Here is a 72,089-nt window from a genome sequence, read left to right as displayed (position 1 = left end):
TCAAAAATAACGGCCTGAGAATTTTTTATTTCATTCTCTCGTATTGGGGCTATATAGTCGCCCGATCCGGCCCGTTCCAACTTATATACTGCGTGCAATAACTACACAACTTTTGGAAAAGTTTCAGCAAGATAGCTTTAAAACTGAGAGACTAGTTTAAAGAGAAACAGACAGACGGACAGACGGCCAGACAGACAGACAGACGGACAGACGTACAGACGTATTTGGATTCTGATCGTGATGCTGATCAAGAATATATATACTTTATGAGGTGTCTCCTTCACTGCGTTGCAAACTTCTGACTGAAATTATAATACCCTTTGCTCTGCAAGGGTATAAAAATGTATTATTCTACCATATTAATCACCAGATTTATAAAATTACTAGTAAACCCAGCGAACTCCGTTCCGCCACCAGATGGCGATAGTTTTAGGTAAAACTTCGTTTGGTGTTTAAAAGATAAAGAAAATTTTTTTTTGTTTTATATATGAAAAAGAAAAATTTTATTTCGGTACCATTAAAACTTTGGCCATTTCCGAGTGTTTTGCAATATTACACGTTCGTTCCTCAATAATTTGAAGATTTAACGGTAATTTTAATGCTGAATGAGCCGTTTGGCATCCTTCTAACAATATGGCTGCTATTCCCAAAGAAGCAACTGCAACAGCTATGTTGGATCTCGCCCGAACAGTTGCTAAAGCTAATGACATGAGGAATGTCTTGTCAGTACCACCAGGGGCATCTAGGAAATATAAACCACCATTTTCTTCATCGATTGCCTTCATTTAAGTATTATAAACTTTCTTCTGTTGGGAATTCAACAGGGGTACATTCGCTTGAACTAATAAATTTAATTCCTGGTGATCATATTCACGTTCCCGTTCTAATTCTCGATTAAATGCCTCATTCATTTCACGATTTGGCGCTGGCATTCTAACCTGATTAATATATTACCGCACATGAGGTAACACATATATTATCTTCGATCAAGAGTAAAACCCGATAATGTATCTCCTCATTCATCAAATTGTTCACAATCAGGATGGCGACTTTGTCTATTGTTGGAGCATTAAATGTCCTTTCGTGTGTTCCAGATGGTCGTTTATCTGCTTTTATGACAACTTTATAGTCATCATTTGGCATGCGCTCTAAAGCACTCTTAAACAACCTGAGCATCGCATGATGTTCATGAAGCAGACACTGCATGTCTTGAAGAATTGCTCGCTTCATCCCTTCATTGATCGCTAGACGTCGATCAAGTTGTTCTTCCATGTTGCCCATGAAATATATTTGTAAAAATTTTTTTTGTGTATCTTCGAAAGGTAGTAATGATCCAATTCGATGGTGAATCTGCCCTTGTATCTAAGATAAAGTAAGTTATTCTTTAACTATATTCTATGTAATACAAACAAAAAAAAAACCTTAAATGTCGGATTAAATCCTCGTTCTTCGATAATATCTGCCCCAAATGACGTCATTTGGAAACAACCATTGTATTTTCGGGTATTTGCAAGAAAGTGGCGTGATTCTTGTGTTTCACCACAAAGCAACGAATACAATGGCTCAGGTGGCGGAGTCAACAATGGCAATTTAACTTTACCATTAAAGCAGCATAATCCAGGCGTTTCTCCGAAAACTTCAGTGCACCGCAATACTCGCAAACAACGTCCATTTGCCCAATGCAAACGCTAGGATGCAAGCTGTAATCAGTGATGCAATCGTATTGAAACGCTGCTCGATTCAAATCAGCACTTGATAAATTTCTTCTGCGTCGCAAATGATCTATTTCTTGACCTCTGTTGTAAGCTCGACGATTCTGCATTGTCAACCGAGCCGTATTACGGATTGCCTCTCTTTGCTCTGCTGATTGAGAAGCACGAAGTCGACCCATACTAACGCGGTTCTGTTCACGTTCAATGTTTTGTTCTTCTTCAGACCTCCCATTTGCAGTATTTCGTAGTCTTCTTGCATTACGGCTTTGTCGGGAAAGATTCGATCGTCTTGGTCGCGGCATTATTAATTAAACTTCCCTTCACTTCAATTCACAAAAAGCACGAAAAACTTCACTTCACTTCAATTCACCAAAATCACAAATAACTTCAATTCACTTCAAAAAAATTGAGTTAAAATGCTATGGTAGTGTGTGCTTGTCAGTGTGATGAGGTAATAACTCAGTTTATATGCGATTTTTGGTATGTCGAACGGAATAAAAAGTACCCTAAGTCCTATTCCGGGCTCTAAGCTACCTTCCTACCAATTTTCAGCCAAATCTGTTCAGCCGTTCTTAAGTTATAAGTGGTGTAACTAACACAACTTGCTTTTATATATATATAGATTGTCACAAAATTGTTAAAGCATTTTTTTTTACTATTTTAGTGGAATAGAAACTACAACTTTTTTTTCTTTTTTTTTTATTCTTACGGGCTTACAAAAATTATTAGGTCAGCTTTACAACAGTTCAAAACAGTGAGCCTCAAAACCATACCGCTTAATTGTTTTGCTCGCATATCTAGTTCCGTTTATTTAAAAAACTATTAAATTTAATTTTCATTTTTTCTATTAAATGTAAATTGGTCTGTTTCTATAAGTTGGAACGGGGCGGTTCGGGCGACTATATCGGTTAGCTCCCATATGAAAGGTTGATTAAAAATTGTTTTTAATCATCTCAACTTGATTTCTTCGAGATGGTGTTTTTTAACTTAAATCGAACTTCAAATTAAAAAATTTTATTTATTTATTTTTATAAAGAATAAGAAAAAATTAAAACGTTGTTTGTTTAATTTTTAAAATATCGAGTTTTTTAAATACCCTTGATTTAAGAAAAAAAACACCGGTAGCACTCCGGGAGTGCCGGCAGAAGTGAAAACTTCAATATTAACGATGTGTATAATTATAAGTATAAATGTACTATCATTTATGAGGTAGAATACAATGTTTATTTATTGCGCTATCGTACACAAATATGACAATTTATATGTTGTTATTTATAATATTATATCGTTATTTATATATTACACTAAATTTTATCTCTCAGAAAAATCAACTTCCATCCATAATTTCGACGACTTTTACACCATCGTTATTATCAGAATCATCATCGCAAATTTTTACAACTAATACAATTGGTTTATGATAACTGAAGTAAGAAACAAACAGTTTTGATTCGAACCTATTTAAGTGTAAGTACAAGGTAGTCTCGTCATCTTTTTTTCCCCCTATTGGCCACTACAATGAGTGCGAGTGAGAGAGTGTTTTCCCGTAAGTGCGAAAGAAACAGAAGAAGATGATGTCGTTTTACCCTTATGCTGTGCACGGGGTTTAAAAAGGACTGTTATATGACCATAAGTATTAATTTTTCCGAAATTTTTGGTTTTTACACAAATCTGCCCTTCAGGACTTGCTCCCATATTGTTCACATTTCAAAATATTTTTCTGCAATATTACATGTTACGCCTTGTATGTGCTTGCTGCAATAATTGCAACAAGTATTTTTCACAAGCACACAAGGGTTAACGTTTTGAGAAAAAATCGTCCGCGGACAACCTCTCACTTCGAAATCCCGAGCGCACTAAACCATAGGGGGGAAAAACCCGAGCGATTTTGCAGCCGACGAGACTACCTTGTATAATTGTAACATGACTCAGGCACGGTAGAAAGAGTGGGAGATACTAGTTCCTCTCCCTTCCCCTCGATCTCACGCTTTTTCGATCAGCATAACGGGACCCTGACGCGAGTTTGAAAGTTTTTATCCTGCTCAGCGCCACTAAAGAAGTTTTCACTTCAAAAATTCATAAAAATTGGACAAGTATATCATATAGTTTATATGGGAAATATCTAAAAATCTATGTGTATAGAATTAACGGAAATAATATGAAATAAAATGATACCATCGTTGTTTAATTTTTTAAATATAGAGTTTTCTAATATCTCTTGAATTTCGAATTAAAATTCATAAAAAACGGACGACAATATCTTAAAGTTGTCATATGAACAATTGTCGAACACTTATGTATTTGGTTAGACTTATTTGATCTAAGCTATATGATATCTAAGCTTCGGCTTGCATTTTTATTATTGTTTATTACGATATGGGGCATGATACAATTATACAAGGTAGTCCACTCGGCAAAATCCATAGTCCCCTATTTTTAGCTTTGACAAGTAAGTGTGAGTGAAACGGCTATATACAAGCAGGCACGCACAAGGAAAATAAGGGACCAAACCGGAAAGACTTCGGCAAGCCGAGTGGACTACCTTGTATAATTGTATCATGATATGGGGTATCGTACTTTTCCTTATGATGTCTTCTTATGTGGTCTGTGATCCTTGAATACCAATTCAGTTGAAAGTCTTCTGTCTTGCGATGACGGCTCTTGTTGATCAGACTTGCTGACTTAGATCAGCAAGATTTCCGTCGAAGTAAGGCAGGTTAATAAGCTTGTTATAGTAGATGCATAGTTGAAGTAACAAGAAAGGAAGCTAGCTTCGGCTTGACTTGCAGTCATAAAATATTTCGAACAAATTACACAAAGGCTAAACAACATCGAAGCTATGAGGATTTTTCTATTATTTTTCCATATTTTCGACTATTGTTCATATGACAGCTATATGATTAGTCGTCCGATTTTGATGAAACTTAATTCGTAATTCAAGAGTCGTTAGAAAACTCTGTATTAAAAAAATTATTTCGACAGTCGAATCCCGATAATTCGTACCCCGCAAAACCGAAAATCGCGATAATTCGTAAAAAATTCTGTCCCCTTGAAAAAACTCGTTAATTCGTAAAAATGCCATACATTTTGGTTCCCTCGTTGATTCGTAGTATTAGGCGCAACGCAAAGAATATTGAACCTCTTATAAATCGTAATTTTGTTTCGTAACCTCTTATAAATCGTAATGCGATGCGAAATTTTTTGTAGTTAAAGCACCGTTAGATTTTGCAGACAGTTATGCCGCCTTTATGTCGCTATGCATTATGAATTTTGTGTTTCTCTCGCTGTTATAATTTTATGTTATTGTTTAATTTTCATTTAATTTGAAAAACGTACAAATGAATGTACATACTTATAATGTTTGTTTAATTTTAATAAAGTTAAATACATTTGTAAATATGATGGGAAATGTAAAAACCCCGTTTATTCGACTCTTTCATTTTTGAGCCCCGTTAAATAGAAATATCGATAAATCGAATTCCCGTCTAATTCGTAAAAAAAATCCCCTTGTCATTTCGAATTATCGGGACTTGACTGTATATATATTTTTCGATCTTTCCTAAGGCAGCTGTATGATATAGTTGTCTGATTTTTATGCATTTTTTCTCGATTAAGAGTAGTTAAAAAGTCGATGTTGTAAAAATCATGCTCGTGGGATCAAAAACAACGATGTTATAATTTTTTTTCCATCTATATACATATAAAAATGGAGACAAAAAATGTGCGGAATCGCATCACAAGAGAACGGCTGGGCCGATCTGGCTCAAATTTTTTTTCAGTTGTTTGTACCTGCCAGAAGAAGGTTATACCATAAGAAAATTTTGGCAAATCCTTCACAGATGTACACAATGTTGTATGTAAAATTCTAAAACACACTACAAAGATCATAGCTGCGTTGATATTGTGTATCGATGAAGTCGGTAAAAAAATATTTAAATAATGCCTGCTGTTAGACGATTAGATTTGGACGGCGTTCGCGCAATGTAATAAATATTCAGAATTTCCGTAATAGTCGGACGCAAGAGGAACGTGCAGAAATAAATGCATCGACACGTGGCCGAATGGCACAGCTTCGCGCTGCACAAACCCCACCTCAAGCCCGACAAAATAATAGAGGAAGACGAACCGCAAATGAAAACTTGAATCGCGCTGCATTCGCATACAATTATGAAACACCCTACAAAGATTATAGCTGCGTTGTTATTGGTTCATTGTCTGTCGTATGTCAGCATTGGAATGCACTGAAGTTTCGATTAGAAACCCCCGGCTTATGCTGTGCAGGTGGCAAAATTAAATTGCCCGTTTTGGCTCATCCACCAGAGTCATTGTATTCGCTACTAACATATATGGAAATTCAGCCCAATCAAACAGTTTCCTAAAGCTTGCACAAAAATATAACGGATGCTTTCAAATGACGTCATTTGAAGCCGAGATTGTTCATCAACCAGGATACAATCCAAGTTATAAGGTAATGGCGTCTCTCTTTTATCAAAATGAACAACTCCCATTTTTTCAAAATTGCATCCCAACATTCAGATTCAAGGGCAAATTCACCGCCGAGTGGGCGCTTTGTTACCACCGCAAAACAAAGATCATAAATTCCTTCAGATCTATTTCATTGGTGATTCATTCACCAACAAGTGTCTCAGAATAATATGCGCGATTTTCTGGCCAAACAGAATCTCCAACATAGACCTCTGGAATATGACGGGTGAAACAGCAATAAGACTCCAAATCAGGAAGAAAAAATGGAGATGGATAGGCCACGCACTGGTAAAGGACCAGGAAATAGTTAGGATGGCACTAGAGTGGAACCCACAGAGAAGCACACGAGTAGGCAGGCCTAAAACAACATGGAAAAGAACCGCCCTTCAAGAACTGTCCCAATACAACATCACATGGGACACAGTGAAACAGACAGCAAGAAACAGAGTAAGATGGAGGAATCTCGTCGAGGCCCTATGCTCCCAGGAAAAGTTATTAAGGAAAAAAAAAAAAATTCGTCAGTTGAACTAAATCACCGCTGTGCAATTTTTACTGCAACTAAACGTGAAATTATCGAACAATTGCAAAATCTTCTCCATGAGCATAATGAGTTGGTCAGATTGTTCAAAACCGCATTGGAACAATCACATCGCTCTCCAATGATTTCTAGTCAAAAAATTTCACAAAAAATTTGAATTACCAGTGTTCAATTATTACTCTGGGGTTATATGAAAACGTGAAATTGGGGCGAGACAAAGTTCGCCTGGTCCGCTAGTTTTATATATATATATATTTATATATATATATATATATTTATATATATATATATTTATATATTAATTACACTGTGCGACAAAATTTAACAAAATCTTTGTTTAAGTAACTCTTTTGATTGTTTTCGGTTAAGGTGCATAAATTATGCACAAAAATAACTATGCCACCTTTTAAGTGATACGATTTTTTTTTTCATGGTAAATTTTATGAAATTATTATTATGAAAATAATTAACACAAAATATTAATTTTTTTTTTTTTTTGCTTTCAATAAACTATTATTTTTTTTTAAATTGAATTTTTTTCCTGATTTTTTTGGCTTTTCCAGAGGTATCCTCGCGTAACAAATTCCATACGTAGTCGCGCTGGGTATAGAGCTGGGAGAAAAAATTTTAAAGCATTGTGATAAAAGCCTAACGGTATATTTGCATAATACATTTTAATTAATAGATATTGAACTTGCATGAACGCTTATAACGGTGAAAAAATATTTTCCCAATATGGGATTATAAGGCTGTGAAATATGCAAAAAGCGCGTTTTTGGGACATTTGAGTGTGCCTAAAAGTTGATTGGCTATTGATATTAACAAATCCACAAACTTATATTCTTATTTTGATTAGTAGAAATGAAAAATAAGAAAAAATCAACTTAAACATTTTTTTGTCGCACAGTGTTATATATATCTAATACAGTAGAATCCGGTTATAGCGACTTTCAAGGGACCGGAAGTTTTTCGTAGTTATACCCGGAAGACGCACTAAGCAAAAGGAGCAAAAAAAATTTTTTTTTTTTATTATTTTATGGTTGCTGTGTTTGTAATAGGTTTTTAAAATAAATAAAATTAATTTTTTAATTAAAACGAAAAATTTTATAAATTCAATTCAAAAACATAGGTTTTTCTAAATACTGAAAACTGTATGCTTATTATTATTAGACATTTTGCATTTGGCGAATTTACGAATTCAGTTTTACTCAGAAAAAAAGTAGAAAAATTAGAGTTATAACGGGACATCTCATGGAATAGGCTATGAGGTCTGCACACGCAGTGTGACGTCGGCATTGCACTTCGACTCTCTCTCTCTCGCAGCAACGTTGTTAAGGCGACAGCTAAAACTATCAAAGAGTAGTGACAGTGGAAGATCCTTTGTGTCGCTGCTCCGCACATAAACAAGGGTGCCGATCACTAATAAATATGTCGGATCAGATGAAACGGGGCCTACTTTGTTCTCTTGGTCAGAACAGGTGAAGCGGGGCCTTCTTTAATGTGAAGCAGGGACAATTAAAAAGGAAGTTAGAAATTGAGTGAAAGCATGGCAGAGCAGGACAGATTTAGACTGCTGCCAAGTGAGGTCTGTTCGTTAAGCGCTGACATACATGTTAGAAAGAGATGGCTAACAATGTAAAAGAATTGAGTAGAAAGTATAAATTTGGAAAGCAGACTCTTGGGAAGTCAGTTCGGAAAGCGCCAAGCAAACGAGCAGAACTTGCTGCTAATAATTCGGTTGAAAAGTCTAACGAAACCCCGACAATTGAAAATGGAAAAGTCCAACGAAACCCCGACATCAGAAGTGGGATCTGCTTTGCCTACTGGTCATGCCACTGATTCGTATTTGTCAGCGTTGGAGCTCCAAAACCGCAACCTAATGGAGATAATTAAAAACATGCAGACTCCAAGGGCGCCGCAATCGGATGAAAAAGCGTCAAACATAAGACTGCCAAAATTTAACCCTGACATTGCTGGAGCGGAGCCCTCATCTTGGTGTAGCACGGTGGACCTCATCTTTGCCGACAACGTTCTCCAAGGTAGCAATCTGGTGATAGCCCTAAGTAAGGCATTGGAAGGCACCGCATCACAATGGCTTTCACAAATATGCTTTGCCGGAATAACTTGGGTGCAATTTAAAGAGCTATTTGTGCAACGTTTCGTCGGAATCGAAACTGCTGCTGGCATGGTTTTGAATGTGTTAAATAGTCGACCAAAACCAGAAGAAGGCTCTGCCGAATACGGTAGCCGTATTGTAACGATGCTGATGTCCAAATGGAAAGCCAAGGAGATTGAAGAAATAGCTGTATCTGTAACATTGGCTCACATGGCACAAGTTGACGGCAAGTTGGCGCGCTGGATTTTCACCACCAACGTTAAAACACGCAACGAACTACAACAACAGCTTCAGGCACACTCCTTCAGGAAGCGCGGCGTAGAAGACGATGCAGCAGGCTCGGACCACAAGAAGTTTAAATTTCCAATCGTGGCGAAATGCAATTACTGTGGAAAGGCGGGACATAAATATGCAGAGTGCCGTGCCCGCGTGGAAAAGTTGCAGAGTAACGGGAAAACCTACAGCGGCAACAAGATGACAAGTGTGAAGGATCGATCTGCAGTCAAATGCTTCAAATGCGCCGAAATTGGACACTATGCAACCGCTTGTCCTAAAGGCCGTTCAAGTGGAAACGAGCGAGTTTATGAGAAGCGTGTGGACATCTGCTCCGTAGCTCCACCCTCTGGCATAATAAGGACATCCGGTGAGTCAGTTCCTTTTTGCTTCGATTCTGGTGCTGAGTGTTCACTGGTTAAGGAAAGCGTCGCCGATAAATTTAAAGGAAAAAGACTAAATAATGTTGTAAATTAAATGGCATAAGTAATGATGAAATTTATAGTTCTCAACAAGTTTTATGTAATATAAATATTGAACAATATTGCTTTGAAATTTTGTTACATGTAATCTTAGACAAGTATCTGAAATACGATGTGTTGGTTGGTCGCGAAATTCTTAGCCAAGGCTTCGGCGTAACTATTGACGCTGATAAATTTCAAATTTATAAAACAAAAAGGGTAGACGTTGTGAGTTTTGCAGATTATGAAGATATTATAAATTCTGACATTTATTTAGACGGGTCCGATAAATTGGCTTTAACAAATATCCTAAAATGCTACTCTGATTGGTTTATTAGCGGAATACCAAAAACTCGGGTCTCGACAGGGCAGTTGGAAATCAAATTAATAGATCCGCAAAAAACAGTGCAGAGACGTCCCTATAGGCTTGGCGAGGAAGAAAAGAAACTTGTGCGGTGTAAAATCGATGAACTGTTGAAAGCAAATATAATTCGTCCAAGTTGTTCTCCTTTCGCCAGCCCTATGATGTTGGTAAAAAAGAAAAATGGCACTGACCGTCTTTGCGTGGACTATAGGATATTAAATGATAATACAGTGGCTGATAGGTACCCTTTGCCCCTCATCGCAGATCAGATTGCCCGGCTTCGTGGTGTAAAGTGTTTCTCGTGCTTAGATATGGCTAGTGGCTTCTACCAAATTCCAGTACACGAAAATTCAATTGAGCGAACCGCGTTTGTGACACCAGAGGGTCAATACGAGTTTCTGACCATGCCTTTTGGCTTGAAAAATGCACCTTCTGTTTTTCAGAGAGCCATAATAAAAGCACTAGGAACTCTGGCACAAACATACGCTGTCGTTTATATTGATGATGTGTTGGTTATAGCCGAAACTAAAGAAGAAGCGTTAGACCGGTTGCGAATTGTACTAGAAACATTAAGTAAAGCAGGATTTTCATTTAATGTAACTAAGTGCTCCTTTCTTAAAACTCGCATAGAGTACCTTGGTTTTGAGATAAGTAATGGAGAAATTAGGCCAAACCCGCGTAAAGTAAAAGCATTGTTAGATTTACCCCCTCCACAATTTGTGTCCCAGTTACGACAGTTCATAGGACTGGCTTCATACTTCAGACAGTTTGTCCCAAAATTCTCGGAGACGCTTAAACCTTTGTATCAACTCACGTCGAAAAAAAACGTTGATTTTGTCTGGCGACAGCAACATGAGCAAATACGGGTTAAAATTATAACAGTGTTGACGCAGGCACCGGTGTTGATTATTTTCGATCCACAATTTATAATAGAATTGCATACTGATGCAAGTTCAATTGGCTATGGTGCTATATTATTGCATAAAATTAATAACAAACCCCATGTGGTAGAATATTATAGTAAATGCACATCTCCTGCCGAGTCAAAGTATCATTCTTACGAGTTGGAAACGCTAGCTGTAGTTAATAGTACCAGACATTTTCGCCACTACTTGCAGGGGCGTAAATTTGTTGTGTATACGGATTGCAATTCCTTAAAGGCAACTCGCTCAAAATTGGACTTAACGCCGAGGGTACATAGGTGGTGGGCATTTTTGCAATCATTTGACTTCGACATAGAGTATAGGAAAGGTGATCGAATGGCGCATGTCGATTGTCTATCTAGGAATCCAGTGTCTGATCAAAACATTGTTCAGAATAAAGTACCTGAAAAGCGAATTAATCTGACAGAGGTAACCGATAACTGGTTGATATCGGAACAGCAGCGTGATAGTGAGACCTCCGAGATTGCAACTAAACTAAGAAATAATGAATTGTCAGATAATTTAGATAAATCTTATGAGTTGCGCAAAGGAATTTTGCATAGAAAAATACAACGAAATGGTAAAACCAAATGTCTGCCAGTTATTCCCCGATCCCTAAGATGGGCCATAATAAACCATGTCCACGACTCAGTAATGCATCTGGGATGGAAAAAAACTCTGGACAAGGTTTATAGTTATTACTGGTTCCAAAACATGTCCAAATATGTCCGTCGATTTGTTGAAAATTGCATTACATGTAAATTATCAAAGCCATCTGTAGGTAAAATACAGGCAGAGCTACACTCAATTCCCAAAATAAGTATACCGTGGCACACAGTGCACATCGACATAACAGGAAAATTGAGCGGCAAAAACGACATTAAGGAATATGTCATTGTTTTAATTGATGCATTTACAAAATTTGCTTATTTTTACCACACCTTGAACATAGACACCGAAAGCTGTGTTAAGGCCGTAAAATCAATTGTTTCATTATTTGGCGTGCCTACTCGAATTATAGCGGATCAAGGTCGATGTTTTACCAGTATGGGTTTCCGTGAGTTCTGCACTTCTCAAAATATTGATTTGCATTTAATTGCTACTGGTGCGAGTAGGGCCAATGGCCAGGTCGAGAGGGTAATGAGCACTTTAAAAGTATGCTAACCGCGGTGAAAACCAGTCAGAGATCATGGCAGGATGCGTTGGCCGAGGTACAACTGGCAATGAACTGTACAGCAAATAGGGTAACAAAATTTAGCCCATTAGAATTGTTAATTGGAAAGGAAGCTAGACCTTTTGGGCTTTTACCTATTGATGCAGAAGGTGAACAAGAAATAGATAGGGTAAATTTAAGAAATCAAGCTACACAAAATATGGAAGCCAGTGCACGATATGATAAACACAGATACGATAATAATAAAGCGAAAATTAACAAACATAAGTTAGGCGACCACGTATTGCTTAAACATGAGGAACGCCATAAAACGAAGCTAGATCCACAATTTAAAGGGCCATTTGAGATCATTGAGATTCTAGATGGAGATAGATATCTGTTAAAATCTTTAACTAGTAAGCGAATTTATAAATATCCACACGAATCTCTTAGAGCTTTGCCAAATAATCAGCTTATAAGCGAAGATAGGGATGACGTGATAGAAGATGCTACAGAAGTATAAGAAGAGAAAAAGAAAAGACCGCACCATAACCGAAGAGACGGGTTATGGCGGGGGTCAGGACTGCACCATAACAGAAGAGACTTGTTATGGCGGGAGTCAGGACTGCACCATAACAAAAGAGACCTGTTATGGCGGGAGTCAGGACCGCACCATACAGAAGAGACATGTAATGGCGGGGGTCAAGAGAAAGATGGAAAATAAAAATGAGAAAGGTGTTAAAGAAATTACACTAAATGAAAATGTAAAATCGATGTAAAATGTTATATTATACGATTTATGGATAAGATGTTATAGATAAGATTAATGTTACTGGAGAGTAACTAAACGAAAGAAATTTATTTATGTTAAAACGAAGAAACTGTATGGAAATGAAAGACTCGATATTTGTTTAAGTAATTTATACCTTTAAAGCTTTTGTCCAGTGAATAAAATGAAAGATTGTTAAAAAAAAAAAGGAGAGGTGTTATGAAGAACTGAGTCATAAGGTATTGGCAAAAGGAGTGGAGAACTGACCACACGAGGACGTGTGATTTGTCAGGAAGGCCATGTCGGATCAGATGAAACGGGGCCTACTTTGTTCTCTTGGTCAGAACAGGTGAAGCGGGGCCTTCTTTAATGTGAAGCAGGGACAATTAAAAAGGAAGTTAGAAATTGAGTGAAAGCATGGCAGAGCAGGACAGATTTAGACTGCTGCCAAGTGAGGTCTGTTCGTTAAGCGCTGACATACATGTTAGAAAGAGATGGCTAACAATGTAAAAGAATTGAGTAGAAAGTATAAATTTGGAAAGCAGACTCTTGGGAAGTCAGTTCGGAAAGCGCCAAGCAAACGAGCAGAACTTGCTGCTAATAATTCGGTTGAAAAGTCTAACGAAACCCCGACAATTGAAAATGGAAAGTCCAACGAAACCCCGACAAATACATACATTTCTCACAGCGTGATTTAATGCTTAAATTTGGCAAAATTGCAATGTATTTTTTTTCTGCACGACGTAATATCCGGTTAAAATTTTCAATTTTCTCGAAAAATTTTGTTCGTATAAGCGGTTTGTCGCTTAAAGCGGAAACGCTGTAAGCGGAGGCCCTTTCATATAAGTTAGTATGGGGACCAACCAAACCATCGAGTTTTCGTCGCACAACCCTAAAGGCGGAGTCGTTATAACAGGATTCTATTGTATATACTTTATTGGGTCTGGGGGCATATTATAGACTTTTTTACAAATACAGGGTGGGCCATTTAAAGTTGACCCACTTGATTCTTAAAACAAAAACAAAAAAAGTGGACAATTTTTTTTTTATTCCAAAAATCATTTATTTTGGTCCAAGGAGATTTTTTACAAATTATTATTAAAAAAAAATGATATCACGTAAATGGGCACCTTAAGCTCTGACAGCCGCATGCATTCTTTTTTCAGCATTTTCCATGACTTTGGTCAATGTTTCAGACGATATGGCGGCTATTTCACATCTAATGTTGTCTTTTAGTTGACTTAAGGTTTTTGGTTTATTAGCGTATACCTTGGATTTCAAATAACCCCACAAATAAAAGTCTGGTGCCGTCAAATCTGGTGATGTTGGGGGCTAGTCAAAATCAGCACTTTTCGATATCAACCGCCCAGGGAACAATGTTCGCAATAAATCGATTGTTGCTCTAGCTGTATGGCAAGTTGCCCCGTCCTGTTGAAACCAGAAGTTATCCATGACATTTTCACGAATAACAGGCATCAGAAATTCGGTTATCAATGCTCGATAACGCTCACCATTGACGGTTACGTGGCTCCATCATTGTCTTCGAAAAAATACGGTCCGATGATCATATTCGCGCAAACAACGCACCAAACTGTAACTTTTTGGTCGTAATGTGGCTGTTCTTCGATTAATTGAGAATTTTCGGTGGCATAAAATTGACAATTTCGCTTATTTACGCCTCCATTCATCAAGAAATGTGCCTCGTCTGACATGATGATTTTTCGCCAAAAGTCAAATTCGTTTTCAGACATTTCGATGGCCCATGAGCGCGTTCCTTTGGAGTCTATTGTTCCATGGTATCAATTGTCTTCGACTGACGCTTCCAACGTGGTATGACATTTGACGATCTGTCGACGCTGTCAAAAGTTACAGGGTTGCCAAATGGGTCAAATTTAAATGGCCCACCCTGTAGTTACCTAGAAATCGGCAATGTCGGTTCCACACAGACCTTCAGTACTAGGGTAAGAGAGGAGGTCTTAGACTTAACTCTGATGAGCAGGTCGTTAGGAGCACTCATCAAGAACTGGCATGTGTCGCCAGAGGTATCAATGTTGGATCACCGAATGATTAGATTTGGATTAGACTTCAACAACGCTAGGGACGCCCCCAAAAGGAACCCCAAGAAAACAAACTGGGATTGGTTCAGGTCCTCTCTTGAGCTCAATCTCTCTAACGAACCGTCAGGTGTACCCAGACATTCTTTAGAGTTAGATCAGGCAGTGGGTAACCTCTGCGAGAAGATATCCAATGCTTTCGAGGACAGTTGGCCTCTTGGCAGACGGAAAGCAGAAAGAGACGCCCCATTGTGGAACGCCAACCTGGAACGGCTCCGAATCTCCATCCGCCGGCTCTTCAAACGGTTGCACAAGGCTATGGCCAAAGCTGCGCCGGAAAGTAACCCAGCCCTGAGGAAATGTAATAACACCTACACTTCCGACGATAGGAATAAACTAGCATTACTCTTTGAAACACACTTCTCTGGTGGAGGTAGTGTCCACTCAGAGACACCCCAGACCGTGTGCAAGGGACTGGGTAATTGTCAATTGCTCTCTAGTCGCTCTGGAGAGACTTAAATGGTCAATTGGGACCTTCCAGCCATTTAAGTCACCAGGTCTGGATAAAATCTCACCATCATTCCTGCAGCAGGGACTGCACCTACTCCAAACCCGCTTAAGGAAACTAATGTTGAGTAGCCTAGCAATTGGACACATCCCAAATGCGTGGCGTAGAGCTAGGGCTGTCTTCATCGCCAAAGTAGGGGGCAGCTTACCTTCGTTTTGTCTTAAAACATTGGAAATCTGTCTGACTGTCAACTGCAATCCACGCAACACGCATACAGGGCAAGTCGTTCAACGGACACAGCACTGTACCAACTTTGTTACACTCTTCAAGGTGCAGTGGACAACAAAGAAGTAGCAATCATGGAACTCACTCCGCTCCACTGCGTAGTAGAGTTGCAGCGAAAAGCCACCCTCCTCTAGAAATGCAGCAAAAATACTAGTCAAACTTCCCCTGAGTTCACAGCCCAGCACAGTGGGCGATTTGGTCTCGCTAGCGGCATTTAATTCAAATTTCAACTTTCAAAAAGCTATGATTTTTTTTAACAATTCGATAATAGATACTGTCGGGTCATCCAGCCGCAGCAGATATTTAGGATCTCTTAATGCTAGCTCTTAGCTTATCTGCATAATTACCATCGCTCTCTCTCTCTCTTTATCTTTCTATTTGCTCTCTCTCGTTGCTTGTCGGCTTCTACTTTGGGTCAGCAATCGGCTGATCCGCGTCTCAATTTTAATTTTATTACTTCTTTTCGATTCCGCGGACCATTTGTAACTCTTTTTCGTCGAAAATAAAATCGCTGCTACAGAATTCGAAAACAAAATTTTCTTCGTGCATAATTACTTCAACAGCTAATAAAAAAGCTTATTAGCTCAACATTTGGTGACCCCGACGTGATTTGTGCATAAAAGGGACTCAGTGCAAGTCACAAAAATTAATTTATTTTACCAGGCTGCATATTTTGCTTGATCTGTGTTGCAGCTACATTTTGCTTTTACCTTCCATAAACAACACAAATATTTATAAATTGATTTGTGAAAATAATAACACTCTTGGTTACACAGACTTGTACATAAGGCGGTATATAGACCAGCAGCGGACCAATTTTTCGCATTCTCCTTTGCGCTCATCTTCCCGCTGAAGCCGAATTTTGCCCGCTGAGTCTGCTGCATATCTCACTTTGTGTTTGGTGCAAAACAATAAAATTAATTGATTTATGCAAATAATAGCACTCTGGTTACACAAGCTTTTACATAAGGCGGTATATAGACCAGAAGCGGACCGATTTTTCGCTGTTCCCCGTTACGCTTATCTTCCCGCTAAAGCCGAATTTTGCCCGCCGAATTTTGCCCGCCGAATCTCCTGCATTTATTTTGTTGTTGTTGCTGCTTAACATGGCTTCAGAAAATTCGTTTAGCGTCACCGACAATCGCAATTCAAACAGGGTGACATTTTTGAAGCGCAAGGCAACTTCAATGTTGAATAGAGTGGAGCGGTTAATGGAATCCCTTTCAAGTTCGGCTTTGAATTCTTTTGACGATTCTGGCCTTCATGTGAGGTTGGAACTTATCGAGGAGATTCAAAAGGCGTTTAAAAAGGTTCTCAACGAGCTGGAAGAATTGGATTTTGAGGAAATTGGAAATGACTTGGAGGAGAAATTTGATGATGTCGTCGTAATTCTGAAGTCGACGGTTCGATCGGATATCACAAAGCGCTCCTCGCAACTGCTTCAGCACTCAACCTTTGCTGATGGCAATACGCCCGGTCATTTCGGCCATCAGCCGCGGGAAGCTCTGCGCCGAGCGATTCCGCTTCCCGTTCTTGAACTTCCGAAATTCGCTGGAGGTTATGCGAATTGGTCAGATTTCTATTCCATGTTTACTACCATCATAGATAGTCATCCTGACCTGACCAACATTGAAAAGCTGCAACATCTACGCTCATGTCTAAGGGACTCTGCGTTGGAAACCATCCGCTCGCTGGAAATTTCGGATGGCAATTATTCTGTCGCTTTAGACTTACTGCAAAACAGATTTGATAATCGTCGTTTGGTTTTTCAGGCACACAGTGCAAAGTGGTTCCGTCTCGATGCTTCGTGAGCTGTCCGACAAATTTAACGCTCATATTCGTGCTTTAAAGGGATTGGGCACGACAGAACAAATCGCGGGATGCATCATCGTCCAAGTACTGCTTCAAAAGCTAGATCCTGCGGGCCAGGCAAAATGGGAGGAGCGGTTAGAGGATCCAGCATTCGCCAATTTGATACCGACATGGGAATCCATGGCATCATTTTTGGAGCAGCGATGCAGAACATTGGAGATAATGGATTTCGCCATGGCAAACTATGCGTCTGGCAGTCAGTTGGGAAATAACAGAACGTTTAATTCTCGTAGGTAATTCTTTTGTTGCAACAAATATTAACCCTTAGATTTGTTCGTTCTGTAATGCTTCTGGTCACTCCATTCATTACTGGCAAGATTTTAAAGGCCTGCCCCCTGCTAATCGGCTTCAAGAAGTAAAGAGGCTCTCTCTTTGCACAAACTGCCTTAAGATAGGGCATCAATTGAGGCAGTGCAATTCCAGCAATTGTCGGGCATGCGGAGCTAAACACCACACCGTCTTTCACTTGGGAAATTTAGCCCCAACGTCTCCGCAGGCAGGACCACAGCTTCCAGAAGCTATTGCCGCTGTCGCATCCAATACTGTCGTTGAACCCTCTGCCGTGCCTTCCTCATCCACTGCGCTTATTGCTCAGGATTTCAGTACTGACATTGTGCTCCTAGCCACTGCCACCGTTCTCATTAAAAACCGGTCTGGAGTTTTCGTTCCATGTCGAGCCCTTCTTGACTCCGGCTCTCAGCTGCATCTAATAACATCTCGCTTCGCAGATCAGCTTCAAACAAAGAAGATAAAGACTTCGACTTCTGTTACTGGAATAGGTGATTTCAGCTTTGTTACAAATGGTCACGCAGTTAATATTACGATGCAGTCCCGAACGTCTGAGTACACGGTGAACATAACCGCAGTTATTGCTCCCAATATAACTGAGCGACAGCCTAGTTTCAATGTGGACATCGGCAGCTGGAAAATACCGCCAAACATACAATTAGCTGACCCGACGTTTTATGTCCCTCAGCGTGTGGATCTTTTGATTGGAGCCAGTTTGTTTTACGAGCTGTTGTGCGTTGGGCAAATTAAGCTCCCACCTGGCTTACCGCTTATACAAAAAACTTGCCTGGGCTGGGTTGTTTCCGGAGGATATGGCGTCTCCAATGGCTCATCGTTAATCTCGACCATTGCTTTGCCTACCATTAATAAGGATGATAGCTTGGATCGACTTGATGATCTTCTTCGTCGATTTTGGGAGGTGGAAAGCTGCGTGGAGCCAATTGCACATGCTACTAAGGAAGAACTGGACTGTGAGGCGTACTTTACAAAACATTTCATTCGCTCACCTGCTGGAGACTATTCTGTTCGTTTGCCTGCCAAGCTCAACCTGGAATTATTGGGTGAGTCCTACCAGCAAGCTTATCGTAGATTCCTGTCCCTAGAGAGGAAACTAGATCGTCGGCCAGCCTTGAAGGCCCAATATGCGGCTTTTATAAAGGAATATTTTGACTTGGGGCACATGTCAACAGTTGCTGGCGCAGACCTCGCTTCTTGTCGCTTCTTCTTGCCTCATAATTGCGTCATAAAAGAGAAGAGTTCCACTACAAAGCTTCGCGTAGTTTTTGACGGATCTGCCGCGACTTCATCAGGCTACTCTCTTATTGATTTGCTCATGGCAGGCCCCGTAATTCAGCACACCCTGTTCCAGATTCTGATTCGGTTTCGCTCATACCCGGTAGCCATCACTGGAGACATTTGTAAGATGTACCGTTGTGTCAAGGTACATCCAGAGGACATCTATTTGATATGCATTTTATGGAGGACTTCCCCACAGGACAAGCTGCAAGTATACAAGCTGGACACCGTCACTTATGGCACGAAGCCTGCATCATTTCTGGCTGTGCGGGCTATTCATCAGCTGTCAAGAGACGAGCATTCTTCGTTTCCGCTTGGGGCTGAGGTTATTCAGCGTGACCTTTACGTAGATTATCTGATATCTGGAGCCCAGACCGTGGACGAGGCTATCATCATTGTAGATCAGACCTCTAAAATTCTGTCCAGAGGAGGCTTTAAACTTAGAAAGTGGTGCTCAAACGTTCCAGCGGCTTTGTGTGGAGTGTCTGACGAAGATAAAGAGTCATATTTGAAGTTTGATGACGGCACTGACTTTACCAAAACTCTGGGTTTATCCTGGGATCCTGCTGCTGATCAGCTCTTGTTCTCTTTTTCTGTCTTGCAGTCAACCTCAAGTCCGTGCAGGCGATCTCTCCTGTCTGCCATTGCACGTTTTTATGATCCTTTTGGATTGGTTGGACCAGTGATAGCAAAAGCGAAAATTTTCCTTCAGCAATTGTGCAAGGAAAGGGTATCCTGGGATGAAAGTCTTCCTGAGGCTCAGAATACGGAATGGAGTTCAATATGCAGGAGTTTCGTGCAAATCAGGCGTTTGGGTTTCCCTCGGCTAGTGCTTTCTCCAAATTCAGAGATTCAGGTCCATGGATTTTGCGATGCCAGCATGAAAGCATACGGCGCCTGTATCTACATCGTGTGCAGTGGACAGTCACGGTTGCTTTGTTCAAAGTCAAGGGTTGCTCCCTTGAAGACACTCACCGTGCCCAAGCTGGAGCTTTGTGGAGCCGATCTCTTATCTAAGCTCATCTCAGAGGTAGCCGGCACCAACGTATTTAAGGGACAGTATTATTGCTGGAGTGACTCTGCGGTTGCGCTGTCCTGGATCCGAGACGAGCCCTCCAGATTCAACATGTCTGTGGCAAACCGAGTTGCTGCCATTCAAGAGCGAACCGATTCGATGGAGTGGCGTTACGTTCCAACTTCTTTGAATCCGGCTGACATTCTCTCCCGAGGTGTTCTTCCCACTGAGCTGAGCGAGTCCCCTGTCTGGTTTAATGGGCCGGCATTTCTTTGCAGACCCAAGTTTGACTGGCCTTCCCCAATCCTTGCTGAGAAGTCAACGCTTGAGCTTCATCGAAAGGTCCTGTTAATAAAATCGCCATACGTAGATATCGTAGCCTGTTCCAAATTTGCAAATTCCTTCGCGGCGCTTCAAAGGATTTTCGGATACGTCTGCAAATTCATTAATCGCATTCGGCAGCCAGATCTTAAGGTGTCGGATATCCAAAGCGGAACTCAGTTATTGCTTCGGCTGGTTCAGCGTTCTCATTTATGGGAAGACATAAAATCCTTGCAGTCTAAGGGAGTTGTAGCCCCATCAGTTCGCTTGCGTCTCTATCTCCGTTTATCGATCATTTTGGGCTTCTTAGAGTGGATGGCCGACTAAAAAACTCGTCGCTGGATTTCAATGGCCGTCATCCAATCATATTTCCACGGAGCCATCCTGTCACAGCCGCCGTCATTACTCACTTTCATGAGCGTAATCTGCACACTGGACCTCGGGCCCTACTCGGCATAATTCGATCCCAGTATTGGCCTATTGGTGGGAGGAAGACAGTGAGCAAGGTCTTGAACAAATGCGTCAGATGCTTTCGAACGAAGCCTCGATTAGTCGAGCATGTAATGGCGGATCTCCCAAAGGAGCGATTGGATGGATCGCATGCATTTGAAGTCACTGGCATTGATTTTTGTGGGACATTCTTTTACAAGCCGGAAGTGCGAAATAAGGCTCCAGTGAAATGCTACGTTTGCGTCTTTATATGCTTCGCAACAAAGGCCATTCACTTGGAGTTGATCAGGGATCTCTCAACGGTATCATTTCTGCATGGCCTCAAGAGATTTATATGCACCAGAAGAAAAACGCGGCAGAATTTGTCGGACAATGCAACCAACTTTGTCGGTGCACGCAATGAGCTGCTTGAGTTAGGATGCTGGTTCCTCAGCGACGAGCATCAGAAAGCGACGTTGGACTTTTGCCTAGCGGAGCTTATTGATTGGCGCTTTATTCTTCCCAGATCGCCGCATTTTGGTGGTCTCTGGGAAGCAGCGGTGAAGACGGCGAAGTACCATTTCTACCGCGTTATTGGACCTTCAGTGCTGGCCTTCGACGAGCTGCGGACTCTTCTGTGCCATATTTCGGCAGTAGTTAACTCTCGGCCTTTAGTCTCAATTTCAGAAAATCCCGCTGATCTGGATGTGCTAACGCCAGCCCACTTTCTGAATGGTGGCCCACCATCCTCATTCATCGAGCCGGATGTGACCGCCCTTAACTTCAATCGGTTGGATGGATGGCAACGTGTGGCCTATTTGCAGCAAGTCTTCTGGACCCGATGGAAGGAAGAATATCTGACGCTACTGCAGCAGCGCTCCAAATGGCGCACCCCGAAGCCTGGCCTGGTTGTAGGTGACGTGGTGCTGGTCAAGGACGAGAACTTGCCTCCGATGAAGTGGCCCCTAGCGAGAGTCGTTGAGCTTCTGTGTGGTGGAGATGGAGTTGCTCGTGTTGCCGTCCTCAAAACAGCATCAGGAGTGACAAAACGAGCAGTTAATAAGCTGTGTCTGCTGCCCCTTAAGGATGCTGTTGAAAGCCAGACTTCCAACGGGGGAAGTATTTCTTAATGCTAGCTCTTAGCTTATCTGCATAATTACCATAGCTCTCGCTCTCTCTTTATCTTTCTATTTGCTCTCTCTCGTTGCTTGTCGGCTTCTACTTTGGGTCAGCAATCGGCTGATCCGCGTCTCAATTTTAATTGTATTACTTCTTTTCGATCCCGCGGACCATTTGTAACTCTTTTTCGTCGAAAATAAAATCGCTGCTACAGAATTCGAAAACAAAATTTTCTTCGTGCATAATTAATTCAACAGCTAATAAAAAAGCTTATTAGCTCAACAGATACTTTGATTAGATTTATCCAAGCATTTTAAAAGCTCTACGATCAGCTGATCATCAGCTGTGAACGAACAAACACAGCATATGATTTTGCAAAGAGCTTTACAAAATTTTACCTGTTTGCGCGCATCGAATTCAAGTTCCTTGGAAATTTAAAATTTTTAGTGAATTTATTAAAAGTTTGATTTTTTATTAATTTCAAGGTATGTATTACAAAACAAAAAAATTTTGTGACCGGTCTATAAATGTGTAGCTCATAAAACGTAGTGGTAATTCAGTGTATTAACAACGAGCCCGGATTAGCGTACACCTGTCTTTCGTGGAGTCGAACTCACCGGATTCAAGTGGATTCAGTCTAGCTCTTTTATAAGCCGAAAGTGTGAATCAGTGGCGTGAAAAATGTGTTATATGAACTGCTATTACCTGCTAGCCTTCAAACTATGGTACTTTTAAGGCACAATGTCAGTAGCAAAAATTGAACTTTTTTAGTATATTTTAGTATTTTTACTATGCCTCCGTCTGATTTCGGTAATTCCAAATAAAATTCTAGCCTTTTTTAGATAAAGTTTATTTATGAAATATGTTAATTAAAGTTAAAAAAAATTAAAAGTAAAACAAAATTTTTTATAAAAATTTTTTTTTTTTAAATTAAAAAAAAAAATAAAAGAACTAAAAAAAAATCATAGAATTTTTAGGTTAAAAAAAATTTTTTAACCTAAAAAATTCAATGATTTTTCTCTAATCAGTGAAAAAAACCGACTGAAGACATCTATTTTAGTTTAGAAGTTATTAATTAAATGCCGCTAGCGAGACCAAATCGCCCACTGTGCCCAGGGACGAAGTAACACTAAAATTCATCTTCGGAAAAAAACTTCTCTGTTCATTTGAGCAACAAGAAAGAAGACACCAACATATTCCAAGCTGAAGTATGTGCCATAGGAAGGTGTGCAGAGCTCAATATGAAGCGCGGGTACACAAACAAGGACATTGCGATCCTCTCGGTCAGCCGAGTGGCAATAACTGCACTCTGCAGTAATAGAATCACCTCGAAGCTAGTGCGAGAAGTAAGAACAAAGTTAAACCTTCTGGGCAGCAACAACAGGCTATCACTTAGATGGATCTCAGGACATAAAAATATATCCGGGAACGAACTAGGCGACAGGCTAGCAAAACTCGGGGCGGAACGTCCCCTTGTAGGACCCGATTCTTATTGTGGAATAGGCAGACAAACAATCAAAGATTATCTGAGAAAGGAAGAGGTACATATGCGGTAAGCCTCCTGGGAGAGCACCACAGACCATAGATAAGCCAAAATCCTCATCGTCAAATATGACAGGAAAAGGTTCAAGAAACTTATACCACTAGGGAAAAATTCACTTAGGGTAATTACCGGTTTATTAACCGGAAATTGCAGACTAAGGAGTCACCTATGTAATATAGGAATTGTTCACAGCAAGACATGCAGATTCTGTGATAGCGAGAATGAAACCTCCCTGCCCAGCCTTAAGAAGCCTGAGAATTAGAACTCTCGGTTCCCGGTCCCTTACACTTGGAACCTCCGGAAGCATCGACTCAACAAAGCTCCTTGAATTTATCGGAGGAACCGGGTTGATGGGTGAGCTTTAAGCTCAGATAGGTCAAATAGATCCCGTGGGGTCGAGGTAGCCAGGAGTCCCCCTTAATAATAAAAAAAATAATAGTGGGGTCTGAGGCGTCTCCTTCACGGCGTTGCAAACTTCTGATTGAAATTTTAATACCCCTTGCTGTGCAAGGCTAAAAAAATAAAAAGAGTGAAATTAGCTTTTTTCTACGATTCCAAAGTCGCTTACAACTCTGATAAAACCATTAAAATAGCAATAAAACCAGACCGAGCAGATAAGTTTCCTTTGGAATTAGTAATCGAAAAAATAGGAATTGATATTGAGGGAATGGATAATTACTCTTAATAAAGGCAAAGAGTACCACAATGCGAACTTTTGAGGCTCATATTAAAGTAAAGCTCAGTAATGTAAGGTCCCGTAAAATGTATCCTTGTGAGGTTCAAAAGAATTCTGTTATTCTAAAAAATCATTGAAAGTTAATGTTATCAAAGTTTTAGATATATCAGAAGACCAGAAGCAGTTTGAGTCTTCTGGCATTCTCTGTACATGATATCATTTTGTTAACTCATGATAAATTGTTAACTCATCAAACAATCCATCAAAGACAATACTGACAGGATTTTTCTATCTTTGTGAAGTGAATCAAAGTACCAGTGGACTGCAATATGAAAAATAGTATAATATTGTCGTCCTATTTTTAAAAAATGTAATTCAAAATTCAAGATTTGTTAAAAACTCTTTATTTCAACAAGAAAGGCAGCTAGCTTTTCCAAACCCAAGCTTATTTACCCTTACTGCCATCAAGTCGAACAAAATACATAAAAACTAAATACAGTAGAATCCGGTTATAGCGACTTTCAAGGGACCGGCGGTTTTTCGTCGTTAGACGCACTAAGCAAAAGGAGCAAAAAAATTTTTTTTGATTATTTTATGGTTGCTGTGTTTGTAATAGGTTTTTAAAATAAATAAAATTAATTTTTTAATTAAAACGAAAAATTTTATAAATTCAATTCAAAAACATATGTTTTTCTAGATACTGAAAACTGAATGAGCTTATTATTATTAGACATTTTGCATTTGGCGAATTTACGAATTCAGTTTTACTTAGAAAAAAAGTAGTAAAAATTAGAGTTATAACGGGACATCTCATAGAATAGGCTATGAGGTCTGCACACGCAGTGTGACGTCGGCATTGCATTTCGACTCTCTCTCTCTCTCTCGCAGCAACGTTGTTAAGGCGAAGCTAAAACTATCAAAGAGTAGTGACAGTGGAAGATCCTTTGTGTCGCTGCTCCGCACATAAACAAGGGTGCCGATCACTACATACATACATTTCTCACAGCGTGTTTTGATGCTTAAATTTGGCACTATTGCAATGTATTTTTTTCTGCACGACGTAATATCCGGTTAAAATGTTCAATATTCTCGAAAAATTTCGTTCGTATAAGCGGTTTGTCGCTTAAAGCGGAAACGCTCTAAGCGGAGGCCCTTTCAAAAATGTTAGTATGGGGACCAACCAAACCATCGAGTTTTCGTCACACAACCCGGACGGACTCTATAAGCGGAGTCGTTATAACAGGATTCTACTGTATAATAATTCTATAGAGATCTTTCGATCTTTACTATGGCAGCTATAAACTAAACTAAACTCGATGTTCTAAAAAACATGCTTGTCATGCTTCACTGCTTTGCAAACTTTTGACTGAAATTATAATACCCTATAAAAATTTAGAAGAGTTTTTCTAAATATTAGCAACCGAAAACTTTGGGTGGCTTATTAATTCACTTTTGGCGAAACGAAACGAAAAAGATATATGTGCGCTCAACTCACTTTCAACAAATATAATCTCCTTCACAACCATACTTAAGCCTAGCTTACCGAAGGTTGCCGAAGACGGGGAAAACTCGCAGGGAGCGAAAGAAAGCTTTATTGCGCTCCCGCCTTCGCCCCAAACTAACTTACACTAGACTTCGCACTTCAACTTTAATAAAAATATTTAGTTCTAACAAAGTCAAATAATAATAAAAAAAGGTAAAAAAAATTTTTAAGTTAAACCGTTTTATTTAAAACATGTACTAATGTACTAAAAGCCTAAAAATAATATAAAATAGATACAGACGTGGGAATTATAAACATATGCTTAGACTAGACTAAAATAAAACCGTGGGGCAAACAAACATTTTAATCAACGATTGTACACAATTGACTTGGGAAGTCACTGACTTGGGAGTTCAGAAAGCGCCTGGAAAACGAACAGAACTTGCTGCTGAGGATTCTAGTTAAAGAAATGGAAAAGACAAACGACCCTCCGACATATACATGTTGTGTTAATAGCCTTCTCGAATGCCTGCAGATTATAAGCTCTGCTCTGTGTTTTTGATGCTTTTTGTTCCCGTCGTTTCTGTAATCGACCATTTCTATCAACTTCACTTTCTTTAGCTCGTTTTGCTTTATAATTTTCTTTCGCTTTTTGAAGCCTTCGTTTACGCTGTGTTGCAGTTTCTTTCATAATTATTATTATTATTTAGCTTAACCCGTTTGTTGTCAGATTGATCTGAATTAATCTGATGTGTTTGACAGTGACAATGATAGCCATGTTGATGGGATTGATAAAACCTAAGTTATCCGCCATTTTGCAGAGGCCGCCATCTTGAATTTTAATTTTATTTAGTACATTGTATTCTACTTGTGGAGACCTTTCATTTGATACCCATATTGATGGGATTGATAGAACCTACGTTATCCGCCATTTTGCGGCCGACATCTTGGATTTACAATGTTATTGACATTACTATATTATTGTCATCGGAACTGAAGGTGTGTACCAAATTTCAGATCAATCTGACAACAGGAGGGTACTTACATTTCAATTTCTAATTTTGACCCTAGGGTGAGCTAAATAAAACAGTTTAATAAAAAAGAACTGGCTTCAGCCAACACCTTATGCAAGGGTATACAAATAATCGATATCCAAACGGTCTAAGAATGTAGAATTTTGTTTTGGACAAATATAAAATAACGATTTTTGCGAGGAATCACGGTGTTTAGATGTGTCCCCTCCTGCCGGCAGCTCTGAGTCATAGAAATTAAGGGGGTTCCGTCGCCGAACAAAACACTTTGGAAATGTAAACAATATACTAATTTCACTTTTTATTCGTGTTTCAAATGGTTTATATAAAACAAGAAAATCAAAGGGTAAGGCAGCTCCGTGAGCGTCGCGTTGCAGTGCAAAATCAGACTAATTTGTCTCTCTCCCTCCAACCGCAGCGAGAGCTCTCTTTGCCCAAACTCTCCGCAGGTATTCGCACCGTGGGGCGAATCAGGACTGAGCGTTCTAAGCTATACCTAGAATCTGGGAGAAAAAAAGAAAGAAATTGTGTGCATAAGCGTGAGGGATTCGAGCTGCTTTAAGGGTGGCTATTCTTGAATCGGCAAGCGACAGATCTTCGCTTCCGACCGCTTTAGCTGTCCTCGCTGAGTTTTTAGCGTCACCACGCGAACCAAGTCATTCTGACCCGGATGAAGCTCCACAATCCATCCGAGCAGCCACTGTGATGGGGGAACTTGTCGTCCTTTACGAGTACAAGCTCGTCCATCCTTAAGTTTTCCGAACTTTGAGACCATTTTGGACGCTGCTGCAAATGGCTAAGCCAATCCCTACTTCAGCCGTCCCAAAAATGTCGCAACATTGATTGCTGGAGCAGGAACTGCTCCCTGAACTTGGAAGAGGCTGGTCGGTATTCCGGGAGCGAAAACATGGAGTCGCCGATTGGGAAGTGGGCCAGAGTGAGTACTTCTAAGTCATTGGCGTCCTCTGTGAATGGGCACAGCGGCCTTGAGTTAAGGCTCGCTTCTATGCTTATTACCTACGTACCTCGTAGGTAAGCTTCCGATCCGCAATCACGCGGTTGAGATGGTGCTTGACAGACTTGACGTTGGCCTCCAAAGCCCACCAAAGTTAGGCGACTGAAATGCCAAGTGACTCGTAGCTGGGACCACTTTGGGGCGATGAGCGTCTCATAGTCATCGCGGAATATGAATGGATGGGTTGGAGCGAAAACAGAGAATGCATTTTCATATTACTCGCTGTACGGATCGTTTTCCGGTGATCATCCAAAATCGCTGACGTGTATGAAGCTCAACTGCGCACCTCCGTGAAGCGTAGCTAGTAATGGTAAAATGGGAAAATGATGGGTACTCGGCAGGATAATAGGATGTCGCCTGTCCGGCCGCAACGCAGAGAACCTTAGACGGCTCCTTACCCGTGAAATATTCTCCACCAGAATGGGGGACAGTCGTAACAGTTTGCTCTGGGAAGAAAGCGGCTTTGAGTGTCGTATGGATCGAAGGTCCGCCGCGAACGACACTTCTGGATCATCCGTACAATGCAAAACATGGCGTCGTCGAGCTCGGGTATGCTCAAGGCTCCTGCGCGTAGACTCGGCTTGTGCGAAGCGTTAAAAACAAACAAAACGCCTTAGGTAGGCGACCTCTCGAACGGCTCGACTAGACGTGGAAAAACGGACGACAAATGAAAGGACTGGAGAGACGTGGTGAATTCGGAGCCTATCGGCTTTCGCTTTCAGCGCTGGCCCGGATGGTTAAATCTGGGAAACTACTTCGGCCAATAATCTCGCTCGCGCGACAACCAGTGTGGCCCTCTCTACCATAGGGTGAAGTTCTGCAACCCGCCGGGTTGTCTTCGGTACCCACGTGCCGCCACTGACTTGAGTCAGAATGGTAAAAGATGAATTTGACTCGGTTGGCCACAAAGGTTTTCCACCTTTGTACGTCTCCATTGAGCCAGTGCAAGACGATAGTGGCGTCCATCTAAAAGAAGGTCTCCACCGAAACTCCACCAATTCGAACTGCGGTAGACAAACACCTGACAAGCTTGACTGCTAGTACTGTTCCGCTAAGTTCTGTCCTGGGTATGGTAAACGTCGCAGAACGCATTCAGCTGCACAACGGCTACGGAGGCGGGATCGTACTCCGTTCACCGACTGACGGCGATGTCCTCAATTCCTGGGAGGTCGAAGCGAAACGCTCGCAAACGCTCCAGAATCGCTGCTGGCACCGGTGAGTCCCAGTCCAACGACACCTGCACTCCCTCGCTGTTCGGCACCTTGACCAAAGTCACCTCCTTTAAAACGAGCTTCCCAACGATGATGACGGGAGCTATCAGACCTAATGGGTAGAAAAGACGCGCGATAGCGGCCAGCAAGGTCCTTTTCGTCGTGCAATCTGGAAAGTCAAAACTCATTTAAAGCCGGAAACGGTCGGAGTATGGGAGCCAATATATCCCCAACGCCTTTACCGGATCTCTTGCATCCAAACTTAAAGGCGTCTGACAACATCGAAGTTCCTGCGGGACAGAGACTAATAGCCGGGTATCGTTACTCGACAATTTGCGCAACTCCATCCGAGCGGATTTTATAGCTCCCACGACCTGCACCCGCTTCTCTTCCGCATCCTCCATAGTGTGCCCTCCGGATAGTATGTCATCCACATATATCTCCTCCTTTAAGACCTCGGCGGGCCACAGTGGGCGATTTGGCCTCGCTAGCGGCATTTAATTCATTTTTCAACTTTCAAAAAGCTATGATTTTTTTTTAACAATTCGATAATAGATACTTTGATTAGATTTATCCAAGCATTTTAAAAGCTGTACGATCAGCTGATCATCAGCTGTGAACGGACAAACACAACGTATGATTTTGCAAAGAGCTTTACAAATTTTACCTGTTTGCGCGCATCGAATTTAAGTTCCTCGGAAATTTACAATTTTTAGTGAATTTATTAAAAGTTTTGTTTTTTTTTAATTTCAAGGTATGTATTACAAAAAAAGATAATTCAGTGTATTAACAACGAGCCCGGATTAGCGTACACCTGTCTTTCGTGGAGTAGAACTTACCTGATTCAAGTGGATTCACTCTAACTCTTTTATTAGCCGAAAGTGTGAGTCAGTGGCGTCCAATGTGTGTAATATGAACTGCTAGTACCTGCTAGCCTTCAAACTATGGTACTTTTAAGGCACAATGTCAGTAGCAAAAATTGAACTTTTTTAGTATATTTTAGTATTTTTACTATGCCTCCGTCTGATTTCGGTAATTCCAAATAAAATTCTAGCCTTTTTTAGATAAAGTTTATTTATGAAATATGTTAATTAAAGTTAAAAAAAACAAGAAAGGAAGCTAGCTTTGGCAAGCCGAAGCTTATATACCCTTGCAGTTACTAAATATGTCGAACAAAATACATAAAAGCTAAAGAGCATCGAAGCTATGAGGATTTTTCTATTAATTTTCCATATTGTTCATATGACAGCTATATAATATAGTCGTCCGATTTTAATGAAATTTAATTTGTAACTCAAAACTCATTAGAAAACTCTATATTCCAAAAATCATTATTGTCTGATGAAAAACAACGAGGTTATAATTATATTTCCGTTATTTCTATATAGATTTTTCGATCTTTCCTATGGCAGCTCTATGATATAGTACTCCGATTTTTATGAAATTTTTTTCTCAACTTAAGAGTATTTAAAAAACTTTATGTTCCAAAAATCATGCTCGTGGCATTAAAAACAACGACATTATAATTTTTTTTCCATTATTTATATATATATATTTTGATCTCTCCTATGGCAGCTATATGATAGAGTTATCCGATTTTGATAAAATTTAATCCGAAATTCAATAGCAGTTAGAAAACGCCATCTAGAAGGAATCAAGTCGATCTGATCAAAAACAACGGAGTAAGAATTTTTTATTTCATTTTCTTGTATGGGAGGTATCCGATATAGTCGGCCGATCCGGCTCGTTCCGACCTATATACTGCGTGCAACAACTACACAACTTTTGGGAAAGTTTCAGCAAGATAGCTTTAAAACTGAGAGACTAGTTTACATAGAAACCGACAGGAGGACAGACAGACAGACGGACAGACGGACAGACGGACAGACGGACAGACGTACATACATATTTCGATTCAGATGGTGATGCTGATCAAGAATATATATACTTTATGGGGTCTGAGGTGTCTCCTTCACTGCGTTGCAAACTTCTGACTGAAATTATAATACCCTTTGCTCTGCAAGGGTATAATAAAAGTAAAACAAAATTTTTTATAAAAAATTTTTTTTTTTAAATTAAAAAAAAAAATAAAAGAAAACTAAAAAAAAATCATAGAATTTTTTAGGTTAAAAAAAATTTTTTTTTTAACCTAAAAAATTCAATGATTTTTCTCTAATCAGTGAAAAAAAAACCGACTGAAGACATCTATTTTAGTTTAGAAGTTATTAATTAAATGCCGCTAGCGAGACCAAATCGCCCACTGTGCAGCGGGCGTATGTGTCCTCGAGTCTCGCGTAGAATGCATCCTTTACAGCATCGTCCTTCTCCTCCGTCGGGGCGTGCGCGCAAATTATGTTAAGATTGAAAAATCTAGCTTTGACGCGGATTGTAGCCCGCCGTTCACTCACTGGGGTGAAGTTAAAGACGTGGTGGCGAAGTCTCCGGCTTACTACAAATCCGCATACAAATGCGGAGGCATGGCAGCTGTAGTAGAAATCGCAGTTTGCTCGCTTGAAGCAATCTTGTCCTGTCCATCTCATTTCCTGGATGGCGGTATTGTCAACCTTTAATTTTTCGAGGTCATCCGCCAGTAGGATAGAGGCACCTTCCCAATCGTAGTCCTTTTGCATTTTGCGGCAGTCGTCAACATCAACAAGGGGGGATCTTATCCGAGGCTTTTGCTTTGGTCTTCACTGGGCTTCTTTTTACGAGGCGGGTTTCAAACCCTGCGCTCAACCGTTTAACGTCAGGGTGACTCGCTGCACACATTAGCTAACTATCTAGCGGATGCTAAGATAACTACCCAGGAGGCGCCACGAGGAGGCTGTGTGTCAACTTGCAATCATTCGAAAACAGAGATCGCTCTGGCGGCCACCAGGTTGACTGCGATCAGAAAACTTTATCCTGTACGAATAAAAGCTATCCCATCCCAATCGCAGAAAATGTTCGTGTTAAATTTAAATATTATATATTTTTTGCTTTTAAATTGATATTTACATAGTCTATAATAACCCCCATTCGCCTTTTCCATGCCATAGTCGCTGTAATTGCGAGGGTATCTCTGCGCCATGGTGAGACCATGGGTTTCCTTAGGAAGTTTCCTTTCAGCATTCTTTCACTATTATTTTACGCAAACATTGTAGCGCAGCCTATGCAACAGCTCACAGTCCATTTTAGTCCTTTCAAAATCGTACATTAGCCTAAGGGGACTCTATCCGTAATAAATACTACCCCAGATTAGAAAACTTTCCTACAATTGCTCAATTCTTATACCGTTGCAGAGCAAAGGTCAGTCAGAAGTTTGCAACGCAGTGAAGGAGACACCTCAGAAGCCATACAAAATATATGTTCTTGATCAGTATGACGATCTGAATCGTCCGTACGACTGTCCGTCTGTCCGCTTCTATGTAAACTATTCTCTCAGTTTTAAAGCTATCTTTCTAAGACTTTACCAAAAGTTGTATAGTTGTTGCACGCAGCTTACGAGGTGTGTCCAAAAAGTATCGCGGGTTACCTCGTATCGAATTTCGATTTTTTTGTGGCGTTATGTTGGTACTAATGTCTCTCAATTATGCCGACAAGCTCGGCCATTTTGAATGTTCACTTAATTGTTGACAGCTGCTTTGCTTGCACGTGTTTTTGATTGTCTTTGATTTTTACCTATTCAAAAAAATGGATCAAAGAACCTATATCGAAGAAGCTACCTTGGACCCAAGCAACGTTTATCGGTGGTACAAAATGTTCTCAGAAGGCCAAAATAAGTGAACGACGAAGAGCGTGCCGGACGCCCGAGCACTTCAACAACAGACGAAAAAATTAATGAAGTGGAGAAAATGGTATTGGCCAATCCTCGAATCACCGTTAGAGAAGTTGCCATTCGATTTTTATCAATGATTTAGGCATGAGACGTGTCGCCGCGAAATTCGTACCAAAATTGCTCAATTGTGACCAAAAACAGCATCGCATGAACATTGCTAATGAGATGTTAAACTCTGTCCGCGAGGACCCAAATTTACTTCAGAGGGTTTATGGTTACGACGTGGAAACCAAAGCTCAATCATCTCAATGGAAGCTGCCGCACGAACCAAGACCGAAAAAAAGCCCGCCAAGTTCGGTCAAATGTAAAAGTTTGAGTTCTTGCCACAGGGAAGAAGGTCAATAAGGAAAATGTAAGTTATACGCAATTTGCGCGAAGCAATCCGCCAGAAACGCCCGGGTTTGTGGAAGAACAAAAATTGGCTATTGCACCACGATAACGCCCCTGCTCACACATCGTTGCTTGTGCGCGACTTTTGGCCAAAAACAACACACTAATGATGCCGCAGCCCCCGTATTCCCCAGATCTGCCCCCCTGTGGTTTTATCTTGTTTCCTAAACTGAAGAGGCCCATGAAAGGACGACGTTACGCTACGCTTGACAAGATAAAGACGGCATCGAAGAAGGAGCTGAACAAAATAAAAAAGTGATTTTTTGAAGTGCTTCGAAGATTGGAAAACCCGTTTGCACAAGTGCATAATATCTCATGGGGATTACTTTGAAGGGTCAAAATAGATATTCATGAATAAAAAAATAGTTTTTTGAACACACCTCGTATAAGTCGGAACTGGCCGAATCTCCCATACGAGAGATTAAAAAAAATTATCACGCCGTTGTTTTTGCACATATCGACTAGATTTCTTCCAGACGGTGTTTTTTGACTACTATCGAATTTCGAATTAAATTTTATTTAAGTCGGATACCTCTATCATATAGCTGCCATAAGAAAGATCGATAAATATACCTATGTAGAGAAAGTGGCAAAAAAATGATATTATCATTGTTTTCCATCAGTCAAGCATAATTTTAGAATATAGTGTGAGTCTTGAATTTCGAATTAAATTTCATAAAAATCGAACAACTATATATAGCTGTAATATGAACAATCATCATGAACAAAGTATAGGAACTTAATAGAAAAATTGACATAGTTTCCATGTGGTTTAGCTTTAATGTATTTTATTCGACATATCGACGCATTTCCGCAAATGTATCGTATGTTGAAAAATTTAATTTTACAGGAGAAGCTTTTTTTATTTAATCTCTTAGGAGCACTGTTACATATGTACGATTAAATTGAAACTTAATTTTTATCGGAACTATAGTGTTTTCAGTATTAATATTTCACAGGGTAGTGAGAAATTAGGTGCCTAACAATTTTGCATTAAAATTTAGCGGAAATGAGTCGATATAGTATTTGATGACTGCAAGGGCATTTAAGCTTTGGCTCGCCAAATCTAGCTTCCTTTCTTGTTCTTTATAAGACCAACGTGACAATTTGCTTTGCTTTGTTTTAGAGCTGTGGAGTTAATCTTGAGCAATTTGGATTTGTTCATCCACAAAATGAGGGAAGTCAACCTTGGGCTCCGTTAACAGTAAAAACTGGATTTCTTTTTGTTTTTTGGATAACTTCACGTCAGTACTTTAAAGAAAAAGCAGAAGATCGAACACAGAGTGACCTTCTCAAACAAATTTTTGGACCACAACACTCACGCTCAGAGCATCTTATTTTTGAAAGGTCCCAGGCACCTCAACTTATAATATTTATTTTGAAAAGTGCTTCCAATTTCGTTACACGGATTTGGATGTGGCTGCTAATATTTTTAATTTTCTTATGTGCCATGATTGATAAAGCCATGACCGGATTTAGAATATGCTACATGTCACTTTTTTTACTTTTTTTAATGGTTTTTCAGATGTCGTTGCAACTTTGGATAAAATTTCTTTATGGATACTGGATTTTTCTTATTTTTTTATGCAATGACTATATTGACTGTTATTTATACATACCAATTCGATAACTTTGACATCTACTGGGAACAATTTTTAAAAGTGGAGCCAACGCTGTAAGTTCAAGCATAGTTTCGATGGATTTAATTTAACATCCGCTTGTTTGAGTAGTTGCAGCCTAACAACTTTGTCACCTGCCTTTCAACATGTTAATTTTTTTAATATTTTTCGCGTCCTTATGCTTATAACAAAGAAAAGAAGTTGAAACCCGAAAGAACACTGTAGAATGTAGAAAGCCTTGACTAAGATATCCGTTACTCAGATAAACAATATCAATGTGGCATCCCATCTTTTGAATCGCAAGGTCGCCCTCAAGGCTGGTAGCGTGCCAAATTTTTTTTTTGAAAATTTTTATATTTATTAGCAAAATCCAAATAAATAAGGAAAACTTATGAGTCAATAAACTCTGGGCACCAACGAGCTTCGCGGTTTATAGGAGTAATAGTGGGTGATGCCCTTTTCGTAAAACTCCTTTCGTTGCTTATTCACCATTGGAGTCCGCATGCTTGAATGTTCTTACACTGCTGGTCTTGGGTTAGACGCACTCAGTTTTTCAAACAAATTTGTTTTATATTTATTATTTTAATGATTAAATAATACTTCAATTCAATACTCAAAATATTATATAAATATAACTGTTCAGAGGAATGCAACTAATTTGTTGCTACCGCTTTGTGCACTTTCAAAAAAAGGCCAATGTTTGTGATTTAAATGAGATGTGGTTTTATATTTGTGTCTCTGAGTGTTATTTGTTTGTTCTTGTGTACAATGTTTGTGTGTTTTGCGTATACAAGATCGCGACCGACAACTTGCTTGCGAGGGTTTTGCGAGATCGAACGAAAAGTATGTAAATCGGTTAAGAGTTGCGAAAAGAAGCAGATGATAAAGAAGATAGATAAAACAAGATAAGCAAAGTTAGGCGCGATTGCAATTATGCGGGTGTTGGTAAACAACTTTACGTTTACGTTACGTTACTTTACATTAGCAGTTGGACATTTGAATTTAGGGTAGAATTTACAAATTAGGGGTTCTGCTCCGAACATGCTCCCCCGCTGGAAGAGTCACGCTGACAGAAGAGGTGGTCTCAAAGGGCAGAACGGCCATCTTGCCAACAGCTCTTCGGATGATGCCTGCAGCTGTTCGAATAACTGCAACACGGGCCACGCCATCTGGTCCAAGTACGATGAATCCGAACGTAAAAATGGAGGTCCCTCTCGCCACAGGTTCGACTCCAAGAGCTCGAGAGGTGAACATCCACGCGATAATATATCGGCAGGGTTCCAGTGTGTGGGTACATGACGCCATGTCATGGTCTTGGTGCGATCCTGAATCTGCGCAATTCTGTTGGATACAAAGATATTAAAATCTGATGGAGGTTTACGAATCCAAGAAAGCGTTATGGTTGAATCAGTCCAACAATAAAAATTGCAATCAGATGAAATGGTTAGGGCAATGTTTGAGATGAGCTCTGATAATAATAGCGCTGCGCATAATTCCAATTTGGGTATGGTGAGGGTTTTTAGAGGCGAAACTCTAGATTTGGAACAGAGTAAATGAGTTGAGACACAGCCATGCACCTCAGATCTGACGTAAACGCAGGCGCCATATGCTGCTAAGCTTGCATCACAAAAAGCGTGTATCTCCAAAGACGAGTTGGGCTGCATAACGAAACGAGGAAATTTTAGATGATTGACCGCTGACATCTGCTTCATGTGCTCCAGCCATGAGGAGTGCAAAGATTGCGGAAGCGACTCGTCCCAATCCAGTTTGTCTTTCCAAAGAATTTGCAGAAATATTTTTAACTTGGTAACAATCGGTGCTATCAATCCGAGAGGGTCGTAGAACTTGGCAACGGCCGATAAAATCGATCTTTTCGTTGCACCGCTTTCTGTCATAGTTCCAGACAATGAGAAAAGCAAGTGATCCGATTTTGCATCCCAATATAAGCCGAGTGCTTTGAGGACATCAGTTCCATCATGAAACCTTAGCGTTTTCTCGCGATCAATTTCTGGCTCGCCTTCTAAAGCTGCTGCCTCGTTTGAACACCATTTTCGAATTGGAAAATGGCCCTTGGATAGCAATTCCTTCACCTGCTCACGAATTTGAGCTGCCTCCTCGACCGAGCCACCTCCAGAAATGAGATCGTCCACATAAAAGTCTCGGCGAACTATTTTGGCTGCCAACGGGAACTCAGCTTCCTCATCATAGGATAGCTGCTGCATAGCACGAATTGCCAGAAATGCAGCCGGCTTAGTGCCGTAGGTGACCGTATCGAGCGTATAAGCCTTGACTTGCTGATTTGGATTGTCACGCCATAAGATAGACTGCAAATAGTTATCAGGGCTAGTGACACGGACACATCGATACATTTTGCAGATGTCCCCGCATAATGCAACTTTGAAAAATCGAAAATGAAGCAGTGTGTTAAAGATTTTGGGCTGTATTGAGGGACCTGCAAACAACAAATCATTTAACGAGTATCCCGAGGTCGTTTTGGCTGAGCCATCGAATACAACGCGCAGCTTTGTGGTTGTACTATCTGGCTTCTGCACACAATGATGAGGCAAGTAATATCGCGAGGTTACTGACTGCTCAGAAGCAAGTGACATATGTTGTAGGTCGATGTATTCCTTGATGAATGCAGCGTATTGCGACTTCAATTTCACATCCTTGAGCAATTTGCCCTCTAGCGTCTTAAATCGACGTTAGGCACGACCGTATGAATCTCCGAGCATGTCGAAACTGGCTTTGGCAGGCAAACGAACCGAGTATTGCCCTGAACTGAGTCGAGAAAAGGTGTTCTGGAATAGCTGCTCGCACAATACATCTTCATCAGTTGCGACAATTGGAGATCCACAGTAGCTGTCGATTTCCCAAAACCGCTTGACAATGCCTGGCAAGGAATCGGTTTCCGATTGGATGACGGGCTCAGTGGTCACTGCAAGTGCTGAATGCTTCAAGTTTGAGAACGAAATCCCTCCAGATGCGATCCAGCCAAGACGCGTTTTTTGCAAAATGGGCAGGTTTTCGGCTAATCGCATTTGCCCGACGCAAAGCAATTCGTAAAAAATGCCAGCTCCTATCAACAAATCGATACGCTGACTATTGTAGAACCACGGATCAGCAAGAACAAGATTCGGTGGTATGTTCCACCCTAGGGCGTTTAAATCGAAATGAGGCTGATAATCTGTAATTTTGCCACTAATTACTGCTGTCAGTGCTGTACGATATTTTTTATCCCTAGAGTGCGCTTCGAGATCGACGGTTGCGTTTGATGAAAGTGATGATTCACCAACTCCAGAGATAGATGTGTTTGTTTGACGAGTAGTGAGTTGCAACTGCTTAACAAAACGAGAAGTGACGATGTTGATTTGAGCGCAAGAATCTAACAAGGCTCTGCAGGGAACAAATGCACCGGATCGATTTCTGATGTATACGATGGCAGTGGCAAGCAGCACATAATCGGTCTTACTATCTGACGAGACAACAGGTGGAGCTTCAGAGAATGATGATGATAAGAGCGAAACGACATTTAGACTGTTAGTAGTGGTAGTTGGAGGAGAGGGTACGGCGATGGCATTAGAATCGATGTGAAGCAACGAATGATGCTTCGAATGGCAGCGTTTGCAAGAACCAGACTTGCACTGTTGCATACCATGGCCTTTGCGCAAACAATTAAGACACAAGTGCAGCCTTTTAGCCTCCTTATATCGCAAGGTGGGACTGAGGTTTAGAAACTGAGCGCATTTAGAAATGAAGTGATCTCTACTTTCACACATGCTACATGATGAGGTGTTTAGTGATGATGCTACGAGTGCGTTATGAATGTTTTTGTTAGTGTTTGGTTTTCCCACCTGCTTGCTAGGTGTCGGGATTACCATAGCATTTTCAAGATTCTCCAACATGCGGCACCTCTTTTCCAGGAATGTAGCCATATCCTTCCACTTCAGCAGCTTGTTTGCCTGCAGACCCTCTTCCCATTTCTCTCGAGTGTGGCGATCCAACTTCGAAGCTACCAGATAGATCAGAAGACCGTCCATGATCTCCTGTGTCGTTGCCATGGTATTCAGCGCACGCAGATGCGAATTCATCTGGTCGCTTAATCGTCGTAAGCTTGCTGCCGATCCTTGCTCCACACCTGAAATCCCGCAGAATGACCGTATGTGTGCCTGAAAATGCAAAAGTTTGTTATCAAATCTCGAAACTAGTAATTCGATAGCTTTCTCATAGTTAGCTTCCGTGGGCTCCAGTGAACGAATTGTGTCCAACGCTGTGCCATCCAAGCAGGACCGAAGATGCTGGAACTTTTCCACGTTGCTCAGGTCATCATTATTGCCCACAATGGTGTTGTACATTGCGTAGAAATCAGGCCAATCGATATAGGCACCGCTGAACCTTGGCAACTTGAATTCTGGGAGTCTTGTCGCACGCGCAGCGGGTCTCGAATCACCACCGACATGTGGAAGGGCTGTAGAATTCACGACTGAAAATCTACGCTGCTTGCCAAGCTCACGCGAAATTTGCGATTTTACCGCGAGGTAGATGTTTGCGAACTTTGACCGAGCGTCACTGTACAACTCCTGCAAATCTAACCTTTCGACCGCGGTTTGACTTTTATCAAAGTCCACTTGCATTTGATCGACAAAATCAAGTCGCACTTGAAGATCAGTCACGTCGAAGTTGACCTCCTCATCTGACTCCATGTAGCTTTTTAAAGCTTCTACCTGTCTTAAGGTAGCATCAGCCTTTGCTTTATGAAAGTCCAAGTCACTTGGTACCGCCGCGGATCTTGCACCAACCGAATCACTTTCAGCCATCATTTTCAAAAAGAGTATACGAAAGTCACTATCACTTTAAGCTGCCGATGCAACTGCACGAATTTGAATGCAAGAGACGAAATGTCGACGAAAATGCAACGGAACAAATTCGTAAGCGTTCACTGACCTCGCTTAACACGGCTTATACACTAGTCGGCATATATATTTTGACAAAATAAAAGTGAAATATACTCGAAACCTGAACTTGCTTCTTTTAACTTTTGGTATCAATGGAAAGGTAATTCAAATGCCTTTTGAATGATACCATACTTTTCTTAACTCATTCGATATTTATTGAAAAAGTCAATTTAAAAAAAAATTAAAAAATAATTTTTTTAAACTTTTTCCCTCGGCTTCAAAACTAAAATTTTTGGATGCAAAAAGTTTCTTTAATCAAAAATAATAGGAACTGCAAAAAGAATTTTTAAAAAATAATTTTTCTTCTATTTTTAATGATTTTTTGAAGGTGACAATGTCGGAAAAAGTTTGTATGGAATAGAGAAAAATATGGCTGAAATGCGTATTTCTAGTCATTTTCAAAAAATCATTAAAAATAGAAGAAAAATTATTTTTGCAAAATTCTTTTGCAGTTCCTATTATTTTTGATTAAAGAAACTTTTTGCATCCAAAAATTTTAGTTTTGAAGCCGAGGGAAAAAGTTTAAAAAAAATTATTTTTTAATTTTTTTTTAAATTGACTTTTTCAATAAATATCGAATGAGTTAAGAAAAGTATGGTATCATTCAAAAGGCATTTGAATTACCTTTCCATTGATACCAAAAGTTAAAAGAAGCAAGTTCAAGTTTCGAGTATATTTCACTTTGATTATTGTCAAAATATATATGCCGACTAGTGTATGTGCACTGCACTTTATATAACCAAGATCAAACTGTGGTTATGTATGCGAACAAGATCACAAAAGAAAGCGCGCCAAATAATACCCAAGCACAGGAATATATGTACATATATATGTTTGCAGGCCTCTTCACCGAATTGCGGAGTGGTGTCCAAATGCACTGATAGGCCTTTTCACCGATTTGTGAAAACGAAAACGAAATATAAAACACACCCCACGTATATCACGTCGGGGTCACCAAATGTTCAGAGGAATGCAACTAATTTGTTGCTACCGCTTTGTGCACTTTCAAAAAAAGGCCAATGTTTGTGATTTAAATGAGATGTGGTTTTATATTTGTGTCTCTGAGTGTTATTTGTTTGTTCTTGTGTACAATGTTTGTGTGTTTTGCGTATACAAGATCGCGACCGACAACTTGCTTGCGAGGGTTTTGCGAGATCGAACGAAAAGTATGTAAATCGGTTAAGAGTTGCGAAAAGAAGCAGATGATAAAGAAGATAGATAAAACAAGATAAGCAAAGTTAGGCGCGATTGCAATTATGCGGGTGTTGGTAAATAACTTTACGTTTACGTTACGTTACTTTACATTAGCAGTCGGACATTTAAATTTAGGGTAGAATTTACAAATTAGGGGTTCTGCTCCGAACAATAACATTAGTTGTGTTTTCAACTATTTTCTTCAAGCAACTTAAAAGAAGGCATATTTTTCTTGGTCAATAGAATAGACGCACTTAAACATAATATTTTTTTTTTTTTTTAAAGTAACTTATTTTTAACTTAAATTTGTAGTTGGTGTTAATATTTGATTTATTAGAAATAAAAAAAATATTTCAGTAATGAGTACTGCCTCCTTTTTTAGCAATAACTTCAAATATCCTGTCCTTCATAGAATAATACAGAGAATCTATGTATTTCAACGAAATCTCGCTCCAAGCACGTTTAATAGCTGCAGTTAATGTTTCCTTATCTTCGTATTGCTTTCCTCCTTCGTATACCTTCCGCGTTAGCCAGCCCCAAACATTTTCAATTACGTTAAGATCTGGAGAATATGGTAGCCAGGACATGATATTAACGTTTTCACTTGAAATAAACGACTTTACTACTCGAGAGTTATGAATAGGAGCATTGTCTTGTTGAAAAATCCAAGGAATTGGTCCAAGGAGATCATTTAACTTAACTCCAACAATGTTTTGAAGCGATCGCCGTTCATCTTCTGATCGATAAAAATCAAGTCAATTGTTCTATAAAACGTGATGGCACCCCACACCATTACTCAAGCTTCTCGGCTGTGGTGGCGGCTTAAATATAGCTCATCTTTTCGCAAATCATGATAATAATATTGAAAGCCATCGGGGCCATCTAAATTAAAACGTTTTTTATCAGTAAAAACAACAGAACGCCGATCATTAAGCCGAAAGTCAGATTGAACATCCCATGTCATGTATTCTTTCGCGAATCGAAGCCATTTTTCTTTGCGTATTGCATTTAGTGGAGGTTTTTTCTTGATTTTTAGAAGCTTTAGGCTTTAATTCCTTAATCTTAGCTGCGGACTTAGTCGAATTTGATCCAATTCTAACAATTTTTCGTACTGCTCGTTCAGATAGTGCTCTTTTTTTCCTTTACAGTTTTTTCCATATTCCTCTAGATCTTTTAAATATCTATCAACAGTCCTGGAGCTGCAATGGCAATTTTTCGATTGGACAGTCCTTGCGAGTGAAAAAAGTTTACTTTTTGTCGTTCTAATAAGCTCATAACACCAGCTTTTCCCATTTTTGCTTTTTTTTATAGCTCTAAAACAATTTATTTGTTTATTTTTAATATTTACTCAATACAAAAAACTGCACTTGTTTACGCAAGACAAAGAAATCTAAAGTGCGTCTATTTCAATGACCAACCGAAAACAGGCGTGATTGCCAAAGAAATTTCTAAAATCTTCGAATGTACAGTTATTTCTTCGCAAATCAACCAGCTGTGAGCACATATTTTTCGAACAAGATTCAAACTCAGATAAGAAAAGCTTTTTGGACAATTAGAAAAAGCATTATTATAAATATAGCATTTCATTTAAAATAAAAGTTGGTGCGTCTAACCTAAGACCAGCAGTGTATTCTAATAATTTTTAAGATATTGGCGCAGATTTGTGTGAATTAAGTCAAAAACGACATTATGACTAAGGTGTGGGTGTTGAGGAGTATGAGAATAAAAACAAATTATTACAAATTAAAAAAAACACTTGTTTTGAAAAAGTCGATCCCTGCTGATTTTTTTTACAGTTTTACAAAAATTATTGACGAAAAGAAAAATGTTGACATTCCTCATGAGTATGTTTACGAATACGAGCATAGCCGAAAGAGACTGCCGAAAGCGGCTTTCAAGAGTTTTCATTCTAGTTTTAAAAAGTGTCTTAAGACCCGAAGGGCTAATTTAAAGACCTCACCCTAGCTTAAAACACTTTGGGTTTGCAACACAACTAAAATGACCTTATAGTTCATATGACCAGCTACATAAGTTGTAATCAGGGAGAAGAAATAAATTGTTTTTAATATTGACCTAGTATGTAAGAAATGCATTTTTATGGTAGTAAGGATAACAATGGACTTATGCAAATCGTTATTGATGGCGTCAAAAAATCGATATTGTACTGTAAAAAATTCACAAGTTTTATACTGTATATATTATGACAAAAAATATAACAATCCAAATCCCAAAAATACTGTTGCTTACAAAAAAAAGATGTCCGATTTTAACATTAATTACCCAAAAAAAAAATGCATACATTTTTTCATTCACAGCGCAACACGGAACTGCATAGAGATGCATTGCTTAGGGGCTTAGGGGAAGTACTACATCAAAACTTTACAGATAAGGCATGTAGCGTGTAACGAATGATTTCTGTGGTGAGTTCTAGGATCTGTCCTTGCGGGTGCACACTATAGGGTCCGGCTCTCGCTCGTCTGCTTTGGGGGTGGAGGTCTTGCTTAGACAAATCCGCACACTAGCTACATATTATTATTTTTAAGACCAGAATTGAGTGTGCTGACGAAAATAAATGCGAGATACCAAAACCAGAAGAGAAATAGATAAAATTCAGAAAAACAAGAGATAGAAAAGATCGAGAAAGTTAGAAACAGCGATGCCACAGATGTTGTCGTGGTCGCGAAATGCCCACCCAACCTATGATCACCATTCTTTAGAGCTAGGCTCCGGTGACCCCTAATACCCTACGATTTTGGAAGCATCAGCAGAGTTAAGAGAGTGAACTCCTCAAGGTTCATTTTAAATACAATTTAATTAATAGAAGTACAAGAATTAATACATAGTTTTGGTCTTTCTACCTCGACTATACTCATATTTATTATTCGCTAACCGGTAGATAATACAATTTTTAGGTAAATATAATAAGTTATATAAAGGCAGTACAAAATAATAAATAGGTACTTAAATAATTAAATGATGTTATCTATATAATAATAAAGTAGTTATGATGTTATGTATATTTAAAAAGATAAAAAGAAATAAGTTAATCAGATATTGTACTTCATGAATAGAAAATGTTATTCAAGTATGATAATAGGTTTTCAAATTTCATTGCTTTAAATTTATTTTTGACTTCACTTATTCATTTTCACTCTGTTTTAATATTTTTCTAATTTAATTTCCTAGTTTAGTGAGGCTATCGGCACAGGGTTCTTTTAAATTCACATGTTCTTTCAAGTAGATTATTTAAATTCATTTCATAGGGTATTTAGTAATTAGATATAAATGGAAAAGATATAAATTCAACAAGAAACTCACAGCATATACGTTGGTTCCAGCGGCGAAAGATCGATCTCCCGGGCAGGGTGCTGTAAAGGGTGAAATTGTGGTTCGCCATGGGCGACAAAACTATTCTATAAAATCTTTTACTTGGAACCCTTTTGGGCATACATAATTTCTTTACTGAGAGCCGACAGCGATATTTTCACTGAACCACAATTTAAAATTTTATATTCACTATTATTTCTCTGATTAGTTGGCATATTTCTAATTATATTTAAATTTACAAAAAAAAATTTAATTTTTCGCTTTGAGGGAATTTTCGAAACAAAATCGATGCATAAATTACTCTACACATGATAAATTAAATTTTAAATTTAATTTTATTTAATTTAAATATTAAGTTTTCGACTGATTCATTTAGAGTTTAGAAAATATCACTAAAATGTTGACTTTAACGGGGTGTCACTATTTTTATTTCATTAACTTTTATTTACTTTAACACGTTTCAAAACTTTCAAATTTTTTTTATTATCAATTTTCACTCAAAAAAACCACGGCGGTAGCGAGGCTCAAAGGGTTCCGGGTTATGTATTCCATTTCGTATCCATATTCTGCTATACAATATTTGCTGCTGCCGTGGGAAGAGAGGGTTAAACATCTCTCCAAATCACTTCTTTTAATGACGCATTCTTGATTTTAATTCCGTTTCAAATTCCTCAATTTTCTATCCGATTTAATTTGGGGCACGATATAAAAATCATGCCCCCACTGTCTTGAAGGGGTGCTCCCACAGATGCCAATATTGATGGCCACGTGAGAAATATATATATTATATATCTAAAGAAAATCTGGGGTTAGAAGTGATAAAAAAAAATCTACTTTTATCACTTTCATCTCAATAACTTTGCAAAATATAACACCAAAATAATATTCAGCTAGACTCGCTGCACTTAATCCTTTTATTATTTCCACGATATTTCAATATTTAATATTTTTAAATAAAACTCTGTTGGACTAAGGCAAAGGCACGTCTGGTTATCTCGGATGTTAATCAAAAAAGAACCTTGCCAAATATAGGTCCCGTTAGGCAGTGGCGTAGCGTGCCTTGTCGGGGCCCCGTATAAAAATTTTTTGGAGGCCCTCATATATGGAGGTAAAGATTTTTTACAAAAGAAAAAAAAAATATTGTGAGAAGAAATATTTATTTATCACATTATTTACCCATTTTACAAATAACAAGAAAGGAAGCTAGCTTCGGCAAGCCGATGCTTATATACCCTTGCAGTCATCAAATATGTCGAACAAAATACATAAATACTAAACAACATCGAAGCTAAGACGACTTTTCTATTCATTTTCCATATTTTCGACTATAGATCTTATGAGAGCTATATGATATAGTTTTCCGATTTTGAGCAAATTTAATTCTTAATTCAAGAGTCGTTAGAAAACTTTATATTCCAAAAATCATGCTTATCTGATTAAAAACAACGATATTATAATTTTATTTCCGTTATTTCTATATAGATTTTTCGATCTTTCCTATGGCAGCTAAGATATAGTTGTCTGATTTTTATGAAACTTTTTTCTAAATTTAAGGGCTGTTAAAAAACTGGATATTCAAAAAATCATGCTCGTGGGATAAAAAACAACGGTGTTATCAATTTATTTCCATTAATTCTATATATATTTTTCGATCTCTCCTATGGCAGCTATATGATACAGTTATCCGATTTTGATCAAAGACTACTTCTGTGCGCTCCTGCGTATTCCGATTCTGCTCGTGATGCTGATCAAGAATATATGTATATTGTTTATGGGGTCTGTGCGTTGCAAACTTCTGACTGGAATTATAATACCCTTTCGCTCTGCAAGGGTATAAAAATCAAATTTTAAATATTCACTCTTACACACTTTGTAATTGATACGACAAATACGGCGCACAGTGGTCGGTCCCATAGGCCAAAAATCAAAAAATCAATTTTGGAATTTTGATTTCAAGTTTGGCGCATCTGTTTATCAATAGAACAAGGCTTTAAAAGCAAGTATTAGTTTTGTCTTGCTCCACATATGTATTTGCGGAGAAATTGGGGCGCAAAGTGAGCGCGCAAACCCAGCGATCAACTGAAAGCGTGCACATGTCTTTTGAAAACGTTAAGTTAATAATTTAAAAAAAATATAAAACCATCGTTTAATATCCGAAAGTGAAATGAATATTAAAGTTGAAGGTTTGTAGATTGTGTTTTTATAATTTTTATTAATTTTGCATGCTATATGTGACTGTGACAATAATTGTTTATCCACCGCAATTTTACAAGTTCTACAGAACTAAACATCAATATTCTGCAAAGGTAAAAGTTGTGTTCCCAAAACTGCTCAATAATGAAATTTTTTTTTAAATATTAATCAATATTTAATTAGTATTATCTGTGAAAATCAGCTGCGAATAGCTGCGAATCCGTTCAGAATCTATTAAAGAAGACGAGTAACTCGTTCCTTTTTCATCAGTTTTTGATTTTCTAGAGTAACCATTTCTAATATATATTAAAAAATTTATTTTTTATTACTTTTATTTTACTTTAAATTTATGTTAATCATCGTTTTTTGTTATCTTTTGTTAATTTTTTAACCAAAATTAAGTGTTTAATAAATAAAATTTTTGTCAGTTACGCTTAATAAAAAGTGTAGTATGCATTTGGGAGTCAAATTTTGAACATTTTATGGTAAACACGATGGTAGCGGATATATTTGGCTTTAATGGTGCTGACCAGCGTTGCCAGTTTTTTTTTTTTGCCAAGTCGGGACTTAGGAACTTTTTTAGTAAAAAAAGCGGGACTCTTACGTCGAAAGCGGGACATAATAAAAAACGTATAATATATAACCAGAAGTTTTTAAAATATTTACTGCTTCACTGCACTAAAACAGACGGTAATCGTTATTCTTTCGTTGATAATCGTACGTTTTCGTAAAACAGAAAATTATAAGCAAATGAAAATAAGGAAAGAGCGAAGAGAAAGAGAGGAAGTCGCAGTCGCACGCGCCTCTCTCACTCCTGAGCGCTTCATCAGCCCGCACGTTCGAATTATCATTAAAAAGCGGGACTGAACCTGTCCCGCGCGGGACATTTAATTTTAATTTAAAAATCGGGACGTCCCGCCAAAATCGGGACGTCTGGCAACGCTGGTGCTGACACTTAAATTATAACATTCATAAGCTATTATATACCTACAAAAAAATTTCAACTCGATATTCCTACTGGAAGTATTTTTGGCCGCCTGCTCAATACAAGACCGACCACTGTGCGGCGGTAGCTACGCCCTTGGTGTTAGGCTAGGGTATGGTCGGAAGTTCGCCTCAGATGATTACACCCGATGTCTAACTCGAGCTTCCCACTGCATCTCTGTTACAGCTGATTCACCAAACATATCGACGCATTTCCGCGAATTGTTGGAAAATCAAATTTTACAGGAGAAGCTTTTTCTTTATTTTTGTATTTCGGTATTTTTGTGGGATTGCAGTATTTCCATGCATATGAAAAAAAATTTGTATGGACATACGATAATTTCGCGCGCACATTGAAAAGCATTGTAACATACGATAAAATTTAAACTAAATTTTTATCGGAACTATAGGGCTTTCAGTTATAATATTTCACAGGGTAGTGAGACATTAGGTGCCTAACAATTTTGCATTAAAATCTCAATTTCGAAAAAAAAAGCGACATACGATACTTTCGCGGAAATGCGTCGATATGTGTAAATAGCTAAGACAATAAGCCGAACTTAGAAATTTTTTAAAGCATGCTTCTAGGCCGAACTAAACAATCTGGTCGCTACAGGCGCCGTTACAGTCTTGTGACATCTTAGCGCATAGTTTTACATCCTCTACATCAACGCCCACCTGCCTTTTATTGCGTTTTAATTCTGTTGTCAAGTGAAAATTACTTGAGGTGTAACCAATATCTAATTGTTGATACCCTCAACTAAATTGTTTTTTTTTTGGTTATAATAAATTAAAAAATGATTAATTTTCCATACAGGCAAAGTGATATAGGCCTGCGGCGCTACCAGACCAAGGATCTTTTTTTACATTTGCTTATTCCCACATTGACAGTTATTTTCACGGTTGTTCAGCTACATTATTTTCACCGGCGTTTTATGGAGACAGTGCGACGTCCAAGACCTACTGAAGAAAAGAATCTTGATTCCTTTTCGGCATTTAATAGAAATACTCAAGCGAAAGCATTAGATACACATAAGCAGTCATGGAAAATATTTTTTTGTGCTGGCTACGAAAAAATACGCACTAAAAGTCGACGATTGTTTACACCAGGGAAACTTATCGCTTGGGGATTTTTGGAAATGCATATGATCAAGGCAGTTATTCTGGCCTGCTTTTGTTGTGCGATATCTGAAATTTGTTTATTAAATTTATTTTTGGTACTCTTTTCTTTATTTAGCGTAAGCGTAAATCGATTCCTAAGGAGGGTTATTTTTAGAGCAGTTACATTTTGGATTTCCGTTTTGGTGCTTATGAAAATGATATATCAAATAAAGTATCTGGATCATAACCTTTACAACTACAACTGTGTAAAAATACTTATTCTTTAAATACTTAGACCCTAATTAAATTAATAATTTTTAGAAAAACTTGACCGTCAATTTTGCGGAATGGATGGGTTTACGGAAAACTGGAAAAGTGTTTGGTGTTCACTTACGCTATATATCTCCGTATATTGTTTATATGATTATTACATCATTGCATGCAGTTGTTAAGCTACGCGACCATTTAATAAGATACTCTATGTATGAGCAAAAGCACAGGAAAGTTTTGTTTCCAAACATAACGAGACGAGACGCCGAACGTGATTTCCCAGGACTATTCAAGTATCTAATAAATTATGGTTTTTTTAAATTTGGGTTTGAAATAACTCTGATTGGACTCGTATCAACGATAGCTCATAGACGCGATTTGCTAGCGTTAACCTATGTAATATGGCTAATTTTACTGTTGTTTCTGAGTCGAGTTCAGTGTTCACAAATTTGGGAGATTTTTCAACTTTATTTTGTTTTATCCATTTTTATGCAATATTTATATCTTCTAAATTTCCCTCCTAATATTTGCGGTGGTATGTATTAAAAAAGAACAAAATATCAAAAACAAAAGCGTTTTTTTATCATACGAATACTTTACAGATATTTCTCTCTGGGGTGCGACTGTTGATTCCAACAAACACATTTTTAAGACAAATGTTATGATAGATTTTATAATTCTCTTGCTTATTTCACGACAGCGAAAATCATTCAAAGCAGAAATGAGGCATATTAAAGATTTATCCTACCCTGGTGGCGATAATATGAACGTTGTTTATAATATATCTAAGCTTGGCCACGCCTACTTTGAAAATCCTACTCACGATTTCTGTTCTTACGTTCGAAACTACGCTGATGTTTTCAAAACTGCAATATTTTGCTGTTTTTTTTGGATTACACTTGCTATAGTATTTATGGGAGGAGTTTGCAGTATGGATATTCTTTCATTGGGCTATATAATATTTGCGTTGGTTTTTTTATTACAGGGCTCCGAAATCTACTTACAAAATATTCATTACATTATTTGCCGTTGGAACTGCCTTATTGCTTTTAATATTTTAAATATTATTGTAAAAGTTGTTATAATTATACTTGAAGACCTGGTATTTACTGTTAAAGAGCCGATGTTAAGTGCTATTTTAAATGTAATGCACCAAAGAGCATTAATTGAAACGGAAAATGGTAAAAAAGTAAAAGATATTAATGACTTTTCAAGGAATTATTACTATGGACCAAGCAATATGATTTTCAACAATACATTAGTCTGGCATGCTATTATTTTTTCTTTTGTTATTTTTCAACATCGAATTTTCCATTCATATTATTTTTGCCACGTTATCATGGATACGCACGCAAACTCAATTTTGGCTTCCAGGTATGTAATTTTTAAAGCATAAGCAATTAACTACAATCAATATGCATAATATATGTATGTATGAATATTCTAAAGTTTACTAGTGCCTGTTGAAAAAATAACTGCCCGCGCATTTGGTGCTTTAGGCTTATTGAAAAATGTAGTGTATCGAAGTTTCTTGAGCAGTTTAAGAAGGGAGATCGCAGAAACCACTCCATATCTCACTATTAAATAGCTTACTTGTGTGGGCAAAAAGTAAAGTAGACCTTTTTTGTGAAATAAAAAAATTCTGATTTATGCTCCCCTCCCGACAAAATACACTTATGTATGTCAACGTTTTTTCAAATCCTTGAAATATGCCAAATAATCCTTTTTGGACTTTTCGGGAATAGCCTTCAGCGCCTTTTCTGATAGAGCTTTTATCATCTCAGTCGATTCAAATCGAGTTCCCCGAAGTGGTCTGTTGAGTGTTGGGAAGAGTGTCACCTCTCTAACATAACGAGAAAAAATATTAATTGTGCCTAGAAAAATCGGTAAACGTCAGCTTTGTCTGTCCTTAGTCCACACTGCCCAGCAAGTGTAGAATTTCATAGTGTTTCGTACTCATTGTCATTAAAGATTTAGTGATTAATTGGCTTTTGCCATGGATAAGTAGGTAGTATATAAATAAGTTGATATTGTGTGATTTTAAAGCGGTTTTTGTGTGTGATAGAGCACCTTGCAAGAATCTTATATCAAAAACACATATAGCGTGAGTTACTGCCTCATCACCCTGAAAAGCAACAATAAATTACACGCTACACACAATTTTTGTGGTTTTGATTTATGATTTCCAAGTGAATTAAGTTCTTTTTTCTCATGTTCTGCAGTGCTTAAAAATAAAAAAGTTTTTGGATTTAGAGTTTACTATATCAAGACGATCCAAAATTGGTCGGCAAACGCGACATGCACGTTCGAATTCGGCTAAACGGTCAAGGGAAGACTATGAGCAAAGCGAGTAACGAAACTAATTAAATCGAGTACGCACAGCAAAATCAAGTTCATCAATCCGACCTCAACCAATCAGTGCCAATTTGCAAGGCGTTGCATTTGCATATAACTCCGTACTCGATTATTGTTCACTTGCAAAAATTAGCATATAAGAAATGGACTTGATTTGCCGTCATTGTCACGCACTTAAGTTCAAGAATAAATCGACAGGAATGTTCTGCGCAATTGGCAAGGTTAGATTGCCTGCTTTGCAACTTCCCCCAGAGCCAATGCGCTGGTTCCACACCTGAGTCCAAACACTTCTTAACAAATATCCAGTCATTTAAATGATGCTTTCAAATAATGTATTTTGGGGCGACTTATATAAAAAGAACATCTTCATGCCTACGTTTAAGGTAATTTTGTCATTTTATTAATACAGTAGAATCCGGTTATAACGACTTTCAAGGGACCGACGAGTTTTCGTCGTTATACCCGGAAAACGCACTAAACAAAAGGAACAAAAAAACATTTTTTTTTGTTCATTTTATGGTTGCTATGTTCCTAATATGTTTTTAAAATAAATCAAATTAATTTATTGATTAAAACGAAAAATATTATAAATTTAATTTAAAAACATTGGTTTTTCAAAATACTGTAAACTGAATGAGCTTATTATTGCGCATTTTGTATTTGGCGAATTTACGCATTCAATTTTAATCGGAAAAGAACAGAAAAAACTAGAAATATAAAGGGACATCTCATGGAATAGGCTATGAGGTCTGCACACGCAGTGTGACGTCATTGCACTTCGACTCTCTCTCTCTCTCTCTCTCGCAGCAGCGTTGTTAAGGCGACAGGTAAAACTGACAGAGAGTAGTCACAGTGCAAGATCTATGCAAGCCTTTACTATCGCGGAAGACACTTCTGAGTGATTTCTGAGATAAAAGTATACTAAGCAAAAGGAAGAAAAAACATTTTTTTGTTTATTTATGGATGCCGTCTTCGTAATAGGTACTTAAAATAAATCAAAATAGTTTTTTAATTAAAACGAAAAATTTAATTCAAAATCATGGGTTTCTCATAATACTAAAAACTGAGTGAGCTTATTATTGCATATTTTGCATTTGCTGAATTTACGCTTTTAGTTTTTCTCGGAAAAAAGGAGAAAAAACTAGAAATATAACGGGACATCTCATGGAATAGGCTATAAGGTCTGCACACGCAGTGTGACGTCGGCATTGCACTTCGACTCTCTCTCTCGCAGCAGCGTATTTCAGGCGACAGCTAAAACTAACAGAGAGTAGTGACAGTGTAAGATCCTTCGTGTCGCTGCTACGCACACAAGCAAAGGTGCCGATCACTAATAAATACATACATTTTTAACAGCGTGTTTTGATGCTTAAATTTGGCACTATAGCAATGTATTTTTTTTCTGCACGACGCAATATCCGGTGATTTTTCAATTTTCTTGAAAAATTTCGTTCGTATAAGCGGTTTATCGCTAAAAGCGGAAACGCTCTAAGCGGAGGCCCTTTCATATAAGTTTATATGGGGACCAACTAAACCATCGAGTTTTCGTCGCACAACCCGGACGGACACTATAAGCGGAGTCTTTATGTATTTGTTCTTGTAAAATGTGTTATATCGTCTTTCTATCTTCCAGAAGTGACTAAGAAGTGGCTTCTAGGCGATAGATGTGTATTTTGTTTTTGTAATATGTGTTCTATCGTCTTTCTATCTTTCAGAAGTGACTAAGAAGTGTCTTCTAGACGATAAAAAACTCTTTTTTTTCCAAAAATTTCTATCGTCTTTCTATCTTCCAGAAGTGTCTAAGAAGTGACTTCTAGGCGATAGATGTGTATTTTGTTTTTATAAAATGTGTTCTATCGCCTTTCTATCTTCCAGAAGTGACTAAGTCACTAAGACACTAGAAGTGTCTTCTAGGCGATAGGGGATAAATTTATCTTCCAAAGGCTTGCAGGGATCCTTCGTGTCGCTGCTACGCATACAAGTAAGGGTGCCGATCATTGATAAATACATACATTTCTAATAGCTTGTTTTTGTGCTTACCCTGCTAGCCTTTGGAAGACGCCTTTGGAAGTGACGCAGAAGTCACTTCTGGAAGTGTCGCGAACGTCTCTTCTGGGGGGTGAAGCAGAAGTGTCACAGTTCTTCCCGACGGACGTCACTTCCGCGATTCGAAAGCGATAGTCGCGGACGATAGTTTTATCTTCCAGAAGTCACTCAGAAGTGTCTTCCGCGATAGTAAAGGCTTGCAGGGTAATTTTGGCACCATTGCAATGTATTTTTTTTCGGCACGACGCAATATCCGGTTGCAATTTTTAGTTTTATTGAAAAATTTTGTTCGTATAAGCGGTTTGTTGCTAAAAGCGGAAACGCACTAAGCGGAGGCTCTTTCATATAAGTTTGTATGGGGACCAACCAAACCCTCGAGTTTTCGTCGCAAAACCCGGAAAGACACTATAAGCGAAGTCGTTATAATAGGATTCTACTGTACATTTAAAGTTAATTTTTTTTTCTTTGGAATTTGAATATATATATATATATATTTTTTTTTTTTTTGAGCTTTGACTTTATTTATTGAATCTTCTCTTGAAGAGACTTACAATAAGAATTCAGATCTTAACCTATACTATGTATTATTTATGTATATTATTTATTATTATTTATTTGTTATATTATGATTATAAATTGGTCGACAGCCCACAATTGGGCAGGAGTGGGCGGTCGTTGCGCTGTAGACGAGAGTGGCTCCTGAGCCGCCTGAGCTGCCTGGCTAGTTGGTTTGGATGTATTGATAATCTATTTTCGTATTTCAAAACTTTACTATCAATTTCTTCTTTGACGGGTTTTATATCCAGGTCCCTATGGATGTTTGCATTGCGAATATACCAGGGGGCCCCCGTTATTGTCCGCAGTATCTTTGACTGCACACGTTGGATGATTTCTATGTTGCTGCTGCTTGCGTTCCCCCAAAGTTCAGACCCGTATGTCCAGGTTGGCTTTAGACATGAGTTATATAGTAGAACTTTGTATTACAGCGGAAGAGGTGAGCGAGCGTTGATGAGCCAGTGGAAACTATTGGCCTTGAGTTTTAGGGAGGTCTTCTTCGCTTCAATATGCCTTCTCGAGGTGAGCCGCCTGTCTAAGTGGATGCCCAGGTAGGTGACTTCGTTGACTTGGGGGATTTGTTTGTTGTTTAGGGACAGTGGTGGGCAGGTTTCCCGATTGAGTGTAAACGTAACGTGCTTGCACTTTTGTTCGTTGACTTGTATGCGCCAATCTGCAAACCATTTTCCACGTCGGTCAGATGGTTTTTTAAGTGAGCTGTTGCTGTTTTTGGATATTTTGAGCGACTGATTATAGCTGTGGGATGGGATGGCTTTCATTCGTACAGAGTAAAGTTTTCTGATCGCGGTCAACTTGGTGGCCGCCAGTGCGATCTCTGTTTTCGAATGATTGCAAGTTGACACACAGCCTCCTCGTGGCACCTCCTGGGTAGCTATCTTAACATCCGCTAGATAGTGAGCTAATGTGTGCAGCAATGTCACCCGGACGTTAAACGGTTGAGCGCAGGGTTTGGAACCCGCCTCGTAAAAAAAGAAGCCCAGTGAAGACCAAAGCGAAAGCCTCGGATAGGATCCCCTCTTATGTTGACGACCACCGCAAAACGAAAAAGTACTACGATCTTTGGTCCCGTTCGGATTGGGGACGACTTTCGCATTCGGATGAACCACGTGCTGTACGAGTTGTACGACGACGTGGACGTGGTCCGGCGCATCACGATACAACGTCTGCGTTGGCTCGGCCACGTTGTGCGTATGGATTAAGAATCACCAGCTCAGAAGGTGTTTGAAGCGAAGGTCGACTACGGGCGACGACGAAGGAGACGACCAAAGCTCCGATGGAAGGACCAAGTGGAGGAGAACTTGACTGCACTGGGTATTTCCGATTGGAGGAGTCGCGCGAGGAGCAGAGGCGCCTGGGGGGAGACACTGAGGTCGGCCAAAACCCGAATCGAGAAGAAGTTTTTGCATCTTACAGTAAAGACTCTATCTTTGAGGTAAGATTCAAGCAACTTGTGGGTGTTTTGTGGCAAGACGGTCTTGATTTTGTAAACTGGACCTTCAATCCAAACACGATCGAAGGCTTGAGACACGTCTAGGAATATGGCACTGCAGTATTCCCTGTATTCAAAAGCTGCGCGTATTTCAGCTGTTATGCGATTTACCTGTTCGATAGTTCCGTGCTTTTTCCTAAAGCCGAACTGATGCAGGGGAATCGCTCTGTTGTTTTGGAGGTGTGTTCTTAGATGCCAAGAAAGCAGCTTTTCAAATAGCTTTGATTAGCACGGAAGGAGGCTAATGTGCCTGTATGACGAAGGTTGGGATTTGTCCTTGCCTGGTTTCGGTATCATTGTAATAACGGACTTTTTCCATTGCAGAGGAAAATAGACCCATCTGAATATAAAGTGATATTATTTCCACATAGATTCAAGGTCAAGTTAACCACAGAGCGGGCTCATTGTTACCTGTATATGATATAAATGAATTATATGCGTATATTATTGCAAATGAACCAAGATTAGTTAATGATCAGATGACAGCGTATAATGGTGTTCTGCAAAGTGTTTTTTTTAATAAAGGCTCATTCCAGTTTTAAACTGGCCCTAACTGTTTTTTTAGAAAAGGATATTACGAGGTGTGTTCAAATGTATCGCGATTTTTGAATTTTCGCGGGTTATCTCGTATCGAATTTCGATTTGTTTGTGGCGTTATGTTGGTACTCATGTCTCTCAATTATGCCGACAAGCTCGGTCATTTTGAATGTTCACTTAATTGTTGACAGCTGATTTGCTGGCACTTGTTTTGGATCGTCTTCGATTTTTACCTATTCAAAAAAATGGATCAAAGAACCTGTATCAAATTTTGTGTTGAAAACGAAATTAAGTGCGTGGAAGCATTCCGAATGTTGACTGTGGCATACGGAAAAGCTACCTTGGATCGAAGCTACGTTTATCGGTGGTACAAAATGTTCTCAGAAGGCCGAGAAGATGTGAACGACGAAGAGCGTGCCGGACGCCCGAGCACTTCAAGTTCGGTCGAATGTGAAAGTTTTGCTGACAGTTGTCTTCGATTGCAGGGGCGTGGTGCATCATGAGTTCTTGCCACAGGGAAGAACGGTCAATAAGGAATATTACCTGCAAGTTATGCGCAATTTGCGCGAAGCAATCCGCCAGAAACGCCCGGGTTTGTGGAAGAACGAAAATTGGCTTTTGCACCACGATAACGCCCCTGCTCACACATCGTTGCTTGTGCGCGACTTTTTGGCCAAAAACAACAAACTAATGATGCCGCAGCCACCGTGTTCCCCAGATCTGCCCCCCTGTGACCTTTTCTTGTTTCCTAAACTGAAGAGGCCCATGAAAGGACGACGTTACGCTACGCTTGACGAGATAAAGACAGCATCGAAGGAGGAGCTGAACAAGATAAAAAATTGATTTTTTGAAGTGCTTCGAAGATTGGAAAAACCGTTGGCACAAGCGCATAATATCTCATGGGGATTACTTTGAAGGGGACAAAATAGATAATCATGAATAAATAAATAATTTTTGAAAAAACACAAAATTCGCGATACTTTTTGAACACACCTCGCATAAGCTCTATACTTAAGAATGGCACTTTGGGGAAAGTTTTTCTTGATGTCAGTTGAACAATCTGGGGCGAATGTACCATCACGGTTGCCACTTTAAAAATTTTTAATGAGCCAAAAAAAGATTAAAAACAAGAAAGAAAGCTAGCTTCGGCAACCCGAAGCTTATATATGATACCGTTGCAGTCATCAATATGTCGATCAAAATGCATAAGGGCTGAGCGTCATTGAAACTATGACTATTTTTCTTTTAATTTTCCATATTTTCGACTATTGTTCGTATGGAAGCTATATGATATAGTCCGATTTTGATGAAATTTAATATGCAATTCAAGAGCAGTAAGAAAACTCTATATTCCAAAAATTATGCTTGTCTGATGAAAAAAAACGATGTTATAATTTTATTTCCCGTATTTCTATATAGATTTTTCGATCTTTCCTATGGCCGCCATATGATAACGTTGTCGGATTTTAATGAAAAATCATGCTCGTGAGATTAAAAACAACGACGTTGTAATTTTTTTCAAAAATTTTTTTTTCTGATCAAAAACAAAGGCGTTAGAATTTTTTATTTTAAGATTTAATATTTGTGAAATAGAAAATAAGAATAGATGTGTCGAAGGGCAATATTGGGGGCGAGAAACAGTAGCGTGGACGAAATTAATGACATCATTTTAAATAAACTTCCAGAAGATCAGTCTGCTAAACGAATTTACTGTTTTCGCAAGGCAGACTTTTTTAATAGAAATTTAATATCTTGCTATAATTGGTCCGATCTTTACACTTGCAATAATATGGCGGATGCCATAAATATATTTTATACTGTAATCCAGACTTTTTTTATTCTTGTGTTCCGAAATACTATCCGTCTATCTCTAGCAAACCTCATTGGTTCAATAAAGAGTTGACAAACTTAAGAAATGTAAAATCCAGACTTTATAGGAAATTTAAAGATACCGGTTCTCACTCTATCTTTTCAAAATATTTAAAAGCTCGGTCAAATTTTACCGTGCCTAATGCTCAGTATTACAAAAACTATTTAAACCGTTGCAAGGTCCAGTTTGCGCAGGATCCGAAACAGTTTTATAATTCCGTTAATACTAAGCGTAAAACATCTTCTTTCCCTTCCTCGTTATCATTTGAAAATACTACGGCAACATCGGATCAGGCAATAGCCGATTTATTTGCCCAGTTTTTTCAAACAACATACTCACCTCACTTACCTCACTATGATCAGCCCTATTCTTATGCTGTATCCAAGTCGAATTTAGTATTCTGTCCCACGTTAAGCGAGAGCTCCCTACTTTGCGATCTTCAGCGTGTTAAGCCTGTATATTCGCCAGAATTCCGATGGAATTCCTGGCTGTGTGCTTAAATATTGTGCGGAAGCCTTGTGCAAGCCGCTTCTCAAATTGTTTACCCTCTCTTTGGAAATGTCACAGTTTCCTCATATGTGGAAGGAGTCTTTTGTCATTCCTCTTCACAAAAAAGGTAACAAATCGAATGCAAGCAATTATAGAGGTATCTCTAAATTGTCTGCCATTCCTAAGCTTTTTGAAAAAGTTATCACCCCTCACTTGCAGCACATGTGTAGGTCAATAATTTCACCGTGTCAACACGGTTTTATAAAACAAAGATCAACAACCACTAATCTCTTGGAGTTTACTTCATTCGTGATAAGGGGTTTTAAACACAATTTTCAAACAGATGTCATTTACACTGACTTTAGTAAAGCATTTGACTCTGTAAATCATTCACTTCTTATAAGGAAACTTGACTTATTAGGTTTCCCAGTTGATCTTCTAGAATGGATCTTAAGTTGTCTGAATGGCAGGACACAAAGGGTCCTTTTTTAGAATTCAATTTCTTGTGTTCTCCGAGTCACCTCCGGCGTCCCTCAAGGGAGCCACCTTGGCCCGCTACTATTTAGGGGAGAGTGGTCCCATACCGACCGGTCGTACCATACCGACCCCCCCCCATGTTTCTCAGAGATGGCGATGCTAGCCGAATTGTCGGTAACTTCAGTGAAAAGCTGTTATAACACAGACATTTTGGAGATAGATAGCCAATTTGACTTCTTTTGTTTCAATTGCAATTTTTCCGTTTGTTTTGTTTCAACGCCTGTGACATTCATTTTTTTTCTTTACTGAACTTGAGCTTAAATATTTTTAAAGTTTTTTTTCTCCGCATAAAAATCGGAGGGTAAGGTTTTCTGATAGTTGATAGTCCTAGCTGTCATTCACGTTATTAGAATTACATCGCTCTTTGCGTCATTAGATAATGGCGAGCAGTTAATTAGAAAAGGTTGTGGTGGTCCGAAACCGACCGCGAAGTGATGGTCCGAAACCGACCCCCATTTATTGGCAGCTTAATATGTCATAGCGTATTTTTGAGGGAATATATGAAAAAGTAAACAAGATTCAGTAAAGAAAAGTAACAGAAACAGCAAAAACCTCAGAAGAAAGCGAAGACACTGTCATCAACGAGCGGCTTTCGAAAAACAACGCGAAAACAACGCGAAAACTTACTATGAGGAAGAGGGCAACTCAGACTTCATCAATTGACTCCAGTGCCCTTTATTTCATACATTAATTTTTATTTTCTGGAAAGAACCTTCAATATATTTCTTAATAAACGTCACAATCATTAAATTCTATTTTATAATATTAAATTTTTCTGTTAAGAAATAGGGGGTCGGTTTCGGACCACTACTTTTGAGTACGACCAAAAAGTGGAGTTTTATATTTGCCTGAATATCTAACGCTTCAAAGCACCTACCTTACTAATCAATTAGATGTATAGTAAACTGATCCCTCTACATAGTAAATTTTTGAACTGAACTGAAAAATTGTTTTTTCTCCCCTTTATCGCCTTTGCCATTTAGGGGGTCGGTATCGCACCACCCTCCCCTACCTTATTTATTAATGACCTTCCATTAGTAATAACACACTTTCGTGTAGGGGAGACCGGGGGTCATGAGCCACGGGGGTCGTGAGACGCGCTTACAGCCCTGAACTAAAAAGCGCGACATCTACCAGCTGACTTCGAAACTTCTTGCTTGTTTCCAATCTTCATATCCACATCACAAATATTCCGCTCATGCCGATTCTTTATGTTTTCCCAAATAGCAACTCCAATTTTGTGATCGAAAGTTTTGTAGACCGTTCGTGTTTGCTGTCTTTTCGCTTTGTTTTACAAGCTATTTGCGAGAGTGCATACATCCGAAACATTCCTTGGTGAGTAGCCTTTTGACACACGGAACAAATTTTGCATAATCATTTAATGCGTCCGTAAAGCAGTAGCCATATTTAAAATATAGCTATTGGGGGGTCGTAAGACAACGTTCTCGGGGGTTATGAGACATTCTATTACCGCGTCATCTAGGAACATAAAATTGTATTTTATAGCCTGATATAGTGTTTCTGTACACAGCCAAAACGTTTAATGATAATTTTGATATTTTTGATGGATTCAGTGTTTTTGATGATCGTTTTTTCTTTCTTTAGTCATCATGGTGCGTCATAAGTATAGTCAGACTGCCAAATCTGCGATTGATGTCAAAGTTTTTGTGGCTGCTATAAAAGAGGTTGCTATCGAGAAAAAGTCGAAATCTTTTCAATTTGAATAAATTGTAGACCACAAAAGATGCCTTATTAAAGATTAAAATAAACAATTTTGATAAAATGAAGCCATTTTCATTCTTATAAATTTGTGTCTCACAACCCTGTAAAGTAGTTTCCTGGCTGGGATATGACTCAGTCTGTCCAGGATCGCTTACAGAAAATTTATATCTGCGGGACTATCGGAAATTTTGATAGAGGATGAGCCGACGGAGATGGAGGAGTCGGACTCACGGTAGTGTGGATGGCAAAGGCGGGAAAATATGGAGAACAACTGAGGCTGGTCGCCGGTAGCAGTTGCCAGGATAATGGGTAGCGGTTCACTCTCGGGCACAGAGGCTGGGCGCCTGGCTGTGGTCGCCGGAAGCGGCACACACGCGGGAGCAGCGGCAGGACGCCGGGCTGCCGTCGCCGGGGTACACGCAGGGACGGGGCGTGGCACGCAAGCGGGAGCAGAGGCTGGACGCCTGGCTGCGGTCACCGGGTTCCACGTGAGGAAGGGGCGTGGCACGCAAGCGGGAGCAGAGGCTGGACGCCTGGCTGCGATCACCGGGTTCCACGTGGGCAGGAAAAGGGCGTGGCACACAAGCGGGAGCAGAGGCTGTGCGCCTGGCTGCGATCACCGGGTTCCACGTGGGGCAGGGAGAGGGGCGTGGCACGCAAGCGGGAGCAGAGGCTTGTCGCCTGGCTGCGATCACCGGGTTCCACGTGAGGAAGGGGCGTGGCACGCAAGCGGGAGCAGAGGCTGTGCGCCTGGCTGCGATCACCGGGTTCCACGTGGGCAGGAAAAGGGCGTGGCACACAAGCGGGAGCAGAGGCTGTGCGCCTGGCTGCGATCACCGGGTTCCACGTGGGGCAGGGAGAGGGGCGTGGCACGCAAGCGGGAGCAGAGGCTTGTCGCCTGGCTGCGATCACCGGGTTCCACGTGAGGCAGGGAAAGGGCGTGGCACGCAGGCGGGAGCAGAGGCTGGACGCCTGGCTGCAGTCACCGGGTTCCACGTGGGGCTGGGAAAGGGGCGTGGCACGCAAGCGGGAGCAGAGGCTGGACGCCTGGCTGCAGTCACCGGGTTCCACGTGGGGCTGGGAAAGGGGCGTGGCACGCAAGCGGGAGCAGAGGCTGGACGCCTGGCTGCAGTCACCGGGTTCCACGTGGGCAGGGGAAGGGGCGTGGCACGCAAGCGGGAGCAGAGGCTGTGCGCCTGGCTGCGGTCACCGGGTTCCACGTGGGGTAGGGAAAGGGGGCGTGGCACGCAAGCGGGAGCAGAGGCTGGACGCCTGGCTGCGGTCACCGGGTTCCACGTGGGGCAGGGAAAGGGGCGTGGTACGCAAGCGGGAGCAGAGGCTGGACGCCTGGCTGCAGTCACCGGGTTCCACGTGGGCAAAGGGAAGGGGCGGATGGGACCCTGAAATTGGGAAATGGCTGCCGGCTCTAACTACTGGGCACGGGAATGAATATGCAAGCGAGGGTGTTTCAATTTCATATACACGTGTTTTATTTTAATGATAAAAAAAATGGTCCCTGCCTATACCGCACTCCTGTGTGTTTTAGCACTACTCACTCAGACAGATTTATGGTCAAGCTCGGGGCGGAGATTCGATGGAGTCCTCGGCGATGTTGGAGCGGGGCCTCCTTCGATGGTGATGGTTCCACTCGCGTAGATCACGAAGGGCGGCGCGGGGCCTGCCACGTGTTGGGGCGCGCGGCGTGTATTCGCGGCGGGGTTGCGATGTGCGAGGTGTGCCAGGTGCGCGAGGTGTGCGGGGTGTGCGAAGCGTGCGAGGTGTGCGAGGTGTGATTCACTTTCCCGGTGTACTGTCGAAGGGATCTGGCACGTGGTCCAGAGTACGCAGAGCCGTGTCGAACGGGTGCTGAAGTGCGTGTGGTCGCGACCGATCCTCGAAGATAATTGATTAATTGCTCTCGCCAAAACTCCGTAGCAGCCAAAGTTAAAGTCTTCTGCCGCCGTCCTCTGCCGCAGTCCTCTGCCCGCATGATCGGCGCTTTGCATATTCTAATGCATCGTAACTATTTTGTATCCACTCTCTCCCGCTTGGCCGCCCTATGCTCGCCCAAGCGGGGCCTTCATTCTCGTAGTGTAAGTGCGCTTTGTAGACTTAGATTTTCGGTTGTTCTCTCTCGTTCCTCATGCTCATGTTCTCTCGTTCTCCATGCCGTCGTACTCTCCCCGCCCTTTGCTGCTTAGTGATGCTCGTTCAGTTTGTACTTAGCTTAGACTTATAATAAAATACTGGAAAACTTCATGAACTCAATACTAACTCCACGGTCTTACTGCTCCTAGGCAAAATTAAATTCTAATGATAACAGAGATAAATTGTGCGGCCAAATTGGGCCGTCACACCCCCCCCTTACTTCGCCGGGCGTAAGGAGATGGTGACCTCGTTTTTGGTGTTTATGCGGACTCGGAAAATGTAACATTAATTTAGGGACCTGTCTAACTAACCTTGGTAGTGCGGTATACAAACTGGCTGGGTGACTTAACGTTAGGGTTACAAGTTTACTAGGTCTACCCGTTTTCCCCAAACCTGGTTCATTTGGCGATGTCCTCGGCGCTTTCGGGCTCACTGTCGATGTCTTCCCCGTGGAATGCCTTGAGATCAGCGAGGCCGGCGGTTCGTTTGCGTCTGGTCTTTGGGTCCTGGAGTCGGACGATATTCTGAGCGATGAATTTGACAACCTTGAATGGTCCGTCGAAGCGTGGGGCCAGCTTGGCCGCAAATCCTTCCGCAGCTTTCGAGAGATGGTGTTGCTTGAGGAGTACCAGGTCACCTATGGCTGGCCTCCAGGTGCGTCGGCGCAGGTTATAGTGTTTGCTCTGATTTTCGCTAGCCCGCTTTGTGTGTTCCAGCGCGGCCTTGAAGATCTCCTGGAGATGCGTCGCCTTCTCGGTGGGTGTCGCTGGTTCTCGACCCAAGTGTGGGGTAACCTCGTGGTAAAGGGACCCCGGCAGTCTCGGCTCTCGACCATGTAGTAGATAAGCTGGACTGAATCCGGTGGTGTCCGAGGCGCTGGAGTTAATGGCAAGGCTTATCTCTGGCAAGGCTGCGTCCCAGGTCTTCTGGTTCCCATCGATGTATTGCGCGATCATCGTCTTGACAGTCCTATTGGCGCGCTCCGTGGGGTTCTGCTGCGGCGAGTACGGGGCGGTGTGTTGGATGTTCATACCAAGTTGTTTGGCAAACTCCTTAAATGCTCTACTGGTAAACTGTGTGCCATTGTCGCAGACAAACGTCTTGGGCACCCCGAATCTGGCCAAGATTCGTTCGCGGAATGACCGCGAAAGGTGAGCCGTAGTCGCCTTGCGAAGGGGAATAAGTTCGACCCACTTGCTGAAAGCGTCGAAGAAGACCAGCAACATCGTGTTGCCATGGGTGGACCGAGGCAAAGGTCCCACAAAATCGGCGCACAGCGTGTCGAACGGCTCCGCCACCACGCGGGTGAACATCTGTCCCGGTGGTTTCAGCTGGCTGGCTTTGAATTTCTGGCAAGTTTCGCACTTACGGACATACCTGACCACGTCGCGGAAAAGTCCAGGCCAATAGTACCTCTGCATGATCCGTCTGGCCGTTTTCCGGATTCCCATGTGTCCCGCTGCTGGTTGGTCGTGACACTCCTGCAAAATGCGCGCTCGAAGTGGCTGGGGCACGCACAGCTTCCAAGGAATGTAGTCTTCCTCCTCTGGTCGGTTTCCAAAGCGTCGGTATAGCTGATCGTTCTCTTGTGCGTACTCGGGGTAGTTGGCCGGCTCCTCAGCGATCCTCGTCCGCATCCTATCTATCCATGCGCAGGGGCGTTGTTCCGTGATGGCCTGTTGTAGGCGTTCCAGTGGTTGCCGGGAGAGTGCGTCGGCGACGACATTCTGGTTTCCTCGTCGATAGTGTACGTCAAAGCGATATTGTTGCAGCTCCAAGGCCCAGCGAGCTATGCGACCGGTGGGGTTCTCGATAGCGTTGAGCCATTTTAACGCCAGATGATCGGTGACCACATCGAAGTGGTACCCCTCGAGGTAGCATCGAAATTTGCGCACCGCCCACACGATTGCCAGGCATTCCTTCTCTGTCGTGGAATAGTTTCCCTCGGCCGTTGACAGTCGTCGGCTGGCGTACGCGATGACCCGCTCTCGGCCTTCGATCTGCTGCGTCAACACTGCTCCTAATCCAAAGTCGCTTGCATCCGTCTGCACTGTGAATTTTTGCTCGAAGTCCGGGCAAGCTAAAACGGGTGCTTCTGATAGCTTGCATTTCAATTCCTCGAACGCTCGTTGCTGGTCCGCCTCCCAGGTCCACTTCTGGCTCTTCTTCAACAGTTTGGTCATCGGCTGCACAATGTTGGTGAAGTTTGGTACAAATCGCCGGTACCATGAGGCGATACCAAGACATCTCCTCAGCTCCTTGATTGATGACGGTGGTTGAAGGGCCTGTATAGCGGCTATTTTCTCCGGGTCGGTATGAATGCCATCCTCGTTGATCTGATGTCCTAGATACACGATGCTTCGCTGGAAAAATTTACATTTGTCCCGGTTGAGTTTCAGATTTGCGGCGCGCAGCCGGCGAAGTACCTCCCGTAGGTGTTGCATGTGTTCCTCGAGGGTTTTGCTAACGACAATTATGTCGTCGAGATACGCGAACGCGTGGGGGTCCATCTCAGGTCCGATGACACCGTCCAATGCTCGCTGAAACGTTGCAGGTGCCGAATGTAGCCCGAAGGGCATGACTTTCCAATGATACAGGCCCCGTCCGGGCACTGTAAAAGCTGTGTACTCCCGACTGCCGGCCGCCATCGGAATCTGCCAATACCCGCTCTTCAGATCCAGAGTGGATATGTACTTGGCATTCCGTAGTTTTTCCAGGATGTGGTTTATCCTGGGCAGTGGGTATGCATCGGGAATCGAGCGAGCATTCAGCTGCCGGTAGTCCACGCACATGCGGACGTCTCCAGTCTTCTTCCCGACGAGTACGATTGGCGCACTGTGGGGGCTCTTCGAGGGTTCGATCCTGCCGTCGCGCAGAAGCTCGTCGACCTGATCATCTATGATCCGTTGCATCGCTGGATTCTTAGTGAAATACCGCTGCTTGATTGGGCGGTCATCCCTCATGACAATCGAGTGCTCCGTGATATGGGATACGCCTGTGAGTCCGTTGAACCGGTCCAGTTCCTCGTCCAATTCTCTCCTGGCGGCGTCCAGGCCCTCCTCTATGACGACGGTGGTCGCTCTCGTCGACGGTTCCTCGGGGGTGTTGATGGCCACTGCTGGTAGTCCTGCTGACAGTCTGAAGGGGTTCCTCTGCATGGCTTCCGCGCGTGGTGGCGGGAGCACCTGGTGATACTGGCTTGCGGTAGCCCTCGGGATAACGATGCTGTCCTCGTTCGTGGTTACGGCCGAGTTCCTCTCTGGTTGCATGTCCATTTGTGTCCGTTGAATGATTGGTGGCCGCCTGCGGCGGGGCCGCCGTGTCCTGGCAACTGGGTCTGCCGAGGTTTGCGACGCTGCTCGCTGCTGTGTCTCTTGGTGAGGGCTCGTGCAGGTTGGCGGGGCTGATTGCCGCGGCGCCTTGGGGCCGGGACTCGCTGAGATTGGTGGGGCTGGTCGCCGCTGCACCCTCGGGTCTGTGTTCGCTAAGCTGGGCGGGGCTGGTCGCCGCTGCGCCGTGGAGTCCGGGTTCGCTGAGGTTGGCGGGGCTGGTCGCCGCTGCGCCGTGGGGTTCGCTGAGACTGGCGGGGCTGGTCGCCGCTGCGCCGTGGAGTTCGCTGAGATTGGCGGGGCTGGTCGCCGCTGCGCCGTGGAGTTCGCTGAGATTGGCGGGGCTGGTCGCCGCTGCGCCGTTGGGTCCGCGTTCGCTGAGATTGGCGGGGCTGGTCGCCGCTGCGCCGTGGGGTCCGCGTTCGCGATGGGAGGAGCTATTCGACCGGGCCCTATTTTAAGGCTCACCTGGTTGATCTCGATGTTGGCTTCCGCTTGGCTTAGGAAGTCCATTCCCAGGAGTACGTCGTCGATCGTAGAGGGCAGCACCAGAACCGGCATGGTCACACTCCGGTCTCCCAAACTGATGGTGACGTGAAGAGCCTGTGTGATCTCCCTCCTGCTGCCGTCCGCAAGGCTAAGTTGAGTGATCACGGCCCGCTGATTGTGGTCGGTCCTGACCAGCGCTGCAATCCTCTCGTTGACGAAAGTGCGCGTGGCTCCAGTGTCGATGGTGGCGCGGATAGCCTGACCCTCGATGGACACGGAGGCCACTATCCGGCTCCCCTCGCACCGGAGGACAGGATTTATTGTCGCGTCGGGAAAGTGGGCGCTGTCTCCACCCGTTCCCTGGGTGAGTGGAGGCGCTCCTCGTTTCCCGCAGGCTTGGCTCGGCAGCAGTCGATCGTCCGTGTCCCTCGGCGGCCGCAGTCCCAGCAAAATAGGAGTCGTGCGTTCCTGCACTCCTGGCTGAAGTGTCCCGTTTGTCCACAGTTCCTGCAGGCAGTCCGGACGTCGATTCTGGGTCCTTCTTCGATGCGATGGTGGGCAACTTCGGTGGCCACGGGTACCAGGGCGGTGGATGCTTGCGGTCCCTCGGTGCGGCGGTCTCCTGATGCTGGGTTCGACGGAGTTGGGTTCCTCGTAGTGGTTGTCCTTGATGTCCTTGATGCTGTCATCATCTGCGCATACCGGCGTTGGTCCTGGTCCCGGATAATTTCGTATTCCGTTACTAACTGCGTCAACTTGGTCAGCGTCCCGAACTCGTGCCTGCGTGTGAACAATTTATATTCCGGGAGGAGGTTCTCATAAATCCGATTTAATTCCTGCGTCCGGTCGTAGTTGGCCCGGCGCATCATCAAACGTAGACTTAGCGAAAAATCCTTGAAATTCTCTCCCGATCGTTGGATCCTGGCCCGGATCTCGTCCTCCAAAGTTTGAAAATACCGCGATGGCAAGAAGAAATCCAGGAACTCCGATCGAAATTCGTCCCACTTGGCTTTCTGTAGTTGGCTGACTCGGAACCAGTCTCCGGCTCGGCCAAGTAACACGCTGGATAGCACCCTCGGCAGCTGGTCCTTCTCGAGCTCGTATGCGTCGATTCTCTCCTCCAGTTGCTCCAGGAAGTAGAGGGGGTCGTTGGCCTCTCCGTCGAAGAAAACGCCCCATTTCCTCAATTTTTCGGCCAGGCCAAACTGCATGGCCCGGTCGCCTCCGACTCGATGCGAAAATCCTGCCGGTCCGGCCTCGGTGTGTCCAAGAAAATTCCCGCTGGTCCCGGCTGAAGGGACTTGAAGTAGCAGCTGGCCAAGTGGTTCCGCCTTCGGTGACCGGTCCTCCACGTTGCCACCCGGGGGGTTCGGTGAGGGTTCTCTTGAGTGATCCCGTGATCTGGTCCGGCACATGAGCTCCAGCTCGGCTAATCGCTCTACCCGCTCCTTGGGTAATTCCGTCTGATCCATGTATGCGGACATCCGCCTCCGCAGGTCCGCCAGGGTGCCTTCCGCAGATAACCCGAACTCCTTGCAGGCCTCCTCGAGTTGCTCCTTCCTGGCCTCGTAGATCCATTGTTTCCCCATGATGTGTCGGTCGGCAGAACAGGTGGGTCCGATAAATCAGGCAGATAGATATTCAGGTGGGTCGGACAGTCAGACGGATTTCGCCGATCTCAATAAAATGTTCCCGATGGGTCGGTGGATCAATAGACTCAATTTGCTAAATTTTCTTAGGTGGGTCGGGCAGATCAGTTGAATATCAGCGGAATTCAATCAAAAATATCGAAAATGCATGCAAAAATCTGTGGTATAACTTAGCGCTAAAATTTCGGCGTGCGGCTAGTACGGGGCGGTTGATAAAAATGTAGTGGCGACTGATGTATGCGAATGATTTTCCCGATGAAACAAGAATTTTCTGTCTGGACTCGGCGATGATATTTATATATTTTCCCAGTAAATAATTTCCCGATGAAAGAAGACTTTAGTTGATTTTATTTCGTCTGGCGATGCGATGATTGTATACTTGTTCTCGGAGCAATGATTTTCCCTGTTTCTATGATCTGGCTTGAGGTTCACCAAAATTTTCCCTTTGCACTAAGACACTGGTGACGTTTTAAGTCACGAAGGATGTAATCCTCTAAAGATCCTATTCCCTAGTCCCTGCTCGGGCGCCATCTGTAAAGTAGTTTCCTGGCTGGGATATGACTCAGTCTGTCCAGGATCGCTTACAGAAAATTTATATCTGCGGGACTATCGGAAATTTTGATAGAGGGTGAGCCGACGGAGATGGAGGAGTCGGACTCACGGTAGTGTGGATGGCAAAGGCGGGAAAATATGGAGAACAACTGAGGCTGGTCGCCGGTAGCAGTTGCCAGGATAATGGGTAGCGGTTCACTCTCGGGCACAGAGGCTGGGCGCCTGGCTGTGGTCGCCGGAAGCGGCACACACGCGGGAGCAGCGGCAGGACGCCGGGCTGCCGTCGCCGGGGTACACGCAGGGACGGGGCGTGGCACGCAAGCGGGAGCAGAGGCTGGACGCCTGGCTGCGGTCACCGGGTTCCACGTGAGGAAGGGGCGTGGCACGCAAGCGGGAGCAGAGGCTGGACGCCTGGCTGCGATCACCGGGTTCCACGTGGGCAGGAAAAGGGCGTGGCACACAAGCGGGAGCAGAGGCTGTGCGCCTGGCTGCGATCACCGGGTTCCACGTGGGGCAGGGAGAGGGGCGTGGCACGCAAGCGGGAGCAGAGGCTTGTCGCCTGGCTGCGATCACCGGGTTCCACGTGAGGAAGGGGCGTGGCACGCAAGCGGGAGCAGAGGCTGTGCGCCTGGCTGCGATCACCGGGTTCCACGTGGGCAGGAAAAGGGCGTGGCACACAAGCGGGAGCAGAGGCTGTGCGCCTGGCTGCGATCACCGGGTTCCACGTGGGGCAGGGAGAGGGGCGTGGCACGCAAGCGGGAGCAGAGGCTTGTCGCCTGGCTGCGATCACCGGGTTCCACGTGAGGCAGGGAAAGGGCGTGGCACGCAGGCGGGAGCAGAGGCTGGACGCCTGGCTGCAGTCACCGGGTTCCACGTGGGCAGGGAAAGGGGGCGTGGCACGCAAGCGGGAGCAGAGGCTGTGCGCCTGGCTGCGGTCACCGGGTTCCACGTGGGGTAGGGAAAGGGGCGTGGCACGCAAGCGGGAGCAGAGGCTGGACGCCTGGCTGCGGTCACCGGGTTCCACGTGGGGCAGGGAAAGGGGCGTGGTACGCAAGCGGGAGCAGAGGCTGGACGCCTGGCTGCAGTCACCGGGTTCCACGTGGGCAAAGGGAAGGGGCGGATGGGACCCTGAAATTGGGAAATGGCTGCCGGCTCTAACTACTGGGCACGGGAATGAATATGCAAGCGAGGGTGTTTCAATTTCATATACACGTGTTTTATTTTAATGATAAAAAAAAATGGTCCCTGCCTATACCGCACTCCTGTGTGTTTTAGCACTACTCACTCAGACAGATTTATGGTCAAGCTCGGGGCGGAGATTCGATGGAGTCCTCGGCGATGTTGGAGCGGGGCCTCCTTCGATGGTGATGGTTCCACTCGCGTAGATCACGAAGGGCGGCGCGGGGCCGGCCACGTGTTGGGGCGCGCGGCGTGTATGCGCGGCGGGGTTGCGATGTGCGAGGTGTGCCAGGTGCGCGAGGTGTGCGGGGTGTGCGAAGCGTGCGAGGTGTGCGAGGTGTGATTCACTTTCCCGGTGTACTGTCGAAGGGATCTGGCACGTGGTCCAGAGTACGCAGAGCCGTGTCGAACGGGTGCTGAAGTGCGTGTGGTCGCGACCGATCCTCGAAGATAATTGATTAATTGCTCTCGCCAAAACTCCGTAGCAGCCAAAGTTAGAGTCTTCTGCCGCCGTCCTCTGCCGCAGTCCTCTGCCCGCATGATCGGCGCTTTGCATATTCTAATGCATCGTAACTATTTTGTATCCACTCTCTCCCGCTTGGCCGCCCTATGCTCGCCCAAGCGGGGCCTGCATTCTCGTAGTGTAAGTGCGCTTTGTAGACTTAGATTTTCGGTTGTTCTCTCTCGTTCCTCATGCTCATGTTCTCTCGTTCTCCATGCCGTCGTACTCTCCCCGCCCTTTGCTGCTTAGTGATGCTCGTTCAGTTTGTACTTAGCTTAGACTTATAATAAAATACTGGAAACTTCATGAACTCAATACTAACTCCACGGTCTTACTGCTCCTAGGCAAAATTAAATTCTAATGATAACAGAGATAAATTGTGCGGCCAAATTGGGCCGTCACAACCCCCCGAACATTGCGAAAATCCATAAAAAACTACTTTTGAGCAGGCAGGCAAAACTTGAAGGTCGAACTAAAATTTCAACTAATTATACTCTTGTCTGAGTGAAATTACACTGAACTATGATTAAAAAATTTGTACGGGCAGAAAAATGGCTTTTCTATTATATTTTTTGTCAAAAAACAAAACACGTCTCAAAACCCCCCGGTCTCCCCTACTTATGTACGCAGATGATGTTAAATTGTGCTTGCAGTATAAGGACATTTCTTGCCGTTTGAATTTACAATCCGATCTAGATAGCATTCAAAAATGGTGCAGTGATAACTTACTCAACTTAAACGGCTCAAAGTGTAAGCTTATGACCTTTTGTCGAACTGACCCTTTAAGTGGATGCTCTTTGGACAGAATAACTCAAGTGGATGACCTTGGTGTTCTTCTGGACCCAAAATTAAAATTTTCTATCCATATTTCGTCTATAGTGAATAAAGCCAGGAGTGTGCTGGGATTTATAAAAAGGTGGTCAAAGGAATTTGACGACCCTTACATAACTAAAAATTTATTTATTTCGCTTGTCCGTCCAATTCTTGAATATGGATCACCGGTCTGGAGTCCCCAATATGGAGTTCATTCGGATCGTATTGAATCGGTCCAAAAATTTTTTTACTTTTTTGCCCTACGGCGCCTAAATTGGGATGCAAACCTTTTATTACCCTCCTACTCTAGTAGACTACTTATAATTAATTTACCCTCCCTAGCCAACCGTTGAACGATGCTTGGAACAGTTTTTATGTTTAATCTTATTTGTGGTAAAATTGATAGCGCCGACTTAGTTAGCAGGCTAAACTTTTCTGTTCGAAGTAGATTAACCAGAAATTACATCCCCCTAATTTTAAATCAATGTAGATCTAACTATGAACTGCATGATCCCTACAGAGTATTGTGTTCTGACTATAATAGACTTTATCGTATTATATCTATTTCTGACTCTCTGCCGCTAAAGCGATCTCTTCTGACTTTTTTGGCTCATAATTAGATCTTATTGTATTCCTCCTCATTTTCCTCGACTCTTCTCTCGTGAACCGAGCCGTACGATGCACGGCAGCGCCCCTCGGTCGGTTGAGCGGGAGGTGTGGCCGTGGGACACGCGCGTCGTATTTTATTTAAAATTTAACTTAACTTAACTTTTCTTTCCTTAATTTTTTCTTTTAATAATCGCGTCAAAATTATCGCGAATCGTGCCGTACGATACACGGCGGTCGCCCCTCGGTCGGTTGGGCGGGTAAGTAGGCCGTGGGACTACGCGCGTAAAAAAAAAAAAGAAAAAGATATCGTCACATACACATCTATTAATAATTTAGTAGATCAAGAAGATGTGGTCTATTACTCGCAGAAGTTTTCAAATTCTTTGAATCCAAGTGGTCCGCCTCCAC

General features: G+C 41.6%; 1 protein-coding gene across 1 annotated transcript; it reads left to right on the top strand.

Moving 5' to 3' along the window:
* The first annotated feature begins 34,723 nt into the window (after window positions 1-34,723).
* LOC122320357 (piezo-type mechanosensitive ion channel component-like) lies at window positions 34,724-62,204 on the top strand. The gene is made up of 5 exons (XM_043208550.1): window positions 34,724-34,822; window positions 48,237-48,699; window positions 48,842-49,322; window positions 49,393-50,164; window positions 61,958-62,204. Exons 1-5 carry the CDS (start codon window positions 34,737-34,739, stop codon window positions 62,202-62,204), a joined length of 2,049 nt encoding a protein of 682 aa, XP_043064485.1. The 5' UTR covers window positions 34,724-34,736.
* The last annotated feature ends 9,885 nt before the right edge of the window (window positions 62,205-72,089 follow it).

The sequence above is a fragment of the Drosophila ficusphila genome, unplaced genomic scaffold (assembly GCF_018152265.1).
Source record: "Drosophila ficusphila isolate 14025-0441.05 unplaced genomic scaffold, ASM1815226v1 contig_470, whole genome shotgun sequence".
Lineage (NCBI taxonomy): Eukaryota > Metazoa > Arthropoda > Insecta > Diptera > Drosophilidae > Drosophila > Drosophila ficusphila.
This window is presented reverse-complemented; position numbering and strand designations above follow the sequence as displayed.

Coding starts and splice junctions, on each gene's coding strand:
- LOC122320357 (XM_043208550.1), top strand. CDS start 34,737: ATGACTATATTGACTGTTATTTATACATACCAATTCGATAACTTTGAC. Junction 34,823..48,236: donor TTAAAAGTGGAGCCAACGCT/GTAAGTTCAAGC, acceptor TTTTCCATACAG/GCAAAGTGATATAGGCCTGC. Junction 49,323..49,392: donor TTTCCCTCCTAATATTTGCG/GTGGTATGTATT, acceptor AATACTTTACAG/ATATTTCTCTCTGGGGTGCG.